This window comes from Emydura macquarii, unplaced genomic scaffold (genome assembly GCF_026122565.2).
Source record: "Emydura macquarii macquarii isolate MOO-44397 ecotype Brisbane River unplaced genomic scaffold, CSIRO-AGI_Emac_v2 contig_1254, whole genome shotgun sequence".
Classification (NCBI taxonomy): Eukaryota; Metazoa; Chordata; order Testudines; family Chelidae; genus Emydura; species Emydura macquarii.
This window is the reverse complement of record NW_027131391.1, coordinates 10,101,966-10,171,457: the sequence shown is the minus strand read 5'-3', so window position 1 is coordinate 10,171,457 and position 69,492 is coordinate 10,101,966. Positions and strand designations below refer to the sequence as shown.

At 55.4% G+C, this 69,492-nt stretch overlaps 1 protein-coding gene across 1 annotated transcript; it reads left to right on the top strand.

Moving 5' to 3' along the window:
- Nucleotides 1-19,607: 19,607 nt before the first annotated feature.
- GAS2L1 (growth arrest specific 2 like 1) lies at nucleotides 19,608-53,983 on the top strand. The gene is made up of 6 exons (XM_067550257.1): nucleotides 19,608-20,407; nucleotides 21,334-22,003; nucleotides 42,010-42,117; nucleotides 46,731-46,827; nucleotides 47,496-47,910; nucleotides 51,734-53,983. Exons 2-6 carry the CDS (start codon nucleotides 21,353-21,355, stop codon nucleotides 53,367-53,369), a joined length of 2,907 nt encoding a protein of 968 aa, XP_067406358.1. The 5' UTR covers nucleotides 19,608-20,407; nucleotides 21,334-21,352; the 3' UTR covers nucleotides 53,370-53,983.
- The last annotated feature ends 15,509 nt before the right edge of the window (nucleotides 53,984-69,492 follow it).

Sequence of the window (69,492 nt, the reverse complement as noted above, 5' to 3'; positions counted from 1 at the left end):
AGATGGATTGCGATTCAACAGGGCTCCAGTGTGGGCCCTGCTGCGGTGTGCTAACATTCAAACTGCAGCTTCAGTGTGCAGCAGCAGGGTCCACACAGACAGTGCCCAGCACTCTGGAGCACTGTAGATTTACACCCCAGCTGGCTGTGCAGTAGATGCCCAAGTGTTTCGCTGCTCTAAAAGAGGTGAAACCAGTCCCTTTAATGCTTGGCAACAATTAACTCAGCTTCAGGCCTAGTGCCAGATCCCCCTGCAGCAGGTCAGGTAGCAGAGAGTCCGGCCCACAACAGATCCATCTGGAAGCTGGAGAGTCAAATTAACCCTTCCTAACAGGCATGGCTTGCAGATGATCTGGTAAGCATTGCAATAACCTCTGTGAACCATGGAGTCCACACTCCTTCCTTGTACTGTAATTCCCCTGCTTGTGTACACATGCGAACATTAGCTCTGGTTCTCATCAAGCTAGTGTGAGTATAGTGTAGCTGTGGTAGCACCGGTAGCGACAGTGGAGGCACAGCTGAGCCACGCTGAGTGCACAGCCAGCTGAAACCAGTGGGTACTGGGGCTAGGCTGCTATTTATGCTCATGCGAGCTAGTGTAAGTGTGTGTACATGAGATGTGGCCACAGTTGGGGCCAACATATCTGCCCTCCACAACTGATTGAAATGGTAGCCTTTCTGCAACATTTAACCTGGGACAGAGAACTTGTCCTATGCTATTACAGAGGCACTTTGTATCTGAACCTCTAAGGGTGAAGCGTGAATAAAGGAGTGATGGAGAGAGTAGGGTGACTTTTTTTAATCACGCTCAATTGCGTACATGGGTCGTCCCAAAAGCCCAACTTCCCAAACGGCTGCTTTCATTACAAGCACTGGGTGGCAAAGTTATCCAGGCAGAACAACTGCTTGCTTTCTGGTTCTAAATTCTAAATCTTTTAAATAGCCAGACATGAGAACGTCGGCGCTCAGGCACTTGTTCTAATTCATTTGTTCTCCACTGTGTCTTCAGTCCAGCATTCCCACATCTGGTTCAGTGCATGGAAGACACTTCCCTCCTCTGGCTTCAACTCTATTGCCTAAGACAACTTGATTGGATTCGGCAGTGTTGCCTGAGGCAGGCTGATATGTTAAATGTGATGTAAATTTGGCATAGCATGTAGGCCCGGTCTACACTTAAAAATGAGATCTCTATCACTCAGGATTGCAAAATTTTGTGTCCTGACCTGTAGGTCAATTTAACCGCTGGTGTAGACATAGCAAGGTCAATGAAAGAATTCCATCAACCTAACTACTGCCTCTGAAAGGTGAATCAGTGCAAAACCTCCTTCTGTCAATGTAGGAAGTATCTACACTGGTGTTCCAGCTGCAGTAGCATAGCCATGCGGCTGTTGTGTAGGCATACCCCTAGAAACATTAACATCTCTGGTAAGTCACAGAAGGATTAAGACTTTGCTTTTCAAAGAAGTCAGATCCACAACTCCCTCTGAACTGCAATAAAAGGTTGGTGCCTAACTCCCATAGGCTCATTAGAAAAGTACCAGCCTAAATTACTACCTAAATAGATAAAAACAACTTGAGTTCTTGAGCTCTGTAGCACTTTAAAGACTAAATAGGTATCTACTATAAAACCAATGTGCTGTGTTGTGAAGGTGCCTAAGAAGGGGTGCAGTGTATAGGCAAAACAGCAAAATGGACAGATTTTTCCTGGCCTTGCTTCTGCTGGTGCCAGCCTGTGCAGGAAAGGTTTTGTTGCTACTGGTTAATAATGGAAAAGCTGTGTCTGTCTATTGTAAACCAAACTAACCTGCAAACTTGGGGGCTGAGAGATGAATGGTAGCAAGAAGGGCTGTGCTGTGTTTTCCTGCAGGGACTGGCTTTAACAGAATGGGCCTCAGCAGCTGTTGCAACAGTGCGGAAGCTCAAAACTCTCAGCTCTGTATAATCATTGAGAGTTTGCATGTGTATTCATTGACTCTTTATTTCTCTTTGAAACACCATCTCTTGAACTCCAGCCCACCTCCTGCTACTGAGGAGCCTCAACCCAAGACACTCTTGGTAACAGCATCCCATTGCTATAGCACTCTTTGCTGGGCCTGCTATGGCACCTCTAGAAGAGCGTTGACACTATTGCGCTGTGCTGAGCCAGTATCTTGATGTCACAGCATGAGCCCCTGTAGCTAGCCCCGGTAGAGGAATTAGTGAGATACAGCTGAGTCAGAGAGCTAGTGTGAGACTAGTTAGGTTGAGGGGGGAATCCCTGAGGGTATAGCTAGCGATCTAAATATAGTACACACCAGGTGATCTACTTGCCCTTTGCCTGCAGCATACCTCCAGTCTTCAAAGACAAAGGGCCTGATTCTCCAAAGCCTGCGGTAGCCATTTATCTCTGTGCAAAGCAAGCTTGTAAAGAAACGTATCCTGACCTGTTTGATCAATGTGTATTGGCTAATGTTATCTAAGTAGATATTATATATTGTTAAGAAAATGGTAAAATGGAACTTTTCTGTTTTCTGTGTGTCTTGACAGCTTTCAACGATTGTAAAAATCAGAGTTGGTTTGTGTGTTATCTATAGTGGATTCTTGGTCTGTGTAGCTAACGGCGAAGCAAATAGACAGACGTGATTTGCTAGCCAGATGTAGGTCTTTCTAGGGAAGATAAAGACTGGCTGGGCAAAACTAGTCCACAAGTCCAAGGCCACAAGAAGCAGATAAGTAACACTAAGACAGCTGTTGTAAGAAATAATGAATACATTGTTTTAAAAAAAAAAAAAAAAGATGAGTTACCAATGCGCGTGTTAGCAGAATAAGTAAAACTGTATTAGAAAATATCTTTAGCCGGGAATGTTTCTAGAGGAGGTAGTTTTAATAATTGACACCGGCACCATGTTCCGAGTCAAGGAATAAAGGATGTGTGTTTAACAAAGTGGGCGACTTCACCAGATTGGAACCAGTAGGGATCTGCTGATGGCAGAAACACCCTCCCTATGCCTCAGGACTCGGTAATTGATCATTATGCTATCCTGCTCCAGCTGTTTTACTTACGCTCTGTACTTGATTAAGGCGCTAATATAGTGTCCTACAATATTCTTCTTAAAGCTTTACATTAATTAAGCTTAGTAACTGGTGTGGACAGTGCTTTTCACTCAAGCTTAAAATGCTAGGAAAGCCATGCCCACTAGTAGCTGTCTGTGGGCTAGCAGAAGGGATGAAATGATGGCATGCGCGCTCAAGGGGTTTGAAAGAAACTCCACAGAGCAGTGAGCAAGGGCAGGTAAGAACTGGTGATTGGGCGGGTTCTCACTAACCCAGATTCTCAGAGGTATACAGGTGCTTAATTCCCATGGAAAGATGGGTTTCACTGCCTCCCAGATAGGCTCCTATGGACTTCTGGGGGTCTAGCCTTAGTGTTTTGTACAGTTGTCTGTGCTACAGCTGTAACCAGAGGGATAGCAGGGTAAAAACCAGTTGTGTAGACTGGACCAAACTCTGCCCTGATGACCTCATCTAAAGACCTCAGATTGTCCCAGCCTTCACCTAGTTACCCGGCTATAGCTAGGTGCCACCTACTGCACAAGATGTACCAGTGATAAACGGATCCAGGGACAGCCATGGCGTGTTGTAACTAGGTCCTTGACTTGGGGGTTGTAAACATCTGAGCTGTAGTGTGTGTTGGGTGGGGTTGATCCATTAGATGATGGGGCCAATGCACGTATATAAGGGCCTGTGACTGCCCGTAGTGAACAGGAAGGGAGCAAATGGCAGGAGGATTATAGTGGCAATGGGAGGTGAGGGAGTGACTTATGGTAAGCCATGGAAAGCAAGTTGCATCTTGTTAGTGCTCTGGATTTGCCTTGAAGCTGGTAGGATGGGGTGGAAGGGGGGGTGCTGATCAGCACAGCTATAAAGCCCTGTGTACTGAATGTTCTGTCTACACAGCAAAGTACAGCTGTGTTTTAGTAACCAAGTCATGACGCTCCTCTGACCTGTTTACAGCCAACATGGCTGAGTAGTGTGTCACAACACAAATGTGCGTTGATGAGTTTGTACGACTGCACCTAGAACATAAGAATGGCCATACTGGGTCAGACCAAGGGTCCATCTAGCCCAGTGTCCTGTCTGCCAACTGTGGCCAATGCCAGGTGCTTCAGAGGGAATGAACAGAATGGCAATTGTTGAGTGGTCCATCCGTTGTCATCCAGTCCCAGCTTCTGACAGTCAGAGGCTTAGGGGCATCCAGAGCATGGGGTTGCGTCCCTGCCCATCTTGGCTAATAGCCATCGATGGATCTATCCTCCATGAACTTACCTAATTCTTTTTATAATCTGGTTACACTTTTGGCCTTCACAACATCCCCTGGCAAGAAGTTCCATAAGTTGTGCGTTGTTTGAAGAAGAACTTCCTTTTGTTTGTTTTAAACCTGCTGCTTATTAATTTCATTGGGTGGCCCTGGTTCTTGTGTGCCATGAAGGGGTAAATAACACTTCCTGATTCACTTTCTCTGCACCAGTTATGATTTTATAACCTTTATCATATTCCCCCTTAGTCATCTCTGTTCTAAAATGAGTAGTCCTAGTCTTGTTCATCTCTTCTCATATGGAAGCTGCTGTTCTTCAAGTGCTTGGTCATGTCCATTCAGAATTAGGTGTGTGCACGCCACATGCACCGGTGCTGGAAATTTTTCTCCTAGTGGTATCCATAGGGTTGGGTCTAGCACCTTCTGCAGCGGTGCGCTTATATATAGGGTGCTGCCGGCCTCCCTCCCTCTCGGTTCCTTCTTGCTGCCTGTGACGGTGCTGGAACGCTCTCTTGCTCCTGCAAGTTACAGTGTTCCTGGTGGTTCTTTGATTTATCTAGTGTGTATAGTTGTTTCAGTGTTTATTACCTACTAGTTACTAGCTGAGTAGTTAGTTCTTTACCCAGGGTCGAGGCATGCCCTGGCCCCAGGTTTTAAACCCTGCACTTGGTGCAAGAAGCCTATGCCATTGAGCGACCTGCACCAGAGCTGTTTGAAGTGCCTGGGGGAAGCCCACCTTTGCGAGATGTGTAAGATCTGTAAAGCGTTTCGCTCTTGAACCAAGAAGGAGCGGGACATCGGCACTCAGACCGGCGTTGGAGCCACGATCAGACTCGGCACCCAGTACTGCAGCATCGACTAGAAGTGCTCCCCCAGTGTCGGTGGCTGCACGCATCACTCTACATCGCCGGCCCCGAAAAAGAGAGAGATGCATGCCAAGAAAGAGCCAAAGTCGGCTAAGAAGAGCTCAGGCACCGTGGGGAAAGCTGATTCGGCCCCGAGAACGCCTCTGCCCGTGAGGGCGTCAAGCCTGACTCCGGTGCCACCGCCAACTCCTGGGAGTGGCAGAGGCCCACACCATTTACTGGTCCCTTCTACACCCGAGGCTTTCCAGGCAATGAAGGACCTCTTGGCCTTGCCAGTGCTGCTTACACCACAGGAGGCTAGAGCAGGGCACTGAAGCTCAGATACCCAGGCCAGGGGCCAGTCGAAAGGGAAGCCAGTACTGATTCCATCACAGCTCCTCCCTTCCACGCCAGTTTCACAGCAGTCACCAGAATCCTGGCACCGCTTCCCGGGATCGCATCGGCCTAGGTCAGGGTCACCGGATGCCAGGCACTGGTCACTGGAACATCGGGACCAGTCTGAAGAATGCCAGCGTCGATCTCCAAAACGCCGGCACTCCCCGAGCCCCTGGCACCGCTTCGTGAGCCCCTGCAGAGAATCTCTGGAGCCCCAGCACCGCGAAAGTCCTTACAAGAAGCTCAAGAACAAGATGTGGCCAAGGCATGAACAACACCTGGGTTCTCGGCTCCGCTGTCCGTCGCTGGAGTCCACGCACTTAAGACACAGCATAGAGAAGCGCACGACGTGGGCACCCCCTTGGTCACCAGCATTTAGCTCCTCAGACTTGGGAGAGGAAGTGGTCGCCCCCCAAAAAGGGAAGCCCCCAAGCAGCCTGCCATGCTGAGTAGATGGGGGGGGGGGAGGGAGAGCATTTGTTATATTGTTTGACATCAGTGTGTCAAAATCATATTCATTTATTTGAGCTATGCCATGTCAGGTAGTGGTAGGAAGGGTATAATACGCTAAGTAAGATGATGATACTTACGTTCATGTGTGAGGTGTGAAATGGAAGTTATATGATATATCTGTATTTCGAAGTGTGCTGTCGGAGTGGCATCTCAGACAGGATGGCTGCAGAACAATAGCCTGCTTAACGGCGTGTGTACTCATTCAGGACATGCGTAGAGCCGCTACGTGGTCCTCGATGCATATGTTTACGTCCCACTGTGCCATGACGCAGCAAGCGCGGGACGACACTGGGTTTGGCGGAGCAGTGCTGCAAGCATCACGTCTCTGAAGACCTGCCTGCCTCCGGAGGCGCTGCTGGTAAGTCACCGAATTCTGAATGGACACGCGGGAGCACCCGCAGAGGAAAGAACCGTTACTTACCCGCTAACTCTTGTTCTTCGAGATGTTGCTCACGTCCACCCCACACCCCACCCTCTGTTGGAGTGCTGGCAGCGCCCTATATACGAGCACGTATGCATGCCGCTGCAGATCCCACTACGGGAAACATTTCTGGCATTGGTGCATGCGGCGCGTACACGCCTAATTCTGAATGGACACGAGCAACATCTCGAAGAACAGCAGTTACACGGTGAGTAACCGTTCTTCCATCCCCTTGTTGGGCCGGGATCAATTCACATACCCACAGCGGGGCAGCCAGTAACCGAACCAGCGAAGACTAGGATTCAGTCTCTTCAGTGCAAAGCTTTTTACTGGAAAGCAGGCATCCCAGACAAACAGAAAGGACTATACAGTGTCTGTCCTTAATACGCCTCGATTCCCCAAGCACAAACCCTCAGGAACTACGCTGGCCCCACATAATATCCTGATTAGCGAACAAAGCAGGTGTAGATACCAATCTAGATGGAGACTGTTTTCTTCCTTCTTTTGGTTCCTTTAGATCAGGGGTGGGGAACCTTTTTGTTGCCAAGGGCCTGATGGTGGCCCTGGTGGCGGGCGGGGATTCGGCGGCAGGGGGGGGATTCGGCGGCGGCACAGTTACGTGTGGGGCGGTACCTGCCGCCGAATGCCGCCGCCGTTTCCGCCTTTTCGGCGGCGCGGTTTTACAGTGTCCACAGGGTTCCGTGGGGCAGTAACCGCCTCCGGACTCCCCCCGCCGCCGAAAATGGGCAGACGGCGGCAGGGTTTCGGCGGCAGGGTTTCGGCGGCGCACACTTCCCGCCCGCCCGCGGGCCGGATCAAGTTCTTTCGCGGGCCGGATCCGGCCCGTGGGCCGGAGGTTCCCCACCCCTGCTTTAGATGCTTGCTCTGTTTTCTGACTTGTAGCAGGCTCTTGGCTACTCTGACTTTGGTTCTAAAGTCCCTCTTCAGATGTTAATTGGGATCTCTCTCTCTCTCTCTCTCTCTCTCTCTCTAAATATATATATAATATGGCATGTGATATTCCCCAGTATTTATACCCTTCTCCCAGAGGAGTCACACGTCCGCAAAATATGCTCTGCTAGCACGTATTTAGCATATCATGATTCTTTGACTTGTTTTTCTAATTCATTGTATTAGGGATAACGGATTGGCTGACATGTACACACTGTCAAATACTCACCCGGGCACCTGATCTTCTGCTGTTCTGCAGGGTCACTTGACCCAGGTCAGTTAGGCCCAGATTCACCATTACACACACCCAGGTGTTTACACTAGGTGAACTGGCCATTGGCTGGCCATGGTCGTCGGTCTGTCACACCAGCACAGCTACACACACAGGGCCTGGATAAACATTCATGGCTTACATCAGAGCCAAGTGCAAGTTCTGTGCTCTGCGTGACTTGCCGTACACTCTGTCTGACACTATGCGACCTTGCTCTCACAACCCTTTAGCAGGCAGACTTACCCGGCTTTCCTAGACTTCTGTCAAGCAGAGTGATTTATAGTAACCCCGGCACCCTTGTCTTTGTGTTGCCCTTCTCTGTGCCTATTTCCAATTCTTAAATTGTGTATCTTTTCTGAGATGGGGCAGCCAGAGCTGCATGCAGTATTCCAGTGTGGGTGTACCATGGGTTTACACAGTGCCATATTTTGTCTTATTTCCTATCCCTTTCCTAATGGCTGACAGGCTGGTAGCTTTTTTGACTGCTGCTGCCCATTGAGCAGATGTTTTCAGAGAACCCTCCACAAGATAGTTGTGACTCCAAGATCTTTCTCGAGTGGCAACAGCTAACTTAGAGCCCATCATTTTGTGTCTATAGTTGGGATTATGTTTTCCAATGTGCATTGCTTTGCACTTATAGACATTGAATGTCATCTGCCATTTGTTGCCCAATGACCCGGTTTTGTGAGATCCCTTGTAACCCTTTGCAGCCAGGTTTGGACTTAACCATCTTGAGTAATTCTGTGTTGTCTGCAAATTTTGTCACCTCACTATTGACCCTTCTCCCCTGCCATGCTACATACAGATGTTTGCATTGGTGCATTCGAGGTAGCTACCCCATAGCGCCTCATCAGGGAGGGGTGTGCTCAGAGGCCGTGCCCTCAGAGCGGCACAGAGTGGGACGTTAGTGGTGTGCAGGAGAGAGGTGAAGGGCGTGGCACCGTGTATGAGTTCTCGCCCTCTGCCCTAGCCCCTTGTCTTCATCCAGGCAAAGTAAGGTGAGCTGCAAACGTTGGGCTTGGGTTGCTCGGTTGCTCTGTTCAGGTACATAGTCCTAGTCTGCTGCCAGGAGAGGGGCATGAAATGGTTGAACAGACAGAGGAAAATCCAGGCGATTGTCAATTCGTTTGTCTGGTTGTATGTGTGACCCGTCTGCCAGACCGAGTCGGCAGCAGCAAGGGCCGGGTTCTATGTCCAGGGGTCCCTGTCAATGATACAGCACCAAACTGGCTCGAGCCCCCACCCAGTCACCTGGGAAATCACACACTATCCCCTGGGCGCCCCCAAGGGTGACACTTCCCCTCTCGCAAGCACAGAGTGAGTGTAGAAAGAAACCTTTTAATAGCAAAAGAGAGGTAACAGCACTGGTTTGGGAAAGCAGTGCAAACAGAGTTCATGAACTCAGAGCCAAACCTCTCCCAGAGTACAGGGCGTGTCCTTCGCCTCCCCCTTCCTTCCTCCCCTGGACTGACCCTCGTAGTTGCAATATCCACCTCTTGGGGGTGACTCCACCCCCTTTGCCGCTTCTGTCCGACACAGGCTTCACCAGGCCCCCTCTGCTGCTGTCTCCTACCGCCTTCGGGCCTTGCTGGCCTTCCCCGACGACTGGCAGCAACCACGCCTGTTTCCCACCGACCGCTGGCACCGACTACACCTGGCTTCTGCTGACTGCACCGGGCTGGCACCGACTGTGCCGGCCCCTCTGCCAACCACTGACCGCACCAGGCTGGCACTGACTGTGCCAGCCTTTCCGCCGACTGCACCGGCACTGACTGTGCCGGCCTCTCTGCCAACCACTGACCGCACCAGGCTGGCACCGACTGTGCCAGCCTTTCCGCCGACTGCACCGGCACTGACTGTGCCGGCCTCTCTGCCAACCCCACCAGGCTGTGCCAGCCTCCCCCCAGAGTTGCCTGGTGCTCACTCAGCTCTGTTAGTTGTCAGGCAAGGTTTCCCAGATCCTCTAGCGGTTCAGCTCTCCGTGATTTCAGCGCATGGTAAACCTTCTGCTGACACACAGCCAATGTCCCTGCTCTCAAGAAACAAAAGACTCCGAGATGAGTCACTAATTCTACCTTTTAACAACAGGAAGAGAGAGAGTCACTCCCTGCCGGAGGGCAGCCCTTTGTCAGTGCAGTCCCAATAGGAGACTGCTCCACCTCCCGCCGTTTCCAGGCTGAAACATCTGTCCGCCACCCTTGTGCAGCTCGGTTTAGTTTAGGTGCAGAGTCTCTCATACCAGATGAAGCACAGTTCTGCTGACATCTGTTCATACAATCGAAGGACACAGTTCATTACCCCAGCAGTTAACACAAAGTGGGGTGTAGCCCAAAACCAGCCCTGCCAACCATTCCCCATTGTGCTCAGCTCCGAGGTAAGTTACGCTAAATACTTCCTTGTACTCATGCAGAGACAACGCCCATGCAGATAAAGTGCCCCCCTTCCAGCTGCTGAGCAGGGAGCGTGCCACTCAGACCCGGCTTACGTAGACACTCTACTTTTCAGCTGCAGTTGGCCCTGTAAAGCCAAAGCTCGCTTCTGCTAGGGCGCACTGGTGCTAGCTGCTCTCCTGGCTTCCTGCGGGGAGAATGGAGCGCAGGAGCCGGTTTGCTGTCAACTCTTCAGAGAGGACAAAGTGCTCGGCTCGCTAAAGACAGCTAACAAGGCGTGCAGGTGCTTTTCCATGGAAGAAGTGAGTTTAGCTGCTGCAGGGATCTCCTGCAGTCAGGAAGGGGGGGCCCAGTGCTCTGCTAAGAAGTGGTCCCTACTGGGAAAAAAGTTTGAGATCCTCTAAACTTAAGATAGATAGGTTGGCTCCGGTGGCATATGGGTCTCCAGCGCCCGGGGGCCAAGCCTACATTTGCACCCCCCAGGCCTAACACCCCCCCCCCCCCAAATGCAGGGCAGGAGGGTTCCTGGCGCCGACTCCCAGCTGCCCCCGGGAGGAGGGGTCAGTACCTATGTGGAGAGGGGCACAAATGCAGGCTTGGTTCCATTCCCCCCTCCCCCCCTGCACTTACCCACTGCGTGGCATCCACCTCTCCCACTGCAGCCCTGCAGAATGGGGCAGCCCCACCACCCCCAGCCGGGAGGGGGGCACCGGGCCAGCCCTTCACAATGCATGGGGGGAGGCGGTGCTGAGGGGTGGCCCTCCGAGCCTCCTGCGTCCCCCACCTCCTGTGCATGGTGAAGGGCGGGGCCGGAGCCCCTTACCCCTCCCCCCGCAGGCTAGCACCCAGGGGCCTGGTCTCCCCTGCCCCCCCTTGGTACGCCACTGGCTGGCTCCTTAAAAGCAAGACTTCTTCTGGGGAAGGTCTGTGGGGCTGGGAAAGTGCTAACGTTAGGAATCGGAACAATGGGGTTCCCTTGCTAGAGAGACCAGTTGCTTCTGCCCCGCCCCCGTGTCTGTTGCAGCCTGGCCTCAGGACGGAGTCTGGTCTAGAGGTACCAAAATGGACTATGCCTGGGAGCTCTTCATGCGTCCCCAGCCATATCGGAGTCTCTTTCCAGAGAAGCATGCTGGGTTTGGGGCAGAAGATCAAATCCAGGTGTCACCTGACATTGGTTCCTGTGATATGCCAGGAAATTCCTGACTGACTCAGTCCCTACTTCTAGCTGTTTACTGTCTTTTCCTGGCAGTGCTTAACCTAACTCCCAGGTGAAATCCTTAGGGCGGGCCTTATCTTCCCCTAGGAGAGCTGGGAGTGATCAAGCAGCAACGCTAGAAACAACCCAAATTCAGGAAGCCCCCTCGGACATTAGACAGACGGGTGAGAGGATGGTGTGATGGCTAAGGTACAGGGCAAGGTGTCAGGACTCCTGGGTTCTATTCCCAGCTCTGTACCAGCCATCCTCTAAGTCAGCAGTTCTCAACCTGTGGTACGCGTACCCCTGGGGGTATGTGAGACACAGGCAGGGGTACCCAGGGAAAAACTGAGTGAAGGGGAGGCAGGTAGCAGCTGCTGACTTCAGGGGAAGCCGGGCGGCAGAAGCTCACTTCCCACCCGGTCCCAGCTCCTAGTAGGGAAGTGAGTGGCAGCCGCCAGCTTCCTGCCAGGTCCCAGCTCTGAGGTGGGAGGCAGGCGGCAGCCGCTACCTTCTGGGAAAGGTGGGCAGCAGCCCCCTGCTTCCCTCCCAGTCCCACTCCCAGGTGGGAGCCGGTGCCAGACTCCTGAGTCTCGCAAGCTGGGCTCGCAGCTGGGTGCCAGCCAGTCACACCCTGGCTCCGAGCCAAGGGACAGCCTCCAGCACCCCGGCTTGAAGACTGGCACGAAAGCCTCCTCTGCCCGAGCTCGGATTGGGTGGCAGTCGCCCACCTCCCGGGCTGGCAGCCAGGGGCAGCCGCCTGCAACTTGCCCAGGTGGCAGCTCCCCTCCCTGCTCAAAGCCCAGTGCCCAGAAAACGTGTCAATTCCACTGCTCTAGCTGGGCAGTGACATTGACAGCTGTGACAGCCCCAGATGTCACCAGTTACCCTCTTCTCCTGTCTCTCTCTCTCTCTCTCTCACCTTCCTCCTCTCAAATCTATGGCATAAAATATGGCGCAGCGCTTTATATTCCCCAGCATTGGCATCCCGCTCAAAGCCTGCTAGCTTGGCCAACATCACCTCTAGCCCAGCTACATATTGAGTTGTGCACCCCCGGTGTAAAGGTGGTACCCGACCCACACTAGATCTGACATCCGTCACATCACGGCCTGGTATACTCAGCCCTGCTTCCAGCGTGTGGCTCACATTAGTCTGTAATATAAAATCCCGTGGAAAATGGAGTGTTGGGGACTTATTACAATTTTCAGAAGTTAGGGGGGACTTGCTACTTAGAGCAGTGTTTCTCAACCTTTTAAGTCCTTGGCCAAGTCACCTGATCTCTCTGTGCTTGTTTCCTCATCTAAAAAATGTCCATAGAAGGCGTGCGCCTCACAGAGGGGCTGTGGTGCTGAATTCGTGAACAAAAAGCTGTTTAGGATTCTGAGGCTACATCTACCTTACACACCACGGGCAGCGGTGGGTGGAGAACGTGCAGCTACATGCCGCAGTGTAAAGCAGGCCCCATCCATACTGTGGCATGTAGCTACATGTGGCAGCAGGGAAAGGGGGGAGGCAGCCCCCTACGAAAATCTTCAACAGGTCCCTGCTGCCGGAGCCTTTCACCATGGCAAGGAAAGATGCTGGCAGGGGACAGCAGTGGGTCACTAGACTGTTAAAAATAGCAACAGAGACAGGGAGGCCTGGCTGGGTTGAGTGGAAAGCTGTGTAGGGTATGCACAGAATACGGACCCTGGACTTCAGGAAAGCAGCCTTTGACTCCCTCAGGGAGCTGATGGGCAGGATCCCCTGGGAGGCTAATCCGAGGAGGAAAGGAATCCAGGGGAGCTGCTGTATTTTGAAGAAACCTTATTGAGGGCGCAGGAATAAACCATCCCGATGTGCAGAAAGAATAGCAAATATGGCAGGTGACCAGCTTGGCTTAACACAGAAATCTTCAGTGAGTTTAAACACAAAAAGGAAGCTTACAAGAAGTGGCAGCTGGGACAGATGATTAGGGAGGAGTAAAAAATGCTGCTCGAGCATGCAGGAAGGCCAAATCACAATTGGCGTTGCAGCTAGCAAGCGATGTGAAGGGTAACAAGAAGGGTTTCTACAGGCATGTTAGTAACAAGAAGGTGGTCCGGGAAAGTGTGGGCCCCTTACAGAATGGGGGAGGCAACTTAGTGACAGATGATGTGGAAAAAGCTGAAGTAGTCAATGCTTTTTTTGCCTCTGTCTTCCCAGACAAGATCAGCTCCTGACTACTGCACTAGTCAGCACAGAATGGGGAGGAGGTGAGCAGCCCTCAGTGCTGAAAGAACAGGTTCAGGACTATTTAGAAAGGCTGGACATGCACAAGTCCATGGGGCTGGATGCAATGCGTCCGAGGGTGCTGAGGGAGTTGGCTGATGTGATTGCAGAGGAGGTCCCTGAGGAATGGAAAAAGGCAGATATAGTGCCCATCTTCAAAAAAGGGAAGGAGGAGGATCCGGGGAACTACAGACCGGTCAGCCTCACCTCAGTCCCCAGAAAATCATGGAGCAGGGCCTCAAGGAACCATTTTGAGGCGATTGAAGGAGAGGAAGATGATCGGGAACAGTCAGCATGGATTCACCAAGGGCAAGTCATGTCTGACCAATCTGATTGCCTTCTATGATGAGGTGACTGGCTCTGTGGATGTAGGGAAAGTGGTGGACGTGATATACCTTGATTTTAGCAAAGCTTTTGATACGGTCTCCCACAGTGTTCTTATCAGCAAGTTGAAGTCTGGGTTGGATGAATGGACACTGGTCTCAGGGGCAGAGCTCAATGGCTCCATGTCTAGCTGGCAGCCGGTCACAAGCGGAGTGCCCCAGGGGCTGGTACTGGGACTGGTTTTGTTCAACATCTTCATCAATGATCTGGAGGATGGGATAGATTGCACCCTCAGCAAGTTTGCAGATGACACTAAACTGGGGGGAGTGGTAGGTACACTGGGGGGTAGGGATAGGATACAGAGTGACCTAGACAAACTGGAGGATTGAGCCAAAAGAAATCTGCTGAGGTTCAGCAAGGACAAGTGCAAAGTCCTGCACTTAGAACAGAAGAATCCCATGCACAGCTACAGGCTGGGGACTGACGAGCTAGTCAGCAGTTCTGCAGAAAAGGACCTGGGGGTACAAGAAGCTGGATATGAGTCAGCAGTGTGCCCTTATTGCCCAGAAGGCGAACGGCATATTGGGCTGCATTAGTAGGAGCATTGCCAGCAGATCAAGGGAAGTGATTATTTCCCTCTATTCGGCATTGGTGAGGCCGCATTTGGAGTATTGTGTCCAGTTATGGGCCCCCCACTACAAAAAGGATGTGGACAAATTGTGGAGGGCAACAAAAATGATTAGGGGGCTGGGGCACAAGACTTATGAGGAGAAGCTGAGGGAACCGGGCATATTTAGTCTGCCGAAGAGAAGAGTGAGGAGGGATTTGATAGCAGCCTTTAACTAGCTGAAGGGGGTTCCAGGGAGGATGGAGCTAAGCTGTTTTCAGTGGTGGCAGATGACAGAACTAGGTGCAACGGTCTCAAGTTGCAGTGGGGGAGGTCTAGGTTGGATATTAGGAAAAAGTTTTTCACTAGGCGGGTGGTGAAGCACTGGAATGGGTTACCTAGGGAGGTGGTGGAATCTCCATCTTTAGAGGTTTTTAAGCTGCGTCTTGACAAAACCCTGGCTGGGATTATTTAGCTGAGGTTAGTCCTGCTCTGAGCAGGGGGTTGGACTAGATACCTCCTGAGGTCCCTTCCAACTCTGAGTCTCTCTGGTGCATTAGAGATTCTAAATTATTCACTGAACAATTCTGGCTCATCATCTTCCCTCAGTCGCTCGTCGCTGGCAGCTTGTTGTGGGGTTCGACAGTCGCAGTCTGAGCTGTGTGGATTGGATGCTGGTGTCACTGGCTAGTTTCCAATCATTCCTTACCTGGATGCACGTAGCAACTCTTGGAATCAGGGCAAATCGTTCCAAAGGTGGGGTGCGCTGACTGGGTAAAATACGCTTCCATCAAGGGGGCTAACAGAGGCTGCTGCACCACTGTTCAGGGCAGTATGGACTAGAGGTTTGGCCACTCAGGTGGGCTGTGAGCAATCTGGGTTCTGGTCCCGGCTCTGCTATTAGCCTGCTGGGTGGGCCTAGGCAAGTCACTTCCCTGCTGTGTGCCTCAGCGTCCCCATCTGTGCAATGGAGATAATGAGGCTGTACTCCTTTGTGAAGCTATTTATAAGGTATTATCTAAGCCCTAGCCTCCTTCTGCACAGGAGTGAATTCGTCTCCAGGAATATTCCCCAATATTGGCTTAAACCAATGCTCCTCCCAGGAAACTCACTTGCTAGGATATTAATGAGAGTGAGTCCTGGCCGGGTACAAACAAAGCAGAAGCAAATTCATTACAAAGGTGTATGGATGTTGGCTGGCTGTTTTGGGTCAGTCTTTGTCCAGCTCAGAGGCCGACTCTGCATCAAACCCCCGACAAGTACTAACATACAGAACCATTTTGCCTGCTTCAAGCGTAGCTTGGGAAATGACTGAAACTAGGCAGACAGATGAGACCTCGTCATTGATTCCACGACTCATCCTTCAGCCATGAGTCCACTCGGGCAGACCTTCTTGCCTGCTCCCAGGTGGTTTGGGGCCTTGGTAGTGATTTCCTGCTCTCGGGTGCGTGGGCTGTGGGGATGGGTGGATGGAGCTGTCAGCATTTTAGGCACCGTCTTGTGCCCAGAACATAGGCTTGGCAGAATTCAATGTTTTAAAAATATCATTTTGATGGATAATAGTTTATTTTTAAAGCAATTTTTAAAGATTTTTGTCAATTTAAATTTTCACAGTTGTGCAAAATTATAGATTCCCCCCTCAAACATTTTTTTTTCTTGATTTAAATGTTCACACTTGTGGGACATTATGGAGGGTCTGACAATAATTATTTAATGACAGTAGGTGCTAAGTTTCAAAAAGGAATGGGTTAGAACTCTTGTCAGAAACTGTCTCCATCACACGGCGAAATATACAGAATAAATAGTATTCCATCAGCTGGAGCTCAAGCAGCGCTCTGCTCTGCCGACGTGTACGTTTCAGTTGTAATGGGTGACGCTGTGCATTTCCCTCGGTTTGTGCACGTACCGTGAACGCGACCTTTTCACAGGGGAAAACATCTAACTCTGGCTATCCAGCGGGGTGGCCACAAGGCTGCTAGTGCATGTGAGAGCAGGGACGGGACGTGTTACAGCAAATGTCATCCAAGGATGTTATGTAGGGAGGGGGGAAATCAGGGCACTCAAGCATCAGCTGTGGCAAAGGTCCCCTCCCCCTCCCATTCATTTACATCTCCCCTAGCCATGGGGTTCTGAAGCTGGGCTGGGTTGGAGGTGATCTCCTCTTAGGAGTGAAGGAAGACCTATGTCATTGTAAAGGGAATCCCCCTAGTTTGCTTTATGGGTTTGATCTATAACCTCCGTGTCAAGGCCTAGCAATGCCAGCCAGGTGACGGGCAGGCCCAAACCCTGATGGTTTTATTTTCTGGTAGAGGAGACTCACTCCTGTGTTTAATGTACAAACACAAGGTTAAAGCCAGCAGAGCTCACATCCCTACCACTGAGCACCCCTGACACCCCAGGCATGGGGGCTAACTGGCGGCTAATGCTGGAAGAATCTTCAACAAAAAGATATACAAAATAGTGGGGTGTAAGTTAGCTATCACCACTCACGAAAGATCTGAGTCATTGTGGAGAGTTCTCTGAAGACATCCACAGTGTGCAGCAGCAGCCAAAAATGCTAGCCGAACGTTGGGAATCATTAGGACAGGGATAGATAAGAGGACAGGGATTTGGAAATACCATCTTGCCTCGTTATAATCCTGGGTACACCCACATCTTGAATACTGCATGCAGAGCTGGTCGCCCCATCTCAGAAACACTATATTGGAATTGGAAAAGGTACAGAAAAGGGCAACTAAAATGACTAAGGGTGTGGAAAAGTTTCCATACGAGGAGAGATTAATAAGACGAACTTTTCAGCTTGGAAAAGTGACAACTGCAGGGGGATATAACAAAGGTCTAATCATGACTGGTGTGGAGAAAGTGAATAGGGAAGTGTTATTTACTTCTCTTAACACAAGAAGTAGGGGTCACCCAATGAAATGAATAAGCAGCAGGTTTAAAATGAATACAAGGAAGTATTTCTTCACCCAACACACACACAACCTGTGGAACTCCTTGCCAGAGGATGTTGTGAAGGCCAAGACTATAACAGGGTTTGCAAAAGAACTAGATAAGTTCATGGAGGATAGGTCCATCCATGGCTAGTATCCAGGACAGGCAGGGGTTGCTGTTTGCCAGAGGTTGGAAATGGCCAACAGGATGATCACTTGATGATTATCTGGTCTGTTCATTCCCTCTGTAGCACTTGGCATTGGCCACAATTGGGAGACAGGATACTGGGCTAGACCAGCCATTGGTCTGACCCAGTGTGGCCGTTCTTATGTAATCCTGGTGTATTTTCAAATCCACTCAGCAGCACCCAGGCACTCCGTCACTCCAGGGTGGAAAATTCCTTCCCTCTGCCTGTGCAGGCTGGCCGGTGTTTGCCTAGATCATCTTTTGTACAGACCATTGAAACAGCTTGAAATCTCCACTCCAGCTGCACCAATGTGCTTGGCTTAATGACCAGGAGGTGGCAGCAGCTCCCAGCCCATGGGCCCTTCCTCCTCCTGGCTGAAAGTAAACCCTGCTTTAACTTTAACTCTTGGCTCTGCAGAACTGCAAACCAGAGCTGCCTTTCCCTGTCAATTTCTAGCCAGGCCTTTGTTTCCAACTCTACCAGCGCCCAGCCTCCTATCCTGCACCCAAGGGCCCAGCGATCTGTGAAGCAGTGGTGCTGGCAGGCCTGGTGTTCCCCCTTAGTCACATTGCTGGTGGTGGGACCCCAGAGTGTGAAAGCGTCTTCCCTGTTGCTGAAAGGGAGGACGGTCTAATGGCTGTGGTACTGGGCTGGCACACGGGAGAGGCGGCTGCAGTTCCTGGCTCAGCCAAGGCTCCTGGGACAAGTCCTCGTTAAAGGAACAGGGGACACAGGTAACAATAAACCTTGGGCCCGCCCATCGTAGTTCTCTACAAAGCTGCGAGGTTGTTATTGTTATCCTCCTTTGAAGATGGGGGAAACTGAGGCATATGAGGGTACAGAGCCACATTTTTGGGGGTGAGTGAGTCAGTTTCAGGGATGCCACTGGGTGTAAGCTTCCATTGGCCTCCCGTGTGGGGGGGGAGGGGGACATACTTAGAGCTTCTGAGAGTCAGGCTCCAGGTTCTCCCCCCAGATTACCAGCCCCTTTTGAAAGCATTAGCCTGAGATTACTCAGCAAGCAGCACCCAGGAGTCCTTATGCTGCCCCTTGCTCCGTTCACTAGGCAAGACAGCCTCTCCGAGATGCTACTTCAAACAACCGCCTGCTTCGAGAACGCAGCTTCTCTCTTCTTTTCAAAAACTCCCACCTGATTCTTCGTTTCAAACATCGGCTCCTTCCTGCAAACTGCCGTGCATTTCTTGGTGCAGCTGCCCGGGGCTTTAAAGATGGACTTGACAATGAGGTCATGACTCAGCCACTGACAAATACTGGCCTAGCTAGCTGTGTCACAGGCAGGAAGAATGAGATCATTTAATGTCTTAAAGACACAGCTTCTCTATGTCCAAAACCAACCTTTGCAAAGCACTCCGAGAGCACAGCCGAGAGGAGGCCCTGCATGGCAGACTCCCACCAGCTCAAAACCGATGCTTCGCTCGGCCCGTCCTTACCGAACCTGGCTGCTGCGGGTACAGACGCCGTCTGGACACTGATATTTCAGTGACAATTGTTTTACTTTTGTTTTTCTTTTTTAAACTGGAAGAGAAACTGCAAAGAACGTGCGCGTTTCAGCGCCAGTTCTGCACCTGCACCACTGTTGGACTATATTGTGCTCACAGTGGTCTAGCTACTGACACAGAACACTTCAGCAGCGCCTCTCCTCTGCAGACCTCGGAGCGCATCACAAAGCCACATGTCATTGTGCCCATTGTACAGACAGGGACGCTGAGGCACTAGGTCACCCCATGAGTCTCCAGCAGAACTGAAAATAAAACCCAGGTGTCCTGGCTCTAGTCTGCTGCATGTATTGCTTTCCTCTCCAGACCTCAAGGTGCCCTAGAAAAGTCCCCGGGCCCATCCAACAGACTACCCGTAGGCACAGCTGGAGCAGTTTGCAGACAGGAGTTTGTGCCCTCGCCCCTGAGCCACGCTGCCTTCTCTGGTAGCCCCAGAACGGATCTCACCTGGCTGCTGTCTGTCCATGGCACCGCCCCCGGGTTATCGCCTGCCACCCACCCTCCTGCCACCCACTGACAATTCCTCTCCCCAGATCTCTGCCGAGGCACAAAAACGAACCTCCCGGCCACCTCCGGGGCCTCGTCGTTGTGCAGTCGCCAAACAAGCAGTGGCGGGGCCCGGGCGGGAAGGGAATCGCTGAAGAACTAATGGAGCGCTGTCGCTTTAATAGTGGGTGCGATCGCTCGCCAGCCCGGCCTGGGCCGGGGCCAGGGCCGGCTCCAGATCCCGGGGGAGGAGCTGGGCGGTTCGCCTGCCTCTTGGCTGCAGTCGGCGGCGGGCACTGGGCAGAGGGAAGCTGGGTGGGGAGTTTCCAGGGCGATCGGAACCGAAACACGTCCCGCGGGGAACAGCCGCGAACTCCCGGCCCGCCCCGCCCCGCCCCGCCGGCTGGGACACGCCGCAGCCCGGAGACAGCCCGGCTCACCCGACCGGGCTTCACCTCCCTGCGGGGCCGGGATTAGCGGGAGCGGCTCCGCTGCGCTGCCCGCCCCGCCGAGTCTCCCAGCCGGGCCGGGCCGGGAGCAGCGCCCCTGAGCCGAGCCTGGCGGGTTAGCGAGCGGAGGGCGGCGAGTCCCCGGCGCTGCCTCCCAGGAGCTGAGGCGGGGCAGGGCCGGGGGCCGGGGCAGAGCCCCCCGCCCGCGCTCCGGAGAAGCCGCACGTGGAGCCCCCGGCGATGAGCAGCAGCCGCCCGGGCGCGGCGGGGCGGGACGTGTCCCGGGACGGGGCCGGGGCCGCTCGGAGTCGGCGCATCGCCGCGGCTGGCGCCCGCCCTGGCCGGCTGCGGAGGGGCGCGGGCCGCCGGTGACTCAGGTGAGCGGCGCCGATCCGCGCCTCTTCCCTGGAAACGCGGCTCGGCTCGGCCCGGCGCGGCCCGGCTCGGCTTGTGTCCGCCCGGCGCGGGGTGAGCGGCCCCGGGGGGGCAGGATCCGCCGGCGGGGGGGGGGGGGGGTCGCGCTGCCGCACCCCCGGATCCTTACAGGGGCCGGTGTGTGCCCCCCCCGAGCGCCTGCGGGTCCCCGCGGCGCACACGCTCTGAATGTGGGGGGCGGCCGGCCGGGGACCCCCTGTTGTGAGTCGCCCTGGCACCAGGACTGTAGCCAAAAGCGGCTTGTCAGGCACCTGAAAGGAGCCGGTAAATCCGGCCCTGCCGCCGCTGCCGCTGCCTCCCGCAGGCCAGGCCTCCCTGCGGTGTGCGCCGGGCAGTCAGCTCCTTGTTCCCGCAGCTAAAAAGCAAACGGATGCCCAAGGGCTGGAGATATTCCCCGGGTTTTGAGAGCCGAGCGCGGAAGGAAGGGGCCCTGCAGGCCGCACTCCGGCTAGCCGCGCCGGGGATCGGGACCCGCGTGCAGCGGTGCTGGGCGCTTGCAATTTCCGATGAAGTCGGTGGGAGTTGGGGTTGCTGAATACTGGAAATCCGGTCCCAAGAGCTCGAAGCACTTCCTGCAGGTGGGGTGCAGCTCACAGCCCCCCATTTACAGATGGAGGGGGAAACTGAGGCACAGAAAGGGGAAGGGAAGGGACTTGCCCAGCGTCCATATGCAGAACCTAGGCCTCCTGACACCCAGCTTGCCCCTGGGGCTGGGCTGCCTCCCACCCACTAGCTGGCACCTGGACCCTGCTGTTGCAATTGGTTCCCATGGCTGGGCTTCTTGCGCTCGGTGGGAGGTGGGGCAGTCGGGGGAGGGGTGCTGGTCTTTGCTTTTCTCTCTCTGACGTGTGTCATCTTCTCGCCAAAGTGACGTCCAAGAACCCAAGATGGCTGAGCAGAGCAACATCCAGTCTGCAGCTTCCAAGAGCATCCGGCCTTTCCGGTCCAGCGAGGAGTATCTCTACGCCATGAAGGAGGACCTGGCTGAGTGGCTCAACACCCTCTATGACTTGCATATCCTGGTGGAGAACTTCATGGAGATTCTGGAGACCGGATATGACCTCTGCCAACATGCCAACAATGTCAACCGCATTGCTCTGGACTTCCAGCAGCGCTACCCAGAAGCTGCAGCCTGCATGAGGGTGCCCCAAAACGAGGTGGTCTACCAGGCCAAGAACGTGGTGCCCGGCTCCTTCGTCGCCAGGGACAACGTCTCCAATTTCATCCAGTGGTGCCGGCAGGACCTGGGCATCCAGGACGTGCTGATGTTCGAAACCAATGACCTGGTGCTGAAGAAGAATGAGAAGAACTTCGTCCTGTGTCTTCTGGAGGTCGCCAGGAGGGGCTCCAAGTTTGGGATGCTGGCCCCCATGCTGATCCAGATGGAGGAGGAGATTGAAGAGGAGATGAGGGATCAGATAACCTACGCGGGGCTGGAAACCCAGCAGCATAGCCAGGACCTGGGCCCGGAATCACCTGTCTACCCTGGCAGGATGCAGAGAATCTCCTTGTGTGACCTCAAGAACCTGGATGAGCTGGTGAGAGACTATTCCATTATGTGGGTCTCTTGTGCCCCTAGGTAACTTTTATAAGCGCACACGAGACCCTCTCCTCCCACCGTTACCTGGCGTGGCTCTCCTAGTGATCTGAGCCCTTAGCAATGCCTTGTACTGGGGCGGTAACTGGAAGGCACTGGTCCTCTCCATTCACCAGTGGTTACATTTCCTCCCACCCCACCTTGTTTCTAGGCTCCTGTTTCCATCCTGCTTGCTCAGAGCAGCTGTAGCCTGGTGCATTCTCCCTCCTGGTGCCCAGTCCCACTCCCAGACACGGGCTGGCCCCAGGGCGGGAAGGGGGCTGTCCTGGGCACTCATTGTAACGGGGGCGATCCTGGCAGGCAGAACTCGGGTAGACTGGGGGAAGGGTTCTGATGGAGATGGAAGCTGGGGCTGCTGTGTGGCAGAGGGTTTGGTGATGGGGTTTGGATATGGGGGGCAGAGGGAATGGCCCAGGTGGTTGGTGAGAAGTTGCCCTTCTGAGGGCTGTGTGGTGGCCCTGTGAAATGGCGATGGGAAGGGCAGGAGTTTGCCCACATCCCAGCAAATCTGCATCATGACTGGCCTGCTCGATAGAGAGGCCAAGGCTGGGACGGTCCTTGGGCACCGACTGGGCCTTCCGACCCCAGGGATGGGTGTGCCAGGCCAAGCGTGAGTGTGATTGCAGCTGAGTGGGGCAGTGGGGTCGGCGGGGGTGGGTGCTGGACTGAGCTGGTACATGGGGATGAACCAAGTCCGCGATTCTCTGGCCACCTCAATGGTTCTGGCAGGGAAACTTTAAACTTTCACTGTCATTTAAAAAAAAAAAAAAAAAAAGTTGTTAACCCTGAATGCCTGGGAAGCAGTCATTCTGTATGGCCCCGAGACAGTGCTGTCTGACCCCGTCACTGGAAACAACAGCTCTGCGGTGAATTTCTCCCATCCATCGCTGGGTGATGTTAACTCTGAAACCTAATGACAACAAGTGTCCATACCTTTAAAGGGGCACTGCCACCTTAAAATGCATTGTAAGCCAACTCCTTTCCCCATGACTAATGATGCCTTAGATGAGTTAAAGTGAAATGTGCTCATTACTGTTCATGGTCCGTTTGTTTCCTGCCCCTTTCTCCATTGCTGGAAATCAGTGCAGGTGACTCTCTCACTTTCCGGTTCTTGATGCTGCTGGCTGTGGGTCCTTGGGGGCGGGGACTGGTGTGTTGAGTGAACACAGCACTTTTCATTGGGGCTTGCACTACGATTGTGGGGGGGTGTCTCTTGATCTTGGGGCTTTTATAAAAGCTGCTTTTCCCAGTCTCTGTACTGCTGAGTCATGGTTAGCAAAGAGGGCTGGCCATGCTGAATTATGGGCTCGTATAGGAGCTGGTCTAATTTCCTCTCTCCTCACCGCTGATGACCCTGGTGTGGGTAAATATCATTAGAGCCAGTAACAGGGGCTGCAGTCTCGGTGAGCCACTCCTCAGGTGCATTCAGTTGCAAAGGCAGAGTGTGCCAGTAGCAAAGCCAGATACCTCCAGGAAAGCTGTGTGTGTCCCGGTCCCCTTAGGGGAAAGTCTGACATGTCCAATCACGCCTGTTTTCCTCGTTACCTGTTGTAGCTGCGAGGTTTTGATCTTGCTGCTCGCTTATTTGTTACTTGTCAAAAGGGACTCCTAGCACTGACTGCTGGGAAACACCATCCCATCCCAGCAAGCTCTGGCAAAGCCAGGCTGGGCTGTCGGCACCCGTCTCCAATGGAGACATCAGGCTCTCCTGGGAAATGAGACCATTATAATCAGATTCTCTCCACTCAGCTGAAGCTCCATTGCACATTTTTTCCATTTTGAGAAAACGGCTGTTCTCCCAGTCCCAAAGCCTGGTGCTGGGCTGACCTGGAAAGCAGGGTAGCTGGTAGGGTTAGGCTGAAGCCTGGGGGCCTAGGAAATAGGGCAAAGGGAGATCTCCAAGTTATTTCCCAGTCCCAGGAGCTGCAGGTCCTAAATGCTGCTTTCAGACTGCCCCTGTGGTTGCAGAAGCAGTCTCTCTTTTCCAAAGAACACAGGCTGAAATGAAGCCCTTGGTAAATCGCCGGCTTTATTTTTAGACATGGAGTTTGCTTTATAGCTTCTCAAGTGGAAGGGCGCAGAAACGTTGGCTTGTCCCAAGGTGCGACACACCCACTGTGCAAAGCAAACCAGCGAGCGGCTTTGTCGGTGCAGAGGGCCGTCTGAGTCTGCTCCTGGGAGGGGCCCTGCAGGGGAATCAGCCTGGTGAAACCCTGGTTTCTCTCCCCCTTGCAGTGTTGCATCCAGGGAGGCTGAGCCTGATTCCCAGTGAACCCCTCTGCCCGGGAGTAGCCTCGGGCCTGACCCCAATCTGCCCTAGCCGAGGGCTGGAAGCAGGGATGGTGCTGAACCTGGATCCCCCTGGGGAGATTCTAGGTGGCTGGTTCCTCCTGATTCCTCCTGCGTTGCTCTGGCAGTGCCGTTCTGGCGTGCGCACGTGGAGCATGGCTTTCCCACGCTGCTTCGGGCTGGCCAGGGTAAACCAAGGCGCTCTTGTGCTGCGCCCAGGGAGAGCCCAGAACCGAGTGGCACTGGGACCTCGGGCACCACTCACTCAGGTTTGGCCTGGCCGCTGCTCCGTCATGGGCCAAAGTCCAGCCACGCGGGGCTGTGCGAGCGCGGGTCAGGCGATGGGTGGCTGGGATTGGGACAAGCTGTTCTAGTGCGAGACGGAAGCCGAACACTGGCGGAGGAAGGGAGAGGGGGGATGTGCTGGGGCTGGTGAACACCCAGGAAGGTCCCTGGGGCAATTGATGGTGGGCAGTGGGGCGGGTGGGCAGTTTGGGGGGAGGGGTTGAGGGATGAGTGGGGTGAGTTATAGGGGATTGGGGGGATGGAGTGAGTGGGGGATGGTGGGGCTATGGCATGGGGGCTGCGGTAAGTGGGGTGTATGTCAGCTGCTGGGATGCGTGGGGGCTGTGGGGTGCGGGAGGGCTGTGGAGATATATGGGGATGGGAGGGGCATTTGGCGGTGCGTGGGGTGGGGAGGGGGCAGTGTGTGGGCGGGAGGGGTCCCCCAGTTTCCATAGTACTTGGAGCCCCCAAATTCCTTAATCTGGGCCTGATTCTGGGGCTCCCAAGGCAGCTGTCCCCTGGTGCCCAGCGCTGCTGTGGGAACCAGCATGCCCTGCATGTGGGGTGGGCAGGAGGACCAGCTGATCAGGGTAGATGTGGCAGTTGCAGCTTCCCGGGACCGCTGGTGGTGCTGGGACAGTCAGACCCCAACCCAGGGCCTCGTCCTTGGTGCTGCAGCCCCCTGGCCCGACTGGCGTTTGGAAGGAGCCTGGGCTGGCTGGAGGGTGTGGAGCGGGTGAAGTCAGGGCGGCTGCAGGGTCTCACCTGGCACGGCCAGGGACAGAGAGTCTCGCCCACTGCTGGGGAGTGAACGTGCTCACAGCAGAGCCAGAGCTCCGACCCTCCATGCCCCAGCTAGTCCACTTCTGGACCTTGCGTTTGGCTCGGCCTCAGTTCTTGACCTCTGCAGAAAGAGCAATTATCCCATTGGCCAGGTGGGGAAACTGAGGCACAGAGAAAAGCCTCAGCGTGGTGAAACGCTGATGTCCTCAACTGTCTAGTGGCTCCTGGGTTGGGAGCTAAGAGGAGCTCTCCTGAAGCTCACAGCTCACCGCCCTGCTCCCCGAATCCACTCAGGGATCTCTCTGCTGCAAATCCTGTGATCTTACAGATGCCAAATGCCACTTGCTCCCACGTGAGGCTCTGCACTTCCTGGCTCTGTTCTCCAGGGGTTTCCCGGCCAGGCCACAAGCAGGAAGCAGGGGGCACGGTGGGTTTGCGCCTGCTCTCTCGTGAGATTTCTGTCCTGGCTTCTCTGCTTGAGATTTGCAGAAACCAGTGAGGGCAGGGGTGGGGACGTACAGCTCCATCCCTGGGTCGCGCCATGCTCTCCCCTGGCCATGCAGCAGGGATGAACTTGGATGGAACTGTTCCTCTGACCATAGAGGGGGTGGTGCTCCCTGCTGGGCCCGTACCTGGGGGAGGAGGCGGCTGTCTCCTGCTATGCCATACCCAGGGTGCTGGGCAGGGAGCCCTGTCCTCATGGTCACATAAGTGTTACCACCACCACAGCACCAGCTCTGCTGGGCCCCCTTGAGTCAGGTGCTGTACAGATGACCATAAAGGACAGTTCCTGCTCAGGAGAGTTTATGGTCAAGACCAGCCGGAGGGGGTGGATGAGACAAACCTCCTCAAGGCGGGGCATGGCGGCAGTGGTACTAGGCTAAGAGGTGTGCACAGCCAGTTAGTTGGCGTGATCATGGCTCTCCACTGCCCAGCCATGATTACATTTAACCCGGGAACTTGCCGCTCCTCTCTTTGTTGACAGTGACTTTGCTTAGTTTATTCTTGGGCACTGATAAGCCTTGGGTGGGGTGTGGTGGGTGCTGGGAGGGACTGAAAGGGATGACAGTTGCTGCAGGGATTTTTCTAGAGTGTGGGATCTATGTGGTATGTCTCTGGCCCCCGTCACTGGAGTATCAAGCCCTTCACAGTCTTCAGTGGATTTATCCCTACACACTTCTGTGGGGCAGAGCTGTAATCTGCAGTGAACAGATGGGAAACTGAGGCACAGAGAGTGACTCTCTCCAGGTCATACAGGGAGTCTGTGCCAGGTCAGGGAACTGAGCCCAGGTCTCCCATGTCACAGAGTAGCACCCTAACCACTGAACCATCCTTCCCCCATGGGCTGGGCCGGGCTGAGCCGAGCCGTGTAACACCGGGTTTAAAGGAGCCGGGTCCCAGCTGCTGTCCCCTCCCTTAGCTTTGCTCTCTACTGGTGTAAATGAAGCTGCCAGGAGCATCCGAGAAATGAGCTGGGAGAGACACACTGGTCCTGTCCGGCCCGTCACCTGGGAGAGGGGAATCGCTTCAGAACCGGGCCTTGCAGAATAGGCCAGCCGGGCAGGTACTGGTGATGTGGCTTGAAGAGCCGGACCTTACAAAGCCCACTGCTGGGCAAAACATACAGCATCGGTGCCAGTGAAAACCCAGAGTCGGTTTCATTAGTGCAGAGCTATTTATTTGAAAGCACCACGGACAGGCAGCAAAAGGCCATGCAGCGCCTCTTCTTAACAAGTCCATTCCCCAAGCATAAACCCTGGGTAGCTACGCTGGCCCTACACAGTATCCTGATTGGCAAGCAGAGCAGGTGGAGCTACCAGTTCTAGGTGGAGGCCGCTTCTCTTCTTTTTCTTCTTCTTTCTAGGTACTTGGTCTGTTTAATGCTCCCTGGCAGTGGGGAGTTGGTTCCAAAGTCCCTCGTAGCGGAGTGTTGGCTACCCGGGAGCTTTTCCATCCTGCATCAGAGGTTAATGGACGTGCGCGTGGCCCAGGACTTGCCCAGGACTTGCACCTTTTTTTCCAAAGACAACGAGAGTCCTGTAGCACCTGAAAGACGAACACATTTCTGCAGGCACACGCTTTCGTGGGCTGCCACCCACTTCGTCAGCATCACGTCAGCCCACCAAAGCGTATGCCCGCAGAAGTGTGTTCGTCTTTCAGGTGCTGCAGGACTCTCGCTGTCTTTGCTGTCTACGGACTAACAGGGCTACCCCGCCAGAACTTTTTTCAAAGGAGTCACATGTCCCTGCTAGCATTTTATCCTTGGTTTTCTAATGGGCAGCAGGGACAGACTGAGGGTCGGCCGCCATTGCCTTTCCCATTCATTATGCACCTGGGCTCCTCATGTTGCGTTATCCTAATGGGTCAGTTAGTTCCAAGTCCTTCATGTCTGTGTCTCCTGTGTGCTCGCTCGGAGAGCTGGCCATTGGCTCCCAGATCAGCACAAATACACACAGGGCTCCTGAGCAAACGTTCCCGGGGCGTAGCTCAGGTCAGGGCCCAGTGCAGTTCTAGCACTCTGGGCAACTTTTTTATCTAATGCTAAGAGGCCCTGCTCCCAGAATCCTCTTGCAAATTCAGCCTTACCCAGTTTTACCAGGCTCCCGCCAGCCACGGTGATTCACAGTAATTCAGTGACTGCCTGCAGCCAGCAGGGCTGGGATGCAAGGTTTGCTGCAGAGTAATGTGCTTTTCACCTGAGCACTGGGAGAAAATCTGTCTGGCTCCAGACGTCTCCTGTTTCCAGCCAAGAGAGCCCAGGATCCTGTTGGTTCCCCACCCTGATTCCCACTGGCAGAGGGGTGGGGGGCGGCTCCTTGCTGATGCTGACTAATGCACTGCGTGGTGTGTGCACGCTGATGTCTCTCTAGCAACCTCCAGCCTGGCGGAGGGCCGGTCTGCCAGAGCTTATCGCAGCCTGGCTGCAGCAGAGGCTGGTGGCTAGTGGGGTTGGGGGTTTAAGGGGATTGTGCGTGCAGCTGCTGCACCCCCGCGCCAGCGGCCCACGCCACTGTTGCCCCAGGTGGGAGTGTCACTTTTGCCAGGGGTGCAGCGACTCCAGGAAGGCTGCACCTCTCAGGGGGGGCAGGGGGTGAAGTGCAGTGTTTAGGGAACGGGGACCCTGGGTTCCCATTGCTCAGGTTAGATCTGCTGCCTCTTGGAATCCACCTGGGGGGTGGGTGACAGGGCCATGAGCCCCGCCCGATGATGAGACCCAGCCAATGGCCTCTTGGCTCCTTTGTGATGTCACGGCGCCCACAAGGGGTGGCAGGGTCTCCTTGGGGCCGTGCTCGCCGGCGGCGAAGCTCCCCTGTGGGAGCACGTGGCGTCGCTAAGCGGGGACCTGTGTCTTGTCTGGGCACCGTTTGCTGCATCCCTGCCCAGGGGCTGGCGTGTAACGTGGTGAGGAAGGAGGGGAGCTGTTGGCGTCTGCTGGAGAGGGGCAGCGTGCTCAGGCAGTGCAGAGAGGTCCTGGAGCTCTTTGCCCCAGGACTGGGTGCATGGCAGCGAGCTGGGGTTCGCCCCCCCAGGCCCGTCTCTATTTCGGGCTCCCTTGGAGACCTCACCACTTATTTTCTCAGCACCAATTGCAGATGTTTTTCTCCTCTCTAAAGGGCAGGGTAAAATTACAGCCTTCCTGGCAGCCAGTGGCCGCCGGCTCGGAGCGCCTGGCAGCTGTGCTGCGGTGCAGGCGCTCAGCTGCTCCAACAGCAGGTTGGCCTGGAGTCTCTGCAAGGGGACAGCTGCACTTTCCACCTGGAGATCCAGGAGCGTGGCCAGCACAGGAGCGCTGGGGCTGCAAGGGGGAGGGGGTGTGAGGACCTGCAATAACCTTCCCCTACTCAGACAGCCCCTGGCGGTGCCCGTCAGCCAGCCCCAGTGGGCCACTGGCAATGCCAGGTCCCTGGGATGGAGTGTGCTGTCTGGGGCATGGCCCCGGGGCCCCATGTTCCACTGCTCCAAGGGGCGTTGCACCGAGTTAAGTGTACACTGAAGTGGCCGTGGCCGTGGCCGAGATCACTGTGGTCTCTGTTCTCTCCCTTGAGCCCTTTGCAGTGGGGGTTGTCCGGGAACACTCTGGAGGCCGGGCTGAGCCCCAGCAGCTCGAGGGGGCAGCTCAGCACCGCTGGTGACGGGGGGCAGCTGGGCTGGTAGCTGAAAGGGGGTCTGGCGTTTTTCCAGCCTGGCAGCTGCATTCAAGCCCTGGCTTTGGTTGGGATGGTCTGACGCAGCCTGGAGCTAGGGTGGAGGTGGGGAGCAGGGCTGGGGGCCAGGAGGGGATGGGGGGAGAGACTTGGAGGAGGGGCTTGGGAAGGGGAAGTTAGAGGAGACGGGCCCCGGTGACTGGAGCACGCCCTCCAGCAGAGGGCTGGTACTAGCTGGGAGCCATGTGCCCGCCCCGTTTGCTGGTGCTGAGCCTGGAGGAGCTCAGGGTGTGCGTGCGTGGCCGGATTACTGAGGCATGCTTTAATAAGAGCCTTCGGGGGGGACCTGACCTCCCCTGACTGCCTAATCTCAAAGCCCTTTTTCATGTAAAGCCCCTCCCTGCCCCGCTTCCTCATTACGTTTCCAGCTCGCTGCTGGGGTGCGTGACCTCTGTGTGCTGGGGACTGCGGCGTTGTGGCTGCTCGCTGGCTGACTGGTTTGCGGAGGAGGGCAAGGGGGGGACACGATGCAGTGGGGTTTGCCTGGGACGACATGACTGCATCCTGGGCCCGGAGTAGGGGTCTGGGGGGTGATCCACTCTGGGGCCAGCCGGAGCCATCGGAGTACGGCTGGCTTCAGGGCTGTGCCTGCAGTGAACAAAGGGGGGTTGACTGCGTCCCTGAAGAGACATGGCCACGTCCATCATGCTGGGCTTTAAAGCCGCTTCCTCCAGGCAGAGCGTCTGCCGTGCATTTTTCTCTGCTTTGTAATGACCGGCCGTGTGACATGCGCTAGGCTTTTATGGGCATCCTTAGAAGCGGGGTGGAGCGTGGGGCAAGCGTTCTGCAGGAGGTTTCTCCCGGAGCTGTGTGTTCAGACCGTCGCAGCAGACCACGCTCGTCCTCAGAGTCTCAGCAAGCAGCAGCCGGAGAAGGCAGCATTCTCTAGTGCTTACCACAGGCGGGGGGGGAGTCAGGACTCCTGGGTTCTTTTCTGTCACTCACTGCATGCACAGGTTGCAGTGCCTCAGTTTCCCCTGTCAGTGAAATGGGGATAGTGCCTACGTCACGGGGGGCGGGGGTGCAGGGCCCACTGCAATGAAATGCTGTGGAAAGGGAGCGTATTACTGTGATCACTGCACCTGGCAGGCTGACAGCGCGGCCTTGTTCCTGTGGGTGGCGAAGCCCCCTAGCGCCAGCGGCACCTGGCATCGCCGTGGCCTGGTCAGCTCCAGGAAAATCTGATTCTCGTCGCAGTGGGCCTGGTACCAAGAAACCCTCGCCAGTGCCCAGCCTGCGCTGCGGTGAACAGAGCGCATCGGCTCGCCAGGGCAGGGCTGCTTAGCCACGCGTCCTGGGCCTGCAGGGATTGCTACAGGCTTGGCAGGGGCGGGCGGGGTGCGCGACAGGCGCTGGGGCTCCCCAGGCTGGACAGGAGCTGGAGGGGATGTTCTGGGTCCCTGGGAAATGCCACATGTTGGAGTGAAAGCAATGGGTCTGGCGGCTGGTGAGCGCAGCCCAGACCATGGGCAGCGCTGCTCCCACGCGGCGTGCAGCTGCCTGTGGGACCAGCTTGCTGCTGCAGGGCCACTGAGTACACGCTGCAGTCAGTGGCTGCCTTCGGAGGCCTTGGTCGGCCCTGGCCGTGCAGGGATCCAGCTCAGACAAAGCTACAGGGGGAAGGGGGGCCTCAGCGACTTGCCTGTGAAAGGGGGTGGGGGCTGAGGGGAGGGGAGCGGAGGAGTGAGTGAAGAAGTTTTGGGTCGGAGCCAAGCTGAGCCCGAGGACGGAGAGGGCAGGACTAGGACGAAAGACCAGATCGCGGGGACCTTAGCGAGCCTGCTGCCCAACTGGCCTGTGCCAGGCTGGAGAGCTGGAGACGCCTGGATCGGGCCCATCTGTCCCGTATCTCCCTACGAGGCATGCGGCTCTGCGTGCCAGTGGCGCCCGAGGGCACGCTGGCCCGGTGCCGTGTGGGGGCAGCTGGGCAGTGCTGAGGCTCCGGGCATGGATTGCTGTGTACGGCCTGGTTTAGGCCCAGATTGTCACACTTGAAGCAGCTGCTAACTCTCCAGGCACCTCCCGGAGTGGCTGGGCGGTGAAAGGAGCTGAGCGCCCGCAGCTCCGGGGCCCCGCTGGGTGATGTTTTGTGGGGCGTGATCTTCAGACGCGTGATCGCTGCGGCTGGGGGCTCGGACCCTGCACGCGCCGTTTCCATTCCGACCGCAGAGGGTCCGTTCTTCAGCAGCCTCCAGGCGGGGACATGGATCCCGATCCTTGTCTGAAGGCCTGTTCATCCGTTGTCAGACTCTGCCGACCACACGCACCCTGCTCTGACCCTCACTTCCGTTTTCAGCTGGCTGCCATGTTCCTCTGCGGGTCCTGTTTTAATCTGCCAGCTAGTGTTGCTGGGTGCTGTTCATAGGCTGCCATGACCTACCCCAGAGGGGGCTGCATTATGGGGATGGGTGAATTCCTCGCTGCCTGGTAAAGTGTTTTGAGCTGAAAGCCTTTCATTTATAGAGGTGTCCTACAAAGCCCCTGGGCTGTGGGCAGAGAGGCTGCGTAATCCGTGTGGTAAACTTTGCCGTCTCTCCCCATTGAGACTCAGACGTGTTTCAAACTGCCTTCCCAAATATAGCCGTCGGCTGGCAGCTGCGTGGCTGGGGAAAGCAGAATGGAAAGTCCGTGGGCGGGAGGTGGGGGCAGAGGAGCGAAAGGAAGCTGGTGTTACTGGGATAGCTGGTTACGGGGCTCTGGAAGAAAGATGGTGAGAGAACAGCAGAGCCATTAACGCCTGCATGTAAACCCAGCTCGCTTTGGAGCGTGGGACCCGTGGCCAAAGCGCCCCACGGGGCTGTGTGCTGGCAGGTGGCTCCGAGCCGGGAGCGCTGGCTCGGGGCTGAGGGAAGCAGTGCCTGGCGGCCCAGCGGATTGCGCCCAGTCACAGCTGAGGGTCACCTGGATTCTCTCCCAGGAGGTTCTGATCGCGCACCTGCTCCCAGGGCGTCGCTCTGGTGCCAGTGTCGGGGACGTCAATGCGGGGGACTGAATGACGGCCCTGCCTGCATGAGCAGAGGACCGGCCGCTCCCCCAGGAGTCCTTCCCAGGCCTGTGTGTTCGCACGCTCTGCCAGGGGGTTCGAGTCCCAGCCCCGCACTCTGGCTCCAGCCTGATGCTGCAGCGTGGGCCTGGGCGCTGCGGCTGGCGATGTTTGCGGGGCTGCCCCACCTCTCTCAGGGCGACGGTCCGTCAGGCAGCGCTCGCACCATCTCGCACGCACCTGCTGCTCTGGCCCTGCCTGCTTGCCCTTGCCCAGCGCGGCATCGCTCTCTCCGCCCTAACCAGGTGCCTCCTGGCATGGGGGGCAGGGCGGGGGCAGGAATTTCCTGTCCCCAGCTGAGTCACTCCTCCCCGGTCTCTCTTCCTGGGGAGCCTCTTCCCCCGGCTGAGTCCTGCAGGTGAAGCTCTGCTGCTCCTCGCCCACTTGCTTGGCTCCTCCCAGGGTGGGGGCTTGGTGCCGGGTGCCGTGCTGACCGGGGCCCTGTAAATACATTAGACTCCTTAGGAACCTGGAGCCTCCCGGGCTGGGATCTTTGCACTTCGCAGTGGCAGGGACGGTTCAGGGCGCCCCCGCTGACTTCTCCGGGGTGCTGGTCCCTGGAGACGTGGGCCCTCCTGTCACAGGTGCACAAACAACCTCGCTTCCCCACTCCATGCTTCTGGGCTGACCCTGCCAGGACCGGCTCCCCAGCTTTCACTGCTGCCGTGCCCTTTGCCTTTGCCTGGAATTCCCCGCACCGCCAGGGCTGTCCCCCTCTTGTATAGCCAGGTTGCCAGAGCAGTCAAGCTGGTGACCTCCATGAACTTCTCCCGCTCAGGCAAGCTGGAAAGTGGCTGATGGGAAAGCTCTGCGTGTGAAATCAATCCGTCCTGGCCCTTTAAAATCCTCTCTGCCCTGCTGGGTGACTCCCATTGAGCAACACTGAGTTCCTGTAGAGAGAGGCCTCCTTGCCCCTGCAGGATCCATGGTGTTTTAAAGGGCCAAGACCGTGGTGCCGTATCCTGCCCTCTGGTGCTAGAATCCATCCTCCTTCTGGGTGCCTCTTGCCGCTTCCCTGCACCAACAGCTGCTTTCTCCCCTGTGCTCGCCGGCTCCGGGTTCCGGTTCAGTCTGGGCCTGCTGGTGCATCTGGGCCATCCCTGCGCGCCATTGGGAGGAGCTGGTTACCAGGGCACAGTGCCAGCCCCAGCTCCTGGGCCTCTCTCTTCTTCTGTGCTCCCCGTTTGCAGTAAGTCTCGTGCACACGTCCTGGTGGGGGAGGCAGGGGATTGAGCGTCTCTGTCGTGTGCAGACTGCTTCCTGGCGGCCCGTCTTGCCACAAACCCGCCATGAAGCTGGAAAAGGCACTCTGGGTTTCCAGCCGGGAAAGTACGGCAGGTCTAGCGCCTTCCCCGCCTGGCGTGACGCATGCTGCACCACTGAGACAGCGGCCAGCTCTGGGGTGGAGTGCAGCACACCAGTGTGTGTGTGAGGGCGAGAGCTCACCACGGACTTCAGGGCCAGTCCATCTCCCCCTGGGAAGAGCCACGAGCTATTTAACAGCCTCCCAGAGCAACCCGTCCTCTGGCATCAAAGGCTGAGGCGCTCGTCTGAAACGCCCTGGACAGGAAACTGCATGTGATGTAACGTGGGAATGGAGGGACGGAATCCGCTGCTGGTATTCGGAGTCCAGGGTCCCCAGCCCAGGCCCGCAGGGACTAGCATCTCTAATGCATTCAGGCTCTGGCGCCGTTTGTCTGGTCGCCCTTGGCTCAGGTCTTGCTCCTCAGACAGGCGGTGACCCCTTTCAGAGGCATTATGGGCTGCACAGGGAGCCCTGTCTGGCTGTTAGTCCTGAGCAAAGGTGGGAGCCGGCTCAGGGGTCGCCCGGGGGTCGCCCCCACTGTGGAGTTGAACCGGACGCTGCAGGCAGAACTCTGCCAACACAGCTGGGTCTTGCCAGGTGTGTGGTGGTGGGGGCAGACCCAGTGATGTTCCCATGTACTTTGCACCCGGATGCCTCCTGGGGTCACCCAGTGGCCGTGAACCTGGCTACGCCGATGCGCATTTGAGGATTGTGAGCCCCCCGCTCCCGGCTGCTCTTGCTGGGAAAGGCGAGTCCAGCTCTCGTGGCTGGCAGTGGCAGTGGGAGTGGGTGGCCGGTGGGGAAGGAGCCTCTTCTTGGGACTGACGTGACCGGCCCCAAGGGGCTGAGCTCCGGAGGGAGGAGGGCCCGGCTCTGAGCAGAGCTCACCAGGGCGTGAAAGAGGAGCCCCAGGACAGATCCCGTTCCCCGGCTGCTGCACCTCATTCCGTCCTGCCTGCTTACCTGGGATGGGGCCACCCCCTACCCTGGCCCTTCCTCCTCACTGGATTTCCTGCTTTGTGGGACACCAGCTGCTTCTTGGCCTTAATTCAACGTGTGTGTGTGGGGGGGGGGGGGAGACTAAGCTGTAGCTGATTGCGGTCAGGAGGGTTTTGGTCCATCTGATCTGAGTGGTTAGAAATCTGCCCTGTGTTAACTGTCCCCGGGCTGATTTTCCCCCTCTCCACCCCCCCCGGGGGGGGGGGGGGGGAAGATGTCAGTAGATTTCATCCTGGATTCTGGGATCTGTCTCTTTAAGGGTCTATAAATACCAGCCACTCTTGAAATCTCCCAGAGGCTCTGGCTTTGGCCTGGAGCCAACAGCTGTTGAAGGCCAGTCTCCGTGGCAATGGTGGGATGCAGGCCTTCCCCGGAGAATGCAGGGCCAGCCAGCTGTGCCACATGTGCAGGCTGCACGGGGTGCAGAATAATGATAGGGCGGAGAAGGGAGGTCTGAGGCTGGGGGTGGCCTGGAGCCCTGCAGCTCGCTGCACCCAGCTGCAATCCGGGGCGGTAAATCCTCTGCAGCACGGGGGATTAGTTTGAGCTTGACGGGATTTTGTCTCTCAATTTCCTGTGTTCAGCAGTGAAGCTCTATCTAGGTGCTTACGCAGCCTCCCCGGCACCTGCCAGGCCTTTAAAAATAGCCCGGACAAGAACAATCTCTGCCCACTTGATTGATGTGGTAGTGCAGAAATGGAGGGAGATGCTGGGGTCTGACCTCTGCTGCGGATTTGCCCTGATTTCAGCTGTGCGCAGCAGAGCCCTAGTGCAAGCCGGCAGGGTCCATAAGCCAGTTGGTACCAGCACAGCCTCCCTTGGTTGAAAGCAGCGATAATCTGCCCTAGTGCAATGGTAGCTTCATCAAGATTCTGCCCTGCTGCCTCAGTACAGTCACCAGCTACCGGTGACTGGTGGCTGGAAGCCCCAGCGTAGACAGAGCTGTGGCCAGAGAGCTGAGTTTGTGTCTGAATGCAGCCAGGCCCCTCTTGTGGCAGGGAGTTCCCATGGCCTCGGCCCCACCATTAGTAGGGGAGTCTGGGCTCGTGCTCCCCCTGTTCCTCCGGTGGAATGCAGCTGTCCTGCGTGGTGATCAATCAGCCCTGCGGCTCGCACTTCCAGCTGGAGGGCAGATGCTTCTCCCACCTCAGCTTGCTTCGTGTTACGCGGGCTGCACTGATTCGAGGCTGGGCTACAGGAGAGGGACGGCGGTGCCGGCTGGCTGTCTCTGCCCCAGAGAATTGCCCGGCCAGTGTGCCCAGCTCCGGCAGGGCATCCAGATGGAGGAGTGGTTTGCTGCAAGCTGTCCTGAGCTAGTGGGACTCCTGGACTGCCCACAGGGAGTCAGGCCTCTGTGCTGGGCATTGCTAATGCGCCTAGGTGACGTGTTTGTTTACCCGGGGCTGATGAAACAGGCCGTTGGGGATCAGAGGGGAGCCCCGTGCAGGAGCGAGTCAGTGAGAACCCAGGTGCCTGTGGTTTGCGGGTGCAGGGGAGCAGTGAGGGGGCTGGGAGGAGGGGGGGGGGGGTCGCGCTGAGCCTGCACCTAACCCTGATCCTCATCAGCCCCCATTGTGGGGAGCTGGGGACAGGCGATGCACACAGGTGAGGGGTGGAGAAGCCTCTGAAAGCTTAGGTGCTGACAGTGACCTTTCGTCTTCACCCCAGCCAGCCCAGCCCTCTGGCAGGCTGCCTTTGACTGCCTCCCGCTCTCCCTTATCCCATCTCCTCCTTGGGACACAACAGCTGCATGGATGCAGTTAGCCTGCTTCCCCCTACGCAACCCATGGCATCGTGAACACAGGCTGTGCTGCTCACAGCCCCGCAGGCAAGTGCGCAGGTGCTGCCAGCACCATGGCAGCTGGACTTGCTCCGAGCAGGGCTGGTTCCCCTCGCAGCACTGTTTCAATGCTAGTGTAGACTGACACGGCTGTTGTAACTGGGCGGTCCAGCCCAGCCCCGCAAGGCTGCTACACGTCTCTTTGCCCTGTCCGCAGAGAGTGCAGCTACTGCAGGTTACTCCTTTAGCTCAGCCTGTAGCTACTTCCCTCTTGCTGATCAGCGTGCTCGGCACATATGGTAATACTGGCAAACACTGCGAGTGTGGAAAATGCCACGTTACTGTCCCTCTGCCTCCAGATTGCTGCTCCCACAGCCCCTGCTTTGGGGAGCTGTGCTGGGACCTGTGGACGGGGGAGCCAGAGTGCACGGGGGGGTGAATGCTGTCCGTGCATGCAGGATTGGGGGCCGGCTGCATTGCTACAGTGGGGAAGGCGAAGTGCTGGCAGTAGCAAGCGTGCCCTTCTTGGATTCGGGTCGGGGTGAAATGGTCAGTGTCCCCAGAAGCACATCGCCGAGTGCGCTGGGAGACTGAACACGCCGTTGTCTCTTGCATTAGGCAGATGGCTGAATACTTTATCCAGACTCTCTGAAGCGTCTCCAAATTGGGTTTATTCCTAGGCATGGCTGGCTGGGTTCTTATGGCTGTCCCTGGGCTAGTTTGCCTGTCTGCAGGAGCTGAGTGGGCAGCATGACCCAGTGGATAAGGCACTGGGAGACCTCAGATTTCTTCTTGGCTCTGCCACTGACCTGCTAGGTGACCTTAGCCAAGTCACTGCCCCTCTCTGGATCTCAGTCTCCCCATGTGTAAAATGGGAAAACCTGTAAAGGGATTTGAGACTGATGGATGAAAAGCACTATGTGGTATTATTGAACACTAGCTTAGCCTCCAGGATTCCAGCGTCTGTGTTTGTACAGCACCTAGCACAATGGGTCCTAGTCCGTGACTAGGGCTGTGGGCACAGCGGTAATACAAATAAATAATAATTAGCAGCAAAATCCCTCTCCTCCATGTGCTGCTATCTGATCCCAAAGGCTCATCAGTTCCTGGGCAGTGATCATTGCTATCCCTACATCAAACTACCTCTTTTGCCCAGGGGAAATCGGACCAGCAAGTAGCTTTAGCCAGGTCAGATCGGCTGGGGACTTGCCATAAGAGGCCGTGCTACAGACACTTGATGGCAGGCTGTGCCGATTGGGTTCTTCCTGCCGTGGGATCCCTCTCACCTGTGTCTTTGTTTGAGCTCAGCCCATTTCCTAACAGAGATTTAGGTAAACTGCATTTTTTAGCTCAAAAGCACCAGTTACTTGTGATTGGGGCACTTTAAAGGGGACTGCAAGGGAGAAATGAATTGAGTTTCTGCCCCATTTGTTGCTGTTCTGTGATGGATGAAGAAGACCCAAAAAAAATTCCCCCCACACACATTTTCTACCTTTAAAAAAAAAAAAAAATCACTTGAAGTTCAGGTCTGAGCTACCTGGGAAGACTCTGGGTGTCAGAAGAACCAGGGAAATTGACATCCCAGAAGTATGTTGAGAGGGGAGAAATGGAGTTTTGTTCAGGCTGTTGAAAACTCGGTGTGTTTAATACCTATTTAACTCCAGTGTCTAGAGAACATTTGGGAGAAAGACCAGCCCAGAGATATCCTCCATGAGCACATTGCACTTAAACCAGCCTAGTTAAACCACTGCCAACCCCTGTGTGGATGCTCTTACTTGGAGTTAGCTGAAGTTGATTATGGGTATGTTTAAACTTTACTGAATCCAGCATGTCCTCCTGAAGTTTGCACTAGTCTAAATACAATGATTTTACAGGATTGCCATCCCCATGTGTTCCAAAATCCAGAGTCAGGACCCCCAAAACCTCTGGGGCTGCCTTAAAAATCATCCACATTTTAAAATCTTGTGGCCTGTGTCTATGCCTCCTGGTTTCCAAACCCCTTGGGTCACATCCAGGTCACGTTTTCAAGCTTTTCTCCAACACACGGACAGTTAGAAACTTATTTTTTTTTAACTGGAACCTGAGATTCTCCTGTAATCACGGGATTCCAGGAGCGTGAGTGTTAAGTAAACATCCAGTACAGTGAGACCTGCAGTAAAATGGCAAGAGTGGCAACGTTGCTGCGTTCTGCATGTAAACAAGGCCTTGGTTAGAAATGCAGCACCTGTTGCCCTTTCAGGCAGCGTCTAAGAGCTCAGACTGTGCATCTCCTGAAATCCTCCCAAAAGCGGGAGAAACTAGTCATCCTGTCCTGAGATCTCTAAGACCAAACACGAGCTGAATGCCCCTATTGTTGTCTAGCATGAAGAAGCCGGAAAGGTGCCAACACAATTAAAAGCATCTTTTGCAAGCCTCCTTTGGATGAGTGGCCTTCCTGCTGGAACCGTGACAAACGTGGTTGCTGTGAATAGGAGCACAGAGAACAGATTAATTGAGCTAGATCGATGTGAAACGGGGGGTGATTCCTCAAGACTGTTAGAGCCTGGGGTGAGGGCAGAACGGGAACTGCATGGAGAGACGGATCTATGGGAATGGGATTCTCTCTGGGAACCTTGTTCCGCAGAAGCTTTCCTGTAATTCACTCCTTTCAGCTGGGCGTAAACAAGGTGTCCAAGGGTCACCAGCACTAATGCATCAAGGGCAGTTTTCAAAGCAGGAGCCAGACTTTCCACAATGTGTCCATTTTCCATTTCCGGCCGTGCCTGGCTTGCTTAGCTGCCTTGCACCTAGGGTGAGGTTAACTGTTTGGTCAGGAGCGAAAGAGCTGAAGCTGCAGGATCTCGGCCTTTGTAATCCGTTCAAAACTTTCGTTTGTGTGCTGGGTTTTGCTGCTGAGCACTTTAACCTTGGGTCCCTCCCGCTGGGGCTCATGAATGAGGGGTGTGTGTGTCTGTGTGTGTGTGTGTGTGTGAGAGAGAGAGAGAGAGAGAGAGAGAGAGGGCACAATGTCTGCACCACTGTCCAAAGCAATTCATGCAAGGAGGCACTGGAAGTGCTGAGCACGCTTGCCAGACTCCCAAAGAGCTGATGCAGTGTCATCAACTCTGGCAGGTTTTTTTACTGCTAGTCTCCCAATATTTCATGCTTTACTTCAAGCCCCAGCTCCTAGAGTCCTGTGATTACATGACAATCTCAGCTTCCATTTAAAAAAATTAAATATTAAGTAGCCTCTCCCACTGGCCCAGCTGTAAACGATTTACACCCTCCTGGTCCTACCCCCTCCCTGAAAACCTGGGAGAGTGGATAGCCTAAAGCCAATCCAGAGCTGGTCCTGTTGGGGGAGGGGGAGCACGTTCTGATAGGGCAGATCCTTGTCTGTTGGAGCACCCTGCCTGCAGTCCCCCCCTTGGTCAGGCCTTGCCTGAGCGCGGCAGCTGATCTCCACCACTGTGCTCCCACATGCAGAGGGGACGGGTGGGGCTGATGGCTGGGGCCCATGGGGAGCTGTGAGTGTGGCTATGCTAGGACGAGCAGCTGAGAGAACTGTAAAGTCCTGATCATTTGAAAGAAATAAACCATGACAGCTTTTGCTAGGTGTGGGGCATTTTCCCCCCTGAAGCCAGATTCCAACTTGGACAACTATGTTCTGCCTCCCTAAAACTCAAGGACCCCTTCTGTCCGAAGCTGTGGGGTGGCATTGCTGGGGCTTGTCAAATGGTGGCAATGTTCCACCCCAGAAGTGGCTGCATTTCAGCAGTGAGGTGAGAGTGATCCGCCTTCCTACAGGGCTGGTGGGAGGCTTAATTTTACCAAAAGCACCTTGGGAGCCTGGGCTGTTGATGCTGTCGAGGGGCAGAGTCTTGGCCTTAAGGAGCATAGTATTGAGGGGGTATTAAGGAGAGAAGGTTCTCCCGGTGGGCTCTGGGGACAGGTGGCAGGAGGGGACTGGAGCTGGGGCCTCTCCTGGCTGCACAGATGCAGTCATGAGAGCAGGGAGGAGGCTTGGGGGGCAGTGAGAGATCCCAACAGCTGTGAGAGGACAGTGTGTTTTGCTCTCACTCCGTTACCCTGCCTGCATGTGGCAACAGCCCCCCCACCCCTCCCAAAACACAGGGTCATAAATCCTGGGCTCAGGAAGCGTGTCATCCCCTCCAGCCCCGAACAGGGCAGGTCTCCATCCACAGTCTGTTCCCAGGGCAGGGTCGGGAATCTCTTGCAGTGAAACGTGGTGCTCCGGGTCAAGGTCTTGGCCGCGTCGCCCAGCGCTCCCTGGCCCAGACACTGCCCCTCGTTTGCTGCATTGGGGGATGCCCCTCACCGAGCGTCAGAGGAAGGGTTGCCCAATGGTTATGGAGCTGGGCTGGGACTCGAGAACTGAATTCAAGTCTCGGCTCTGACACAGACTTGCTACGTGCCCATGGGCAAGTCACTCGCTGTGCAATGCCCACAGCAGCGAGTCCTGGGGCCCGGGTCAGTGCACTTGGCTCACAGGCCTTGGGCTAGACGTTTGGGCTGGAGCTGGGGCTCCGGGGCTGCTCTCCTCGCCAGGTTTCAGAGCCCGGGCTCCAGGCCAAGCCTGAGTGTCTACACTGCGAATTGTAGCCCTATAGCTTGAGCCCTGAGAGCCTGAGCCAGGTGTGTAGACGTACCCTTCATCTCTGTGCCCGTGCCCCATCTGTGCAAGGGGTGGGGGTAACAGCCCTGCCTGCATCGCTGGGCTGCTGTGAGAAGTGCATTCAAGGCAGTGAGTCGCTCAGATCCTAGGGTCATGGGGGCCTGAGAAGCCTCTTGGGTCGCTAGAAGACTTCAGTAGCCTCCAGGATAACACAGGCTGCCTGGTGGAGTGGGTCAGCGCTGCTTTATTTGCTTCTAAAGCTTTGTCTGGAAGAGGAAGGCCAGCCAAAGCTCCCTTCTCGTGGGCTGGGGGCCCAGAACCCTCTCCAGGCAAGCAGAGACCTGGCCTGGCTTACTGGTCTTTGGGCCACTGCTTCCAGAATCTGCCCCTGAAATCAGCCTTGGTGACCCCCATCCTGGGCTGTCGCCAGTGTCGCTGGCAGGTGGGTGTGGGGCTGGGGCCTCCCAGGGGCATCGTGGCTTGTTCTTGATGGTGGCTCTGGGGTCACATGCCTGCCCCTGCTCAGGAAGCACAAGCTGTCGCTGCGTATGTCCTGCCGCACCCCGGGTCAGCTGTGTGCTGCGGGTTGGTTCGCCTTGCACGGCGCTGAGCCTTACTCTCTGCATTTCCTCCTTCTCTTAGGTGCGAGAGATTCTGGGCCGCTGCACCTGCCCCTCTCAGTTTCCCATGGTCAAAGTCTCCGAGGGTAAATATAAAGTGGGAGACTCCAACGCGCTGATCTTTGTTCGAGTAAGATTCTCCACAGCCCCCTTTCCTTTCTAACCTGCCCCATCTTCTCCTCCCCACCCCCCGTCTCTTCTGGGTCTGGGACACGAGCTGGTCACCAGCAATCACAGAATGCCTGCCTCCCTCCTCGCTTCCCTAGACATTGTAATGGGAGGGGGAATTCCGTTCCATTGAGAGGCAGTATTGTCTAGTGGCCAGAGCACAGGACTGGGAGCCAGGAATCCCTAAACCCTAATCCCAGCTTTGCCGTGGGCTCACTGGGCCACCTTGTGGCAAATTGCCAGACCTACAACCCCAGCAATGGGGATCCTGATCCCCAGCCCAGTTGCCGGGGAGAGGCTGTGTGGGTTGGTTGTAGCTGTTACGTGCTCGTGTTATCGTTCTGCTCCAGTAGCTGCTGGACGACGGTGGATGCCAGATGACACTTGAACTTCTGTCTGGGTCATGGGAGCTCTTAGCCCTTCATAATTCATGTGTGGGTCTTTGCTGGGCACGATCCTCTGCTCTGCAAGATCATTTGATCTGCAGTAGCTGGAGAGGTGCCATCGCTTCATCATGGCCAGCAGCCTCCGCGTTTCTTTCTCCCCAGCGCTGCCCCGGGATTGCCCATCCACCAGCACCAGAGCTGACATGGCCTGGGGGCAGCAGGAGATGAAATGTGAGCACGGGGGATGGGCAGCCAATTTCAGCGGCTGGGAAAGGTGGAGATCACTGGGTGCAGCCCTCCAGTGGGCTGTTGCCATGCTGGCTTCCCTCGCCGGGCTGTGCCAATGCCCAGCTATGTGAGAGACACCTGGCTGGGTTAGGTCTGGACAGCCCCAAGGCTAACCACGCCAACCCACGAGGGTCCTGCCTGCTGCGAGTCCATGCCCAAAGTGCAAGGATCGGCTAGCTACCTCTCCCATGAGCCTCCTCACTTCCTGGGCTAGAGCGGGAGGGTGCCTGGCCTCACCCAGGCATTATCACAGCTCAGGGTCACACGCCGAGTCTGAAGCAGAGCTGGGAATTGGCCCCAGATGTTCAGAGTCCCAGCTCAGTGCCTGAACCACAGGCAGCAAAAAGCTGGGCACGCCCCTGCACATGGATACCGAGTATCAAACCCAGGGAGGGGCCCCTGGAGGAGTTTGGATTCTGCATGTAGAAATCAGCAAACCCCCGTCCCCGCCCCACGCCTCAGTTTCCCATCTATAAAATAGTGGTATTTCCTTTCTCCTCCCCTGTGTGTTGTCTGTTAGAGAGTGCAAGCTCTGAGCAAACACCCACCTTCTACTACACGTGTTAATGCAATACAAATCATAACTACGGATTCAGGGAGCAGTACCTAGCTTCTCAAACTGGTATTTTTAAAAAATAAAACCCTCCCTACATCACTCACAACACCTGAGATTATCCAAATGCTGAGAATATCCCAAATCTTAAACACTTCTCTCTCCTTTCCCCTCCCCCCACTTTTTCAAAAATCTCAAAGCATTTGACAGAGGAAAGATCTTACAGATGGGGAAAGAAAGGCACAGAGTGATTAAGTGACTTGTCCAAGGTCTCACAGCAGATCAGTGGCAGAGCCGGGGATAAAATGTAGCTCTCCTGACTCCCAAGTCCAGTGCATTGTCCGATGAACCACACTGCTTCCTATCTTTCTCTTCCCCCCACCCCTCCTGTCTCAGTGTATCCTTTCCAGTCTCTTCTGTCTCTTGATGCTAGTTCTGATTGTGTATAGGATTTAGACAATTACTGCATTATCTTCTCACTCCGTATTGTATGGGCTGAGAATGACTGCCCTTTCTTGTAGTAAAGGTGTCGTGGGATCCCATTTCAAGTGGAATTTCCATTTCCCAATCCAGTTTGTGACCAGTTATTTGCAAACCCTTTATTATATCTCTTAGGTCAGGGCATGCCTCATCCCCAAAGGAGTGGTGAGCTGTTTGGGGAGGAGTTGAAATATCTGGGTTCCTGTAGGATAAGGGGTTGCAAATTTATGGGGTTGCTTTGTAATGCATCCTGTGTGCTGCAGAAGCAAGTCCACTTATGTAGCGCTGATTCAGTGCAAAAATAAAATAGGCTGTTAAAAACTTCCGGCCTAGCAATTCTGCAGGTTTGAAAACTGCAGCTGCCATTGCATGTGAACTAAGTATTTGCATTTCAAGTTTCACCTTCAATTAAGTGTCACGTTGGGAGATCTGTCTATTCACCACCTGATCCTCTAAACCAGCAAGTCCATCTGGTGGGGCCCATGTGTGCCTGTCCCAGCACGGTGGCGTTTGACACCTGGAAGAAAGCTTAACCGTGTGCCAATTTTTACAAAGGGTAAATGGGATGACCTTGGTAATTATAAACCTGTCAGCTTGACGTTGATCCCAGCCAGGTAACGGAGTGGCTGATACAGGACCCGATGAATATAGAATTAAGTTTGCAGATGACACAAAAACTGGGGGAGTGGTAAAAAATGAAGAGAACAGGTCACTAGTTCAGAGCAATCTGGATCGCTTGGTAAACTTGGCAAGTGAGCCAAGCATTGTAATGTGGCTAAGTGTAAATAGGAACACCCACAGGAACACAGAAAGCAGGCCGTACGCACAGGCCGGGGACTCCGTGACTCGGAGAAAGGCGGTGGAACATTAGCTCTTTTAGCCCCAGCGTCACAGTGGGAGCTCATGTGATCCTGGGATGCCTGAACAAGGGAATCTCGAAAAGGAGCAGAGAGGTAATTTTACTGCTGTATCTGGCACTGATCTGACCACTGCTGGAACCTGTATCCAGGTCTGGTGCCCACAATTCAAGAAGGATGTTGACAAATTAGAGAGAGGCCAGAGAAGAGCCATAAGGATGATTAAAGGACTGGAAAACCTGCCTTATAGTGATAAACTCAAGGGGCTCAATCTATTTAATTAAGAAAGGGGAGAAAAGTGATCCGGGTATTACAGGCTTGTTAGTTTGACCTGAGCAATATGCAAGGTCTTGGAAACATTTTTGAAAGAGAAATTGGTTCAGGGCAGCGAGGTTAACGGTAATTGGGACAAAATATGACATGGTTTTACAAAAGGCAGATCGTGCCAGACCGACCTGAGCTCCTTCTTTGAGCAGATAACCGATTTCTAAGACAAAGGGAATGCCATGGATCTAATTTACCTAGATTTCAGTCAGGCATTTGATACGGTTCCACCTGGGGAATTATTAGTTAAATTGGAAAAGCTGGGGATTAATATGAAAATTGAAAGGTAGATAAGGAACTGATTAAAGGGGAGACTACAACGGGTCACACTCAAAGGTGAACTGTCAGGCTGGAGAGAGGTTACTAGGGGAGTTCCTCAGGATCGGTCTTGGGACCAATCTTATTTAACCTTTTTATTACTGACCTTGGTACAAAACGTGGGAATGTGCTAATAAAGTTGGGAGGTATTGCCAATACCGAGAAGGTCTGGGATATCAGACAAGAAGATCTGGATGACCTTGTAAACTGGAGTAATAGAAATAGGATGAAATGTAATAGTACACTTGGGGTCTAATAACGAGAATTTCTGCTATAAGCTGGGGATGCATCAGTTGGAAGTGACAGAGGAGGAGAAGGACCTGGGTGTATCAGTTGATCACAGGATGACTATGAGCTGCCAATGTGATGTGGCCATGAGAAAAGCTAATACGGTCCTAGGATGCATCAGGCGAGGTATTTCCAGTAGAGATGGGGAGGTGTTAGTACCGTTATACAAGGCGCTGGTGAGATCTCATCTGGAATACTGTCTGCAGTTCTGGTCCCCCATGTTTAAGAAAGATGAATTTAAACTGGAACAGCTGCAGAGAAGGGCTACTAGGATGATCTGCGGAGTGGAAAACCTGCCTTATGAGAGGAGACTCAAAGAGCTTGGCTTGTTCAGCCTAACCAAAAGAAGGCTGAGGGGAGATCTGAGGCTCTCTATAAATACATTAGAGGGATAAATACCAGGGCGGGAGAGGAGTTATTTAAGTACAGCACCAATGTGGACACAAGAACAAATGGATATAAACTGGCCATCAGGAAGTTTAGACTTGAAAGTAGATGCAGGTTTCTAACCATCGGGGGAGTGAAGTTCTGGAACAGCCTCCCAAGGGGAGCAGTGGGGGCAAAAAACCTAGCTGGCTTCAAGACTGAGCTTGACAAGTTTATGGAGGGGATGGTCGGATGGCACAGCCCAGCCTGGCAATTGGCTGATCTTTGACTCCTGGCGGTAGATATGCCAGCGGCCTGTGCAGGGATGTTAGATGGGGGGTTCTGAGTTACTACAGAGAATTCTTTCTGGGTATCTGCCTGGTGAGTCTTGCCCACATGCTCAGGGTTTAACTGAACACTGCGTTTGGGGTCAGGAAGGAATTTTCCCCCAGGGCAGATTGGCAAAGGCCCTGGAGGTTTTTCGCCTTCCTCTGCAGCATGGGCACGGCTCACTTGCTGGTGGATTCTCTGTACCTTGAAGTCTTTAAACCATGATTTGAGGACTGCAGTAACTCAAACAGAGGTCAGGGTCTATTACAGGAGTGGGTGAGGTTCTGTGGCCTGCGATGTGCAGGAGGTCAGACTAGATGACCTGAATGGTCCCTTCTACCTTAAAGTTGATGAATCTCTGAGTTCTTTCTTGGTGCTCTGCCAGGTGCTGAGAAGCCACGTGATGGTGCGCGTAGGTGGCGGATGGGATACCCTGGAGCACTACCTAGACAAGCACGATCCCTGCCGATGCGCCTCCCTCTGTGAGTGTGTGTATGTGTGTGTGTGGGGAGGGGGACTCGTCCCTTCCAGCAAGTTATCAGAGGGGCCGGGGCCAGAGAAACCCCTCTGTCCTCCCCAGCCCAGCCACTGTCCAGCCTTTCGAAGGGAAGGGAGCCTCATTTGTTGCTGAGTTTTCTTGGGACGCTGCAGCAGACCCCAGGGCTCATTAGTGCCCCGGTCCCTGTGGCTGGCTGCTGCTCCTTGCACCTGGCTCCTCCTAGTCCACGGAGGCAAACCCAGTTGGCCCGGCCTCAGAGGAGAGCACTCCAACAGCGACCCCGTGTGGCTGGTCAGGACACCCATGGCAGGGGCTCTGGCCCCATCCTAGCAGGAGTTCCTTTCCTTCCCAAGGCTAGTTCCCTTTCATGCTCCCACTGCTATCTGGGATCAGGGCTTGTCTCCTGCCCTGTGCTGCTGGGCGCACTGCCCGCTGGCAGCTCCGCAGCCCTTGCAGGATGGAGCAGGAAGAGATGAAGGGGCAGGTGACAGGAAGGCCCAGCAGGGAAGGGAACTTGCCTGTTAGCAGAGTCTCAGTGAGGCTCATGGGGAACGTGAGGCTGGGGCCCGTTGATCCCAGCCAGGCCTGCGTGAAGCTCTGCTGCAGTATCTTCCCTAAGCCAACATGCTGATGCTTGTGTTCTCTCCCCAGCGCATCGTCTAACGCAGACACGTGCCCTGGGCTTCTCCCTGCAGAAGACGGCATCTCCTGGCAACTCTTCCAGCCCCCGAGCTGCCAGCCCCAGCTCCCAGCGCCACTCCGAAGATGTGACCACCTACCGGCCAACAGAGACCCTCCGCCCAGGGGATAAGCGGCTGTCAACTGGTGGGGACTTGACCCATACCAAGACGGACCGGTCCGGCCTTCCAGCCAAGGGGCCGGGAGATCTGTCTGTCCGATCAGACTCCCCAAGGCGGATCCCCAACGTGGCATCGCACGCCAGCCAGGAGAAGCTGGAAGGGCTCCCCCCACGGGCTAGCACAGTCCCCTCCCCTAGCCCCTTGAGGAGCTCCACGCCCCTGGTCCACCGCAACGTATCTGAGCCACGAGCTTCCACCACGCTCAGGTAGTGTGCGCCAGGCGATGCCAAGCAGGCACCGCGCCCTCCAGCCGCCTCGCTGAATCCTCTGGCCACGTGACTTGGCAATGGCTGGGGGTATGGGAGAGGTGGCTCTTAGCGCCTCCACACCTAGGGCATGGAACTGGGAGATGTCCTTTGATGCCCTGAGTTGGCAGAGGCTGTGGGTTGGGCAAAGTGTGGGTTATGTCCCCAGAGCACAGACATGCCTCTGAGCTCGGTGACCTTCTCCACCCCACTGCAGTAGGGCCAGGGTTATTCACCCCCTGCCTTGGAGGGCAGTGAGATCCACCCGTCGAGTGTGCTGGGACAGAGTGGTCCCTAGCTGCTGGAGGCAATAGACTGCCACCCCCTGCCTACGGGCAGACTCACACTCTCCGTCTCTGTGCACTGAGAACCCCCTGCACCGTCCTGGGGCAGCAGGCTCTGTCCCCCCAGCCCTGGGCTCCCAGACTCTGCCTGGGGGATCCTCTCCCCGGGGTGCGTCTGGGCTCCAGGTGGCAATCTCAGGGGAAGATCAATACAGCATCTCCAGTCCCTGGGGCACGTTGTGCTGCCAGCCCTGGGGCTGGGGCCGTGGGGGGGTGATGTGGTGGCTGGCCAGCAATGCGTGGCACCCCAGTATCCTGGGGAAGATAGGGTAGGGTGGGATCCACGCTCCTTGCAGACAGGCTGGTGGGGGGGCCCTCTGTGTCGGGGGGAAAACCAGTCCCCCATAACCCCGGTCCTGGTGGCGGCTGTCATGTCCTGCCCCTCCCAGAGGAAGAGACGCTTCCTCCCATCCAGCAGGCAGGGCGCTCAGCCACCCAGCCGCTGACTCACTCCCTGGGAAGGGCGGCAGGATGGGGGAGGCTGCCATGGCAACCGCTTCCCAAACGCTAACAACTTCCCTAGGCCGAGCCCAAGCATGTTTCAGGAAGTCTCTGGCTGGTGGGGCCGAGCGGGGAGGCGCCTTCCAGCCCCAGATCCCCAGCTCAATCCGAGGTGCCTGCCGGGGAAGGGAAGGGACTCTGGTCTGCCTTGGACTTTGGCAGGTGGGGGCAATGGCTGGGCAGGGGCAGCTGGCCTCTTGAAAGCAGAACCCGGTGGGGCTGGCTGCTGTGCTCCGCTGGATCCCAGGGCGAGGCGGAGACATCTCGGTGCAGATTCAGACCTTCCCCTGGGTGTTCGGAGTTGTGTGTTGAAACTCCCTGGGGTGCGTTCAGTCCTTCAGCCCCCCCACTTGGCCATCAGGAGCTGCCTGCCCCCCTGTGTTACCCTGATCATTGCTCTCTGCTCCCGCCCCGTTAACTCTGCTCTGTGCTGAACCCGGGTCTCGCCCCGCTCCCACCCCACGTTGGCAAGTGCCGGCCAAAGAGAATCCCAGGGCACCCTGCCCTCGCGCCCTGCACTGTACAGGACCTGCCACCCCGTCAGAGTGGGCACAAAGCCACGGCAGAATGGATCTTGGAGAATCGCAGCTTTCGCACGAAAATAAAAGGCCAGTTTCTAGCCCCGCTGGTGGCAGAGGGAAGCTGGAAAACGTGGCCCCTGAAGGCCTAACACTGAAGGCAAGGAAGCAGCCCAGCCTCGTTGTCGCTCAGCGTTGCATGACTTCTGAGCCAATCTCCCAGTGTGGGGCCCGGTGCATTGTCCTGGCTGTGCTCTGGGGTCCCACTGGCGAGTCCAGGCCCTGGGACCAAGTGACACTGGTGGCAGGACTTCCCCAATAGGCAGGAGGAGTGTGGTGTCATGGCCCCAAGTGTTCCTCCTCCCCAGCAGCCATGAGCACACTAAATCGAGCTTTGGTTCCTGCTGGCGTGTGGCTCAGGATCAGCTGCTGGCTTCCCGTTTTCATGTTTGTTTTCACCCTGTGTGTGTAATATTTATCCAGCCACATGGTTACACAAAGTGTGTGCATGTCACTAAGACAGACGCACACACACAATCAGGGGTTTTGTTAGAGATCACGATAGTCAAGGGATTTGTATTAAATAACACCTAGCCGGGGGCACATCATACCAGACTTCCATTTTCCTGTGGCTAGAAACTTTCGCCAACTCAGAATTCCTCTTGGGCTGAATTTTTTTCCAGCTGAAAGGTGAACATTTCTGAAAACTTGAGCACAGCTATTTTGGAAGGATTTATTTGACTGTGGGCTAAAAATACTCTGCATGCCATTCAGAACGGTTGCAGTGGTGTAACTCAAAAAGAGCTGGAGCGAATGACTTAAAACTTGGCTTCCTTGGCAGCCTCCTTCAGGTTTACAGAGCAAGCCACGTTTGGAGGAGGTGCTGTAAGTGTCTGTAGTTGTGCACGTGCAGGTTTTTTGCCTTCCTCCGCAGCGTGGGGCATGGGTCACTTGTAGGTTTAAACTAGTGGAAATGGTGGATTCTCTGTAGCTTGAAATCTTTACATCACAGTTTGAGGATGCCAGGAGCTCAGCCAGAGGTTCGGGGTCTGTCACAGGAGTGGGTGGGTGAGAGTCTGTGGCCTGCAATGTGCAAGAGGTCAGACTAGATGATCACGCTGGACTCAAACCTCCATGTCTGGGGGCTGGGACTGAGGCCTGTTCTTGGCTCTACTGCTGATCTGTGGGATGACGTTGGCCACATCCCTGCTCTGTGCCTCGGTTTCCCTTTTCCACAGTTGTCTGTTTCGATTGTAAGCTCTTTGCAGCAGGACCTGCCTCATGCAGGTGTTTGTACAGCACCTAGCACAATGATCCAGATCTTGGTTGGGCACTAATGTAATAGTAAAGTTTTAAAGTCTGCTGAGTTAGAGGCATGTGTTAGTGACAAAAGCCTTAAAGGCCCCAAGCCTGCAGCCGATGGGGGCCATGTGGATAGAGGCTGAATGTGCTGCTTGTTGAATAGATCAGAAAATCGGGGGGATTAAATGCTGGAAATCCAGTGTTCAGAGGGAGCAGCTGGAAGTCAGGAAAGCACAGTGGGTAAGTCTTTGCCCCAGGAAGTTTAGCTGTGTTATGTTGAATTATTTGTGTTCCCATGTTAAATCTGGGTAGGAAATGCAGCATGCCCCACTGAGCATAGCAGGGGAAAACCTCCCCGGTTGGAATGTGGCAGGCTTAATTTCCGGAGCCCAGTGCTGCAGCAGGGCGAAGGGGGGGTGGTGTGATGTCCTGCGGGGTGTGTAAAATGCAGCGGGGGCCCGGTCGGGAGGGAGCCGTCGAGAATGGGTTGGTGGTGTCCCGCGGCCTGTCGGTCTCTCCCGAGGGCCAAGTGCTGCGCAGGGGAGTTTGCTAACGCGGCCGGAGAGTCTCGGCTCTGTGCAGCCAGCTCGGGAACGGGAGAGGGGAGAACCGGATTTTGCTGCGGTGGAGGAGGACCATGGGAGGAGGCTGCCATCCGCTGGGCTGCGCGGGGAATGGTGCAGCTGGGAGCCGAACGCGGTATCTGTGCTAAAGCGCTCAGGCTGGCTTGTGTGAACCTCTGAGCCAGCTCTGCATCCAGCCCCCACAGCACCGGCTGGCTGCGTTGCCTTCGGCAGGGCGAGCGCTGGGAGATGAGGGTGTAGAGGGACGCTATGCGGGTTTTGTTTAGAGCTGGGGCCTGGGTCACAACGACGGATCCCAGCAGGGCCCCCAGCTTTGGGGAGGGGAGGTTGGATCCCAGCTGTGCGAGGGCCATGCTCCCCCTGAGGTGCCGCCAGCCTGGGTGCCAGGCAATGCATGGCCTGCCCCGCTCCAGCAGCCCAGGCAGTGCAGCAGAGGCCTGGATGGGCAGTGACATGTATTGTCTGTCAGTCTGTCTCCCCCACGCTGTCTGCAGATGGTGCTGACGTCCTGTCCTTGTGCTCCCCTCTGTTCCAGGGCCCGAGACCAGCCCCCCAGAGCCAGGCGTCACTCCGGAGACAGCGACTCCTCCGCCTCGTCGGCGCAGAGCAGCACCCTGGGCAGGAGACGCGGCGAGGACGGTGGCTTCCTAACGGCGCCCAGGAAGGAGGCAGGCAGGCAGGTGTCTGAGGGGACCCCCAAGAGGATGCCGTCGAGCCGCAGCCAGTCCCGAGAGCGCGGTGCCTTCTTGGGGCAGAGGCCGTCGGCAGGGGCCAGGAGGGCAGAGCCCAAGGAGCGGGGCCGGCCTCGCCTGGCGAACGGGCCTAGCAGCCCCGCGGTCAACGGCCCCCCGCCCCGAGCCTGGAGCCAGGGGCGAGAGGGCGGGGAGCCGGTGCTGCTCATCAGCCGTGGGAAGGACGGGCAGCACTCCTGGGCGCGCGCCGCGGAGGTGCAGGGGAGCAGCCGCGCCTCCAGCCGAGCCAGCCCCAGGACCAGGAGCCCGGCTCAGAGGCACCTCCCTCGGGTGGGCTCCAGGAGCCCCGCACCCCCCAGTCGCAGAGCATCCCTTCCTGCCAACAACCTGGCAGAGCCCTCGGCCCAGGCGCTGGGGCCCCCGAGGCAGGGGCAGGCGGGTGAGACTGAGCCGCGGGGTCCTGGGAGGGAGCGGCTCTCTGGGGAGACCCTCCAGGCCAGGCAGCTGCCTGAGAGCTTCAGCCAGGAGCTGGAGGGGCTGGCGCAGAGCTTCCGGACCCCCCTGCGCCTGGACCCCGCCCAGGAGCAGCAGCTGTACCGACGCCTGGAGGAGGAGTTCCTGGCCAACTCCCAGATGATCGAGCTGGCCGGGGACGACGGGGAGCCTGTGGGGTGCTCCCCCGATTCCGGACGGCTCCAGCAGCCCACGCCAGACCCAGGGGCCATTGACTCTGCCTACTGCTCCTCCAGCTCGTCCTCCTCCTCCCTGAACTTCTTCAGCAAGCACGGCTTCCAGGCCGACTTCAGCGAGCGGCCCAAAGACGACCCCCAGAGGAACCCCGCCTCCCAGCGCCCGTGGGCCCCCAACTGCGGCACGGCCCCTGCTGGGCTCCACAATGGCTCTACCTGGGACTTGCCCGTGGCCCCGGAGCCAGCCGGGCGCTGGAGGAAGCCGGCTCTCTCCAGTTCCTCGGATGACAGTAATTACCACACGGCCTTGAATGACCTCCAGGAGGTGGCTGAGGGGGTGGAAGGCTCCGATCTGGGCACGGATGCGGCCTGGAGCATCTTGGAGCCGGCGAGCTCGGACCCGGACTTGGGGCCCTTGGCGCCGGCCGAGCTGGACAAGGAGCTGCCAGGGACCGAGGAGGACGGGGTGCCGGGTGTGCTCCAGCCACAGGGAGTGGTGTTGAGGCAAAAGAAGTCCCTGAAGAAACCAGACCGGGTGCCTTCCATCTACAAGCTGAAGCTGCGGCCCAAGGCCAAGCCGCGTACAGACATTCAGCCGGATAAGAAGCCCTCCAAGATCCCCACACCGCTCAGCTACAAGGCGGCCGGCGCCTCGCCCAAGGGGAGCCCTTCCAGGCGCCCAGCCGAGCACAAGCCCTGGAGAGCCTTTCACAGCGTCTTCTCCTCCTTCATGGAGCCGCCGCGAGGCCAGACGGAGCCGGGAGGGCCAGATGAGGATGCCTGGGCATGAGGGGCCAGTGGCATTTGTCCGAGGTGGAGGACTGGCCTGTAGCGTTCCCCACTGCTGCTCCCAGATCCCCGTCCTGCACCTGCTGCCTTGAGTGTGCTGGGGGCTGGCCCTGGCCTTGCTGCTGCTGGCAGAGGTGGGGGGCAGATGCCCGGGTTCTTTATTTTGGAAGATGGAGGGTCCATGTGCCAGGGGCTCAGAGGAGAGCTGGGCAGCTGGGTGGCTTTGCTTTTACATGGGATCTCTTAAGTGAATTGGCTTGTAGGGGGATGGTCCCGAGTCCTGGGTTCCTGGGTAGCGGGCGTCTTAAAGCTTCCTTGGTCTCAGACCAGAATTGTTCTGGGTGTCAGGGACTGATCTCAGACACCCCCAGATGTCCTCTGGGCCTTCTGATACCCAAAGCGCTTTGGTCTCTGGCTTGGGGCACCCATCAGTCTGGGTTGAAACCCCAGACCCCTGTAGCTGCTCTGCAGGGCTGTGCTCGCTGGAGGGGGTAGGGGGTGGGGCACTCCGCTGAGAGGGCCCCTCCAGCACAGCTGAGGGGCACAGCTGCATAGATGGAGGCTCTGAGTTGGACTTTACTGTAGTTAGCGGTTTATTTTCCAATCGACTCCAGGTTGGGGCGGGCAGGGTGGAGGGAGGCTTAGCAAACCATATTGCACATTTTTTCAACAGCACCTGCTGGCCTCCCATCACCTGGAGCTGCCAGCGTTAACTAACCCTGACGTACTGTATGTGTGAGTAACAGGTATTTATAGCTAATATATTGAGTGTCTGTGTCCGTACAAACGCTCTGCATAAACCGCTGCTTCCCCGACTCCCTCGCATCAGTCTAGGAACGTAGAGATGGACCCGACTGGGGAGATTTCAAAACCAAGAAAGTAAAAACTAATGAACCAAAACCAGCTGTCCTGTCTGCTCTGCTCTGTCTATTGCCGGCGTGGGGCTGGGTGCTGGAGGAACTGGCTGGAGGGCAACTCAGAGCTGCAATCTAGGCGGGCTTTGGCCATTTCCCAAATCTACCACCCAGCTCCAGCTCTGCCCCCTCCCCATCCAGTCGCCCTGGCATCATTCCCCACCAGAGGGGCTGATCTCGCCGCTGGCAGCTTTGGGGAGAGTCTCCCATGCCATTCCTGCAGCCCCTCCTGGTGTTCCACCTTCTCCTCCCCCAGGGGCATTCTCTCTGTCGCCGTGGGGCCGTGCCCCTGCCGGGGGAAGCAGCAATGGAGCGGGCTGATCCCTGCCGGTCAGAGGGGAGAACTACAGGGTGGGAACTGACTTGCCGGGACAGAGGTCAACATCTCTGGAGTGTCTGCCTCACACGGGCCCATTGCCAAGCAGGTGCTGGGCATCATGAGCCATGCCATGCTGCCTGGGCCCAGCCCAGCTTCCTGCCTCCCTGAGTCCTCCTTTGGCCACTCTAGGCCCAGAAGGGATTTCAAACATTTGGTTCTCCTCTCAAACCATGTGACGTGTCAGTTCCACCTCCTGGGGGCAGCAGGTGCAGGGCACACCTGAAAGGGCAGAGGTCCTTCCACTGAGCTTCGGCCCCAGGCAGGGCGAGTTGTGGATGCTACTATGAACTAAGTGAGCCAACTGCTGCTCCAAAGCTCTGCCCAGCTTCTGCCACTGGAGTGGAACAAGTCCACTGCTCCGTCCCCAAAGCCATACGCGGCCCCTGGAGGTGGGGGGGTGGGAGATAAGATGATCTGATAGGATTTGATAGCGGCCTTTAACTACCTGAAGGGGGGGTCCAGAGATGATGGAGCTAGGCTGTTCTCAGGGGTGACAGAACAAGGAGCAATGGTCTCAAGTTGCAGTGGGGGAGGTCTAGGTTGGATATTAGGGGAGAGTTTTTCCCTAGGCGGGTGGTGAAGCACTGGAATGGGTTACCTAGGGAGGTGGTGGAATCTCCATCCTCAGAGGTTTTTAAGGCCCAGCTTTGCAAAGCCCTGGCTGGGATGGTTTAGCAGGGGGGGACTAGATGACCCCCCGAGGTCCCTTCCAACCTAATCGTCTAGGATTCTATGTTTGGTGTCTCGCTGGTTTGGGCTGAACTTGGGGCTGCTGTCACCCCTGTGCCTCCGCCCAGCCTGCCTTTGTCCACCAGTGTGTGTTTGTTACTGGGCTGCTCAGCGGCTGGGCAGAGCATGCCTCCTTTCCTGCCCCGTCTGTGTGCTGGCCTCCCCTTGACGCAGGGGGAGTTTTGGAGGGTTGCCAACTTTCTTACTGCTGTAAACCGGACCCCCTGCCTCGCCCTTCCCCTGAGGCCATGCCCACGGTGGCAGCCCTTCCTCTTCCCCCAGGCCACACCCCCTATTGCACCTGCCAGCTGCCTGCTCAGTCGGGGAGGATCGGTCCCCGGAGCTGGGCCGGGGGCAATCGGCACAGCAGTGTGTGTGTGGTGGGGGGGTGGACAGGATTCATGCCCCCCACGTGTGCCTCTCCCGGTGAGGCTGGAGCCCATTCTCGCTCTCAGCAGCTGAGCAGAGCAGTGCCTCCAGGTGCCCCAGCAGCTGCGGCTCGTCCCATCCCCCCAGTGGCTGGGGCTGATGTGACCCATCCATGCCCAGGGCAGCCACCTGAAAATGCCCAGGTCAGGGCAGGCTGCAAGGGGAGAGCAGATTCTCCCAGCACTGGTGGGTGGCACTGAAGTCAGACTTCCCAACCAGCCACAAACTGCGCTTCTGAATCCCCACAGAGGCCAGTACACAAATACACACAGCCCACCTTTACTGCACTTCAGTCTCTGGCTCCCAATCAGCACTAGGTCCAGTAAAGAGACCAGTTATTTAAACTCTCTGCTCTTTACCAAAAAGGTTCTCCTGATCCCAAAGGGTCAGCCACAGCACCAGAGCAATATAAGCCTCCGTCCTTTGTTTCACAGCTTCAGTTCAGTCGCAGATGAGCTGATCCAGAGGTAGATAGGTGGCTGAAAGCGGAACAAGATTGAAGACAAGATGGATTCTGTGCCTCTGCCTTGTTATGTCCTTTGGTCTTTGCCATGCTGCTGGTGGAATTTCACAGGAAACAAAATGGAGTCCAGAGTCACATGAGCAAGTCCTGGTGACTCATCAGGTATATCCCTGGCTTCTCCCCCTGGGCCCCCTGTACCTGTGAATTTCTTAATGGGCCATTAAGCAGGCTTTTGTTCTGCAGCCATCCTGTCTGGGGTGCTGCCCAGACACAGCACAATTTGAAATACAGATATAGCAACCATACCCACAACTTCCATTACACACGTAACGCATGAACATAAACATCGTCATCGTCTGGAGCACATGCCAGCCTTTCTAACAGTACCTGACAGGGCGTATCTCACCTGGATTACTATGGGTCTGACACACAGTATACTGGCTGGTGGGAGCAGTGAGGAGGTGGAGGCAGCGTGCACCCATTGCTTTTTGGGCTGCTGCATTAACAGCAACACTGGCACCGGCTGGCCAACCAGCTGTGCCCATGTCCATCCTAACGCGCGTGCCTGCGAGCCAGCCTCGGCCCCACAGCCCTCCAGCGCCTGCCTGCAGCACTTCAGGGAGTCCTGCCTCCCCCCCCGCCCAGCATGGACAGAGCTGGGCACCGGTGCTTGGCACATGGCATGCTTAGTGTGCCCCCCGCGCCACAGCCGGAGCAGCACCCAGCGGGGCCGGACCGTTGAGTAGCCCACGACTGCTCAAGTGCACGTGGGCCAGAACACTGCATCACAGGGCAGCCGAGCGGGGCCCAGGCAGCATCCCAGGCTGCTGGATCACCGGGCCATGACCGCGCCCTGCTGCAGGGGGGGGCCAGGCCGAGGGCTCATCCAACAGGTATGAGCCACACGGAAGCTCTGCAAACACCACTACGTGACAGTCCATTTGGTCAGGTGGAGTCCAGAGCTGCAGTGCACTAGCACACACCTCCCCGTCCACGCAGCACCGCACTAGCAATACCCACGGCCCTGCCCCGGCTCACCAGTCGTCACCCATTGCACCCCCCCCCAACCAGTCCAGCTGCTGAGCTGTACACGGGTGAGCCAGGCAGCAGTCAGCCGCTGTGCCCCTAGGAGCCGGCGCCCAGGCCTTTATGCTGTCACCAATTATTTTTGTCCCGCCAGCAGATTAGTGGCAAGCTATTCTGCAGGCAGCGCGGGGCAGGTGTGGGAGGCGGTGCACAAGGCAGAGCGTCAGGGCGCTACTGGTGCCACTCCCAGCCCCACTGACCCACGCTCGGACGGATTGTGCGGTGGATGCTCAGCGCGACGCGCAGTGATGCTCTTGCGTCCCCAGCGGTCAGGTGACGGGTTTGTCACAAAAGATTTTATTTTGTTGCGAAATTGTCAAAAATAACTTTTTAAAATGTCCCCCTAAAATGTGGGGGTTTTTTGGGGGGTGACGGGGGGGGGGGGGCAGGAACGCCCACTGTCACTGGTTTCCCACCTCTGCCTGCCTCACCCACCTGACCCAACCCAGTTATGAAATTGTTTAATTACACGACACTGGCCCCTGCTGACCAACATTAGCGTTGTTGTTTTGGTCGCAGAGGTGAGCGGTTGTCAAAAACAGCACGTTTTTGACAACAACATTTTGTCCCCCCCACCCCCACCCCAAATGTGGGCATTAAAAAAAAAAAAAAAAAAAAAAAAACCAACTGGCCAAACAATCACAACAAACAACCCGACCTAGACTCCTGTGGGTGGCACAGCACTCAGCCGCGAATGCTAAGGGGGGGGGCATATTATAGTTTCCCCCACTGTCTGGCCCCAGCGTGGTTGCATATCAGCATCCCCCTTCCACTGCCCCCCCATTAGCCCAGAAGCCGGCCCTGGGGCTCGTATTTAAAGACCGCGGACACAGGTGTGTCTTTGGCCATGCTCAGCTCAGCCCCAGGCCCCTCTGCCCTGGAGACTGCCACACGCGCAGGCCCTGAGCCGTTGGGGCTCTGGGGCCCAGACTGCTGCGTCCTTTTTGCAATGGCACAATCAAGCCCAGTGGATTCACCACGGGCAAGTCATACTTGACCAACCTGCTTGCCTTCTATGAAGAGGTGACTGTGGGGCAAGCGGGAGATGTGATAGCCCTTGACTTTAGCAAAGCTTTTGATACAGTCGCCCACAGTGTTCTTAGCAGCAAATTACAGACATATGGGTTGGATAAATGGATAGACAGCTGGCTAGATCATCGGCTCAACAGGCCACTGTCTAGCTGGTATCAAGCGGAGTGCCCCAGAGGCTGGTACTGGGGCCAGTTTTGTTCAAAATCTTCATTAATAATCTGGAGGACGGGGTGGATGGCACCCTCAGCAAGTTTGCAGATGACACTAAGCTTGGGACGTGGTAGATACCCTGGAAGGTAGGGATGGGATACAGAAGGACCCAGCCGATTGGGCCAAAAGAAATCTGATGAGGTTCAACAAGGACAAGTGCAGAGTCCTCCACTTAGGACGGAAGAATCCCATGCACTGCTATAGACTGGGAACTGACTGGCTGGCTCGGCAGCAGTTCTGCAAAAATGGACCTGTGGGTTACAGTGGACAAGAAACTGGATATGAGTCAGCAGTGTGCCCTGGTTGTTAAGAAGGTGAATGGCATACTGGGCTGCATTAGTAGGAGCATTGCCAGCAGATCGCGGGACGTGATTATTCCCCTCTATTCGGCATTAGCGAGGCTGCATTTGGAGTATTGTGTCCAGTTTTGCCCCCCCCCCCGGCTACAAAAAGGATGTGGAGAAGTTGGAGAGAGTCCAGCGGAGGGCAACAAAAATGATTAGGGGGCTGGAGCACAAGACTTATGAGGAGAGGCTGAGGGAACTGGGCTTGTTTAGTCTGCAAAAGAGAAGAATGAGGGGGGATTTGATAGCAGCCTTTAACCACCTGAAAGGGGGTTCCAGGGAGGTTGGAGCTAGGCTGGTCTCAGTGACAGAACAAGGAGCAACGGTCTCAAGTTGCAGGGGGGAGGTCTAGGTTGGATATTAGGAAAAGGTTTTTCCCTAGGCGGGTGGTGAAGCACTGGGATGGGTTACCTAGGGAGGTGGTGGAATCTCCATCTTTAGAGGTTTTTAAGCTGCAGCTTGACAAAGCCCTGGCTGGGCTGATATGGCTGAGGTTAGTCCTGCTTTGAGCAGGGGGTGGGGCTAGATACCTCCTGAGGTCCCTTCCAACTCTCATCGTCTATGATTCAGCCAGGCACGTGCTGCACCTTGCACCCATCTATGCAAAACCCAGCGCTCACCCTGCAACCCCAGAGAACGCTTTTGCAAGCAAACCCCAGCTTGCTTCTGTGTGTTGACATTCACAGCAGCAAATGCCTCGAGAAAACAAGTCTGGCTTTTAATAAACGTGCTGCTAAAGCTAATCCCTCTGCCAGCTGCCACGACGGGTCTATTTGTGGGGAAACCTTATTTTGCAAAGGAGCAGATGATAAGGACTCAACTTTTGCTGAAAGGAATAATACTAATAATAAACCAGCTCCTCAGGGAAATGAGGGAGGCCACCCAAGAATCAGAGCTTTGTGGCAAATCCATGAATAATTCCTGCCATGCCATGTGCTGCAGCCCAGGTGAGAAGCAGGAAAACACCCTCTTATGCTCCATCCATAAAGCAGAGCGTTATTTTCCCTCCATGTCCATAATAATGCAATCATTCTGCTGAGGGGGGGCTAACGGGGAGAATGGAGCTTGAATGGTGGCTAACGTCACAGTGCCTGGAAGATAGAATGAGAGCCTCAGACAGACCATTTTAGTGCAAAACGTTTTTCCCAGCAGGACACGGTAATAAATAAGGCCTTTATGTCTATTCATGGGGCGGCTTCCCTTCACTCACTGCTGGTGACCAGCCCTTCATTCTTCGCCCCCTCTGCGCTCCGCTCTGTGGCACGTGCCCAGCGCTGGGCTTTTCTAGCGAGGCATGACGGCTTCTCACCCCACTGTGCGATTTTAAAACAACACAACCCTAAAAGCTCTAAGCCAAGGGGGGAGGGGCCCTTCTTCCCAGCACTGGTTTGGAAGAGTTCGAAGCCGCTGCTGAGCCAGGGATGCCTGCACATCCAGTTGAGACTCTGGGTCAGTTGAGGAGTTTCTTATGATCTTTTCCATTTGAAGGATTTCTGTGCTGGTGAAATTCGCCCTGGGAAGCTGGCCGCCTGTGAACAAGCTCAGCGCAGGTGCAGCACCGGGGCAGGTACACTGGGCCTGATCCAAAGTCAGCTGACATCAGCAGAAAGACTCCCCTTGACTGCCGCGGGCTTTGGATGAGGCTCATGATTCTATCAATGTTCTTCAACCTTGACCGGGAAGGTTCCCCAGTACCTTCCCAGTGAACTCAGGGACTCTGGATGGGCTGAGAACAATCAGAAGAAATATCAGCCCCAAAGGCAGGTAGGTGGTCTCAGAAGATGACAAGCCACTGAAAGCAGGGGGTTGTACACGGCTGCTGGGGTGTGGTTAGCGTCTTGTGTAAGATGTACCCAGACTAGTTGTACTCTAGCTAGCTTGCTAGAAATAGAAGTGAGGATACCACAATGCAGGCTTCAGCGTGGGTGGCTCAAGAGAATACAGAACCAGGGTCAAGCTGGCTTGTGCAGCTCTGCTCACACCCTTACTTGTATTTCTAGCCAGCTAACTCGACTGACGCTAGCATGGGACCATCTACACAAGCTGCAAAGCAAATCTTTGCTATTATTGTATAAATGCTCATAGAATTTCCAGCTCTTATGTTCATTCCCGGGCAGCTTTGTTTGAATGTATTCCCATTGTTCTGTTTGGATAAAGTAGCAGATTTTGGGACAAAGAAGCCACCCCTCTGAAGTCTGATGACTGAAATGGCTTGAAAGCATTTAGAATTCTATACATGACACAGTGATGTATGACATCAGCTTCTGTAATGATATATTGCCTTGTTAAAGTTTGCAAGCACGCACTGTAAAATACAGGATGCTAAACTCCTGTCACCACTAAGACTCTTTCGGGGACCCAAGGATTAGAACCCTGAAGGATTCTGCAGAAATCAATAATTATTTATGTTGCAAAGAGTAGAACTAAGACATAGGCACATTTGCAGCAAATAGGTGCAGGGGGTGTGTTGTTTGTGTGTATCTCTGTGAATAAGTATGTTTGCCTGTGTGTACCTTTGCATGTGTAGAGGTGTGTTGTTTGTGTCCATAGGTGTGTTCTCTGCAGAAGATTTTCAAAAGCACAAAAGGGAATTGGATGCCCTTTGTGCTTTTGAAAATCTGTTCTGTGGTGTGTGAGTTGTGTTGTCACCTCTACTCATGTGTTTACTTCACAGGGTTGTTGTTTTAAAACATTTTTTATGATTCAAAACTTAAGACCGAATCCTGCAGCGTGCTCACGAAAGGGGACAAAGGTGCCAGAACCCAGGCATCTTGCAAAGCATGCCCTTCAGCACAGAGTTTGCTTTCTCTCCCTGGGTCCCATTTGCTAAAAGACCTGAAGGTCTGCGCCCTCGGTGCTGCAGAGAGTCATCCATGAGCAGATCAAAGGGTTGCTGTCTTCCTGAATCAGCAGTCGGAGAGCCAGAAACAACACTGCATCTATGGGGAAGTGAACTCCCCACATCCCTCGTGTGACAGCATTAACATCTAGACGTGGCCAAATGAACAATTACATTGTGGAACACTCAGCCAAGATGTAGGACATGATGTACTAAAATCAAGCAGGTGCGGAGAATCACAGAAATGTCGGGCAGGGAGGGACCTCCAGAGATCATCTCATCTCACCCCCTGCGCTGAGGCAGGACCAAGTCAACCTAGACCTTCCCTGATAGAAGTTTGTCCAACCTTTTTCTTAAATGCCCCCAGTGATGGGGAAACACAACCTCCCATGGAAGCCTGTTCCAGAGCTTAACGACCTGAGAGGAAAACGTTTTAACTAAGGGTGTCCTATTGTCAAACCTAAAGCTCCCGTGTTGGATATTAAGCCCATTACTGCTTGTCTCACCTTCAGTGGACGTGGAAAACGATTGATCTTTATAACAGCCCTTCATAGATTTGAAGACTTATCAGGGCCCCCCTCAGTTTTTTCAAGATTAAACATGCCCCGTTTTTTAACTTTTCTTCACAGGGCAGGTTTACTAAACCCTTTATCACTTTTGTTGCTCTCCTCTGGACTCTCTCCTATTTGTCCATGTCTTTCCGCAAGTGCAATGCCCAGAGCAGGACACTGTACTCCAGCTGGGGGTCTCACCAGTGCCGAGTAGAGCAGGACAGGTACCTCCCGTGTCTTACATATGACACTCCTGTTAATACATTCCAGAATAATAGCCTTTTCCACAACTCCATCCCACTGCTGACTCATATTCGGTTTGTGACCTGCTATAGCCCCCAGATCCTTCTCAGCAGTACCACCACCTAGCCAGTTATTCCCCATTTTGTAGCTGTGCATTTGATTTTTCCTTCCTAAGTGATGTATTTTGCATTTGTCCGTATTGAATTTCATCTTGGTGAATTCAGACCAATTCTCTAATTTTGCATTCTAATCCTGTCCTCCAAAGTGCTTGCAACCCCTCCCAGCTTGGTGTCATCCACAAATGTTACACGCATACTCTCCACTCCATTAGTCAAGTCATTAATGAAAATATTGACTCATACCAGACCCAGGACTGACTCCTGTGGGACCCGCTAGATACACCCTCCCGATTTGACAGTGAACCATTGATATCGACTCTTTGGTCTTTCAACCAGTTGTGCACGCTCCTTGGAGTTATTTCAGCTAGACACATTTCCCTTGTTTGCTTACGAAACGTCATGTGGGACTATGTCAAAAGCCTTCCTAAAATCAAGATCGAGCCTGTCGAATGCTTTCCCCCTATCCAATCCCTACGGAATTCGGTTGGTTTGGCAGGATTTGTTCTTGACAATTCCATGCTGGCTATTCCTTATAACCTTATTATCCTCTAGGTGCTTACAAACTGATTATTAAACAATCCACTCCAGTGTTTTTCCAGGTATCAAAGTTAGGCTGACTGGTTTAGAATTCCCAGCATTCTCTTTGTTCCCCTTTTCAAAGACAGGCTCTGTGTCTGCCCTTCTCCAGTCCTCTGGGACCTCACTTGTTCTCCGGGAGCTCTCAAAGATAATTGCTAATGGTTCCGAGAATGCTCCAACTCGTTCCTTAAGTAATTGTAAATGAATCATGTTGTTAGCCTGCAAAGCAGTGGAGAGTGGATCTTTGAAAGCAGCTGTAAATGCTGCCTGTAATCTATCATTATTTAAGGCACTAGTCACTGGCCCTTCCAATATTTCAGCTCTTGTGGCGAATGCTTCCTTCACAGACCTTGCCTGTTTGTGACGCACAGGACTGGCTCAGAGCTGAGGATCGTTTACAGAAAAGGATGATGTACCCGGCTATGCTTTTTCTGCATTCTCTCGGCTCTTCCTGCAGGCAGTTAGGCTGGGCACTGACTTGAGGGCTGTCGGACTCCAGACAGTCAGGAATTTTGTGATGAATTTTTTTTTCCCCCCTTGGAAAATGCTGATTTGTCAAAATTGTAACTTTCCACGGGAATGTATCGGTTTTGATGAAACTTGCATCAGGCAGGTTTCTCAGGTGCAGGCTGGAATGTCTGGCCAAATCCAGAGAAAGAGCGACAGTCCCAGAATAGCCCATGGGTTAGACACTCGTTGTTCCTCTTCCAGGCCAGGCTGCAGGCTCTGTCTCTTTCTCTCTCTCTTGAGCCCAATGAATATTTAACTAGTTATACAAAGTGGAGCAGCTCCAACAGCAGCTGCTGAGAGAACAGCCAATAACCCAGTGGCTGAGACATTCATCTGGGATGAAAGAGACCCAGGTGCAAGTCCCTACTCTGATGTGAAACAGGAACATTCATGGGCTAGGAAAACTGGTTCCTGTCCTGCTCTATTAGTGATCTGAGCAGAAGGCTAGCAAGACCACATCCCTTGGCATCGTGGCTGCGTCTGAAAGCCCTTCATCCTTCCGAGAGAGAACCAGAGTTCCAGACCGCTCATCAGATAGGGCTGTTCAGACTTTAAAACCAGAAGGTTAGTTTTGCTCCACTTGGGTGTTAATGAGCCCAAGACACAGCTTAAAAGACAAGTGGTTTGCCCCAGAAAATGGCCCTGCATTGGCACCGTTGCTGCCCTCCACCCCAGAAGTGACTGCCTTTCAGAAAGTGCAGTTTGCAAAAGAGATTAAATCTGCTGTCTAATCTCTAAGGGGCCGAAAAACAGGGTTACTTACCAGTAATGGATGTTCTTCAAGATGTGGTGCTCATGTCCATTTCACTATAGGTGTGTGCACGCCTCTGTTCACGGCTACCGGAACCTTTTTCACCTTAGCAGATCCCGTAGGGCTGGCTCCAGCTCCCCATGGAGCCCCGCGCTCATGTCACGGTATATGAGGCGCTGCCGGCCCTACGCCCGCTCAGTCCCTTCTTTCTGCCAACTCTGGCAGCGGGGACGGGAGGTGGGTTGTGGAATGGACATCTCGAAGAACATCCGTTACTGGTAAGTAACCTTGTTTTCTTCTTCGAGTGCTTGCTCATATCCATTCCAATATAGGTGACTAACAAGCAGTACCTGGGAGGTGGGCCGGAGTTAGCGGTGAGCTGCCTGCAGCACAGCACCGCTGAAGCCTGCGTCTTCCCGCGCCCGTTGGACAGAGGCGTGGTGGGACGTGAAGGTCTGTACTGCCAGCCTGGCAGCTGCTCTGCAGATGCCCTGCCCTAGCACTTCCACTAGGAAGGCTGTAGATGGAGCTTGAGCTCTGTTGAGTGAGCTGTGGTGGCACCCGGAAGCGGCACCTTCACCTGCTGGTAGCCAAACGTGATGCAGGAAGTTATTCACAAGGAAAATGTGCCAGCGGAGACTGGTAAACCTTTCATCCGGTCGGCTGCTGTGACGAAGAGCTGCATGGCTCTCCAGAACGGCCTTGTACACCTGGTGTAGAAGCCAGGGCCCCGTCACGTTTTTAACGAGTGCCGCCTTCTCGTCTCCTCCGAACCGTGTGGTTCAGGGAAACATAGGGGAGAATATATGTTGGTCACAATTGTAAGGCTTGAGACTGTTTTCAACTAACAAGTTGGTCCTTAAAACTCATGTAAATGGCTAGTGCAAACACCCGATGACTCAGGCAGCCAGATGTCCTCTTAGTGATTCTAATTCCAATGAGAACAGCACATTTGCTTTTAGAATTTCTGTCTGTCTGCCACCTATCTGTAAGGATCCCCCCCTTCTTCCTCCACCTTACCCCCCACGAGTGTAGCCCTAGCATCCTTGATGTAAGTAAAGTGATTAAAGTGTCTCTGCATGTACGTAACGACCATCATCACTGTTGTTCTCTCCGGATGGGACAATGTCTGTATTTGTAAGTGAACAGATAAGAATTTAAAACGTACTATGCAATCGATAAGAAAAGGTATATAATTGACCACTGTAACACCATGAAGTTGAAGCTGATTTATCAGACTTCCCGGTATCGTGAATAAACCTCTCCAGTATTGGCTGTGCTTCCTGATTCTTAGAGAAAGAATCCTTCATGCTTTACACAATGAAACTGGGAAACCACCTTGGACTGGAAGGCCCGGTGCGGCCTCAGCTGAACCTTATTGTTAGAAATAACCAAACAGGTTGTCCCGGGGGCGGACTGGGGAGACAGAACCCTTTATTGCCTGCTCGCTCCACCTCAACGCCGCGAGTGAGCGACGAGGGGGTTACTTTACAAATCTTTTATCCATAGCAGTATGTAACTGTATACATTGCCAGCAACTCCCCATAGAGCCTGATCTGGTTACACTGACACCTATACAATGAATATTAACAACTGCAGGATGAATATAATGATACCCGCCCCTGTTTGTTGTTTCCAGGATTGCCATACCGAGGGCAGGCACAGCACCTCAACACCTATCAATCCTACACCAACTTTCTTTGCAGTAAAGCTGTGCCAGCGGGAGCAGGACGATAACGCTTTCCTCCCACCAAAGGCCTTCTGCAGGAGTGGCGATGGTGATTTTTTTAGCCTCATTCCCAGCGCAGATGGCCAGGAAGGGAGGCAAAGGAGAGAGAGAACAGACTAACTAGAATTCACACCAATTAGCAAAACAAGGTGTGCCCATGCCTTGACCCCGCTCCCTGTGACTTAAGCCTGACCATTTGTCCAGCTTTTAACTCTTTACTCTCCTACACTTATCTTTATAGAATACAGTATGGGGGGGGGGCTCCGAGGTCAGAGCCCTGGAGACCTTCCTTGCAGAGGTAAACACCCCCTGGAAGGCCACCTTCCCGGAAGGCCAGAGTAGAGGGCATGATGCTGTGGGTTCCAGGGGGGGGGAGGGGGGGCCGGGAAGGACCAGGTCGAGATCCCAGGGAGGCACCGGGTCGCGGACCTTTGGATAGAGCCTCCCATGCCTCTCAGGAATGTAACCGACATCAGATGGGAGAACCGCATCCCCCCTCCAGCGACTGATGGCTGCTAGGTGGGCCTTCAGGGAGGCTGCAGCCAGTCCCTGGAGCTTTAACCGTGGTAAGTATTTCCTGGATCGCCTGCACTGGCGAGAGGCCGGGCGGAATACCCTGGGACTCATCCCGGCAGGCAACAGCCACATCCACTTACTCGGGTACACGACCTGCGTGGAGGGCTTCCTGCCACCCAGCAGGACTCACTGGACTTGCTCTGAGCAGCTCGCTCGTCATCCCTCGGCCACCGATCCACCACTCCCTGAGGTGTCAAGGGTCCAGGTCTGGGCACCACAGGTGACGGTGATCCTGGGATCGCGCGGACTCAGAGGCTCCTGAGATGGGCAATTGAGAAGTCCAGCAGCATGCTGAACCCGTGCTGGCGTGGCCAGGCCGGAACAATCGAGATGGTGTCTGTCTAACCCCTCCTCCTCTTCAGCAGGGCTGTGTGCAGGAGGGGAAAGGCGGAAAGTGAGTACGAAGCTCTCTGACTGCTACAGACGGACGGCGTTGGCGATCGCTCCCGCCCCTTGACCACGGAGCGAGCAGCACTGCGGTCACCTTCTGCGCCAGTCCAATACAGACAGATTCCCTTTGGGGAACCCCCCCCCCAGACAGTCGTAGACGCCCTTAGTGGGTGCAGCGACCCCTCGTGGTGAGGAAGAGTGACCCCTTGACGTGGTCTGCCTCCTCGTTCCTCACCCTGGGAGGGGATCACCGCCGGGTCCTAAGGACCGATAGGTTCCCTTCACCAGGCTGACGAACGGGCTCCCTTGCCTGTCGAGGTAGCACCTGGTGGCTGCACTGTCTGTCAGCGCCTGCACCGCCCTGCCCTCGATGACGCAGAGGGACTCTCCGCAAGCCCTGCGAGCGTGTCGTGGGCCGTCACATCGGCGTGCCGACGCCTCTCCTCCCTTGGCCAGACCCTTGTGAGCCGAGGTCAGCGCTGACACGGCACTTCACCCTCTGCCCCAGGCGGCCGATATCAGGGTAACTGGAGGAGCCTGCCCCACGAACGGAGCGCCCCTTCACACACCCCGAGGGGGCGACCACCAGTCTAGGGCGGGGGGAGGGGAGGAGAGGAACCGTAGCCTCCCGGTGCAGACGTTACCTGCTGGGCTGTACACCGAGGCTAGCTGTGACTGAAGCGTCGGGCTGGCTAGCCTCACCTCATAGGTGCAGGCCACCCTGTGACCTACCAGCTGTCGGCAACGTCTGGCTGTTGTCGTAGGGCATTTGTGCAGGTCGGCCATCCTGAGGGACGCTGCCTCACAGCGCGGCTGGGCCAAGGGGGCCTGGCCCAGGAAGTCACCGGTCACGCCGATGCATTCCCTCGGCTGCATTGAGTCAACGTGAACTTTCGTTTATTTACTGGCCGGACCCACCAGCCGCAAGTGGCACCTGACTGGCTCGCCCTGCTCCGGACTTGGCACCTGGACCTGCCTCTGATTATCCAATCATCCAGGTACGGGCAAATCTTGCACCCCCTTTTGTCTCACGTGCGCAGCTACCACTGCCAGGCCTTCGGTAAACACCCTCGGGGCCGAGAACAGGCCACAGGGTAAAGCCATAAAGCATTAGAGGGAGCCAACCACTAGGAGGTGATGGAAGCGTTGAAGATCTGCATCTCTGACACCCAGGGCAGCATACCAGGCTTCTGTATCCAATACTGGAGCTGGGGAGACCATGCGGGACTTGAGTCCCTTGCGCTATTTGTGAGACGACACAGGTCTGACACAGTCATTAAATCCCTTTTCTCGGGGGCGAGGAAGTACCTGGAGTAGGACCTTTTCTGCCATGCTCTGAGGGACCTTTCCCACTGAGCAGCCTCAACATCTTGGCTGTGGAATTGCCACTGAGAGGGAGGAAGGGGGAGGTGTTGTGGGGCGGGGGGAGGTGGAGATGACCGGGTGGCCTAGCCCACCAAACTATATCGAGGACCCGTGGCCCGCAGGCATCCTGGCCCACCTGAACCGGAAGGAGGGCAGAGGCTAGGGTGCTGCCTTTGCGTGTGCCATCAGAAAGGGCCTTTTCCGACTGCCCTAGCACCAGGAGGACCCTTACTGAGGGCCTAAGGAGCCACCCAGGGCGGATGGTGTCTCCTAGACCCCCCGACTCTGTCCCATTGCCCGTAGCTCGCCAGACGGCCGTGGCTGGCACCTCTGCTGCTGTCCCTGGGGACCTGCCTGACACCCAAAGGCCTGTGGCGTGTAGCGGCCCAGGGAACAGAGCGTGGTCCTGGAGTCCTTCCGACCACGCAGCTTGGCACCCATCTGAACCGAAGACAAGGCTGACTCGTCCGAGGGAGGCCCAGATGGGATGCTGGACCTTTGGGACGGCCTGGGATTGCAGCCACTGACCACTGAGCATGCCGATGGCGGGGTATGGCTCTGCCCAGCGAATCAGCAGCGACTGAGGATGCCTGGCCACTGCTCTAGCTCCCGTGGCTCCTCTTCTGCCACGGTACACAAGTGCAGCACCTGCTGCCGGGCAGGGCCTCAGCAAGCGGCTCACTGAGTCCCCCGAGGGTCACCTTCCACTTGCTGCTAGTGCTACTGAATAACATTTTTCTCCAAACAAGTCTGGCTTGCAATCGCCCTTGTTCTCGGGAGTAGAGCCCGGCTGCCCTGCCTAGCCCTGTGGTTGGTGGCAACCACCACCAGGGACCTGGGGCGGGATGGTGAAGAAGTATTCAAACCCCTTGGCTGGGGTGTAATA

Coding starts and splice junctions, on each gene's coding strand:
- GAS2L1 (XM_067550257.1), top strand. CDS start 21,353: ATGGCTGAGCAGAGCAACATCCAGTCTGCAGCTTCCAAGAGCATCCGG. Junction 22,004..42,009: donor TCAAGAACCTGGATGAGCTG/GTGAGAGACTAT, acceptor TCCTTCTCTTAG/GTGCGAGAGATTCTGGGCCG. Junction 46,828..47,495: donor CTGCCGATGCGCCTCCCTCT/GTGAGTGTGTGT, acceptor TTCTCTCCCCAG/CGCATCGTCTAACGCAGACA.